We start from the raw sequence: 72,089 nt of genomic DNA, 5'->3' as shown, positions 1-72,089 counted from the left end.
TCGTAACAGAATAAGTTTTGTTCGTAACTGTAAGAGTTGACTATCTGCTCGTTACCATCACGGAAAGTGGAAAGGACTTTGAAAAATTTTCATTTGCTGATATAGGATCATACGTTGTATGGACGATAAGTTTTGTTCTGGACGTGTACTATTGTCGTCGTTAACGTAAATTGGGATAGAATATTTTGGGAAAATTATTCCACCATAGGCCAGGTCTAGTCACCGGACGAGTCTGGAAGCACAGGCGCGCCACGTGGGAGGCGCCAGACGTCGCTCGCTGTGGTCGAACACGGCTCAGTTCCGGCAGGTGGCAAAACTCAGCGTAATTACTTTTGGTTCAATAGTTTTTCTTTTCTCTTCAAGGCACGCGTGATTTCGTTAACATCTGCCCTGCACATTCAGTATTATTCGTGAGGAACAACCCTGTTGCTTTCTGCTTCCTTCTTTTATGTATCCAAATAGCGTCAACTAATTCAATGAAATTTATTCTTGTTTTTCTAATGAAGCTTATGGATCATGTTTAATATGCTCAGCAGTTGTTGAAGCCATGTTCAATGTGCACTTTTATGAGGAGAATAAATGGTATTCATTGAACGTAACATCCTGTTTCAAGTAGTAGCAGCTGTCATTCCTGAAATTTGTCAGTTATGAATGCTTTTGAAGGAAGAAATCATTTCAAGTTATCTAAGTCAGATGCGTTATTACTGATAGGACCAGGAATAATTTGTACTAAATTGCGGACCTTAAATTGAATGTCACAGGGTCAAATTCATTCCTTTAGATGCGTTTATTTTTCAGGTCCGTGCACAAGTTTATTAGTGGGGAGTTGGTGGCATTTCACATATGCACACACGAATCGCACGACTGTTAATAAAATAATCACTCCAATCGGCATTTCACAGAGGGTTAGGCGAGCAGAGCAGCGGATGAGAGAGTCTGCCAAGAAGGCCAGCGAGATCACGACAGCTATGTAGAACATAGAGGGAGATCTCCCTTTGGACTTGGAAGGACTGGTGTATGATCCGGGGATTGATAACTAGAGGTTTGTTTGACTTAATTACAAAAAAATGCGACCCTAAATTTTACACGCATTTTTCTCCAAACCTTGTTTTTCAAATTGGTGGACACATAACTTTAGTACGGTACATAAGATTTTGATCGGATTTTGGTGCCAGCTTTCAAAATTGCGCTCTCTTTCAGCATTCGTAGCTGTTTTACAATATCTTGAAAAAGCTAATTTAAGGGGAATGCTTTTGTCTCGATTTGTTGGGTGCAAAAGATGACAGTTGCCTCAACACTTCACCATTTTCTCAGGACTAGATATTATTCACTTACTGTTTCTACGCCGGTAGAAAATATATTGAAAATAATTGATACGAGATTATTTTACGACAGGTCCAGTATGAGGGCTTTGGGAATTCTCACCAGTGACCAATGTTCTGACTGCAAGGCATGCTTCCATCTCGCGCAGAGGTTAGAGGGAGCATCCGATGTGGACACAGTAGTGATTTCTGAAAGACAAAAGTGTAAGCAATAAAAGTATCGTCAGATTTGACACTACTTTTTAATTTCTTTGGAAAAATCACGAAAATCGCCTATTTTCACACATTAAAAGACGGCTACCCGATTAATGCGCCGTGAGTTGACCTAAGGTCGACAGTGATGCAAAGGATCTCATGTGGCTTGTACGCAGGCTAGCATTCCCCCGCCACGCCACACCACACCGCAGCAGAAACGGGGTGCGGCCACGCTTCCTCGCTTCCCCCTGATGACAAACAGAAGTCGAGACGGTCGCTCTGTTGCAACCAGGTATTCTCTCCAGGTACAGCGGCTGCACAGTGCAGCCTATCCACCAGGCGCAGCGACACTGCAGTCGCCTGCAGCACAGGTGTCCACATAATGGGGGCCTCTTTGTTTTGCACGTCAGCAGCCCACCACTTCTTTTATGGCCCATCTGCTGCTGAGGGTTGACCTGTTAGCCAGAGGAATTGCCACTGTCGGCGACAAAGAGTTCCATGCAAAATCGGCAGCCCGCCAACAAGGAGACACCTCGTTGGAGTGGCGACTATGACTGAAAGAAGACAATTGTATTTGCTGATCTGGACTTAGTCTCTAAAAGATAGACTGGCACATGATAGGATCTTTGTACGTTGAGCCCGCATCTCGTGGTCGTGCGGTAGCGTTCTCGCTTCCCACGCCCGGGTTCCCGGGTTCGATTCCCGGCGGGGTCAGAGATTTTCTCTGCCTCGTGATGGCTGGGTGTTGTGTGCTGTCCTTAGGTTAGTTAGGTTTAAGTAGTTCTAAGTTCTAGGGGACTGATGACCACAGATGTTAAGTCCCATAGTGCTCAGAGCCATTTGAACCATTTTTTTTTGTACGTTGATCACACAAAGTTGAGTATCTGCGTTACTGAGCAAGTCAGTGTTTTGGACTTAGACTTTTGTAGTTATTTTAGTATGAGGGTTATTTCTGTTTTTAACCTCCTATCTGACACGAAATTAAAACCACAGTGAAAATCCGGTGAAGTTTTGTGTAGGTAAATTGCACAATGCCTATAGTGTGCACATCTATAGTGTCACGTCATACTTTTCAGTTCTGAGTGCACAATGAACGTGTAAAGAAGATAAGAAAAAGCAGTATCTCCTATGTAAGTGTGAAGGGCCTCCTGAGAGGCATCACCTGGTTTCGTGGCAGCTCACACAACTTAACTGCCGTGCAGCTCCTTCCTCGTGACAATTCTCGGCCGCACACTGCAGGGACATCAAAGATGGTGCTGCTGCAGAGTTTGATCACCCACCATATAGTCCAGACTTGGCTCCATCTGAATTCATCTCTTCATTCACATGAACTGCTGATTATGAGGATAGCAATTTTTTATTTATTTATTGAAGCTGATATGATTTAGGGTAATCTGGCCCTCTATAAAATCGGACCAAAGATTCTTATGTACAGTACCTTTTTCACAACATAGTTACCAGATAAACAACAATTTAAATATGACAAATATTATTTAGAAGCATAACATTTCCCAAAGTTCTGGAAAATTATATTTCTTTGGTCGCAAACCGGCTTTTACCTTGTTGGGCCATCTTCAGGTGACAACTGACTGTCGCAAACACAGAAAAACATAATGTGCGACATAGATATAATTTCTACAGAAGATACAAAAAATAATTATATTAACTAAAAATGGAGGGAATAAACAAAGTTTCTATGTAGACAGACATATAACAAGTGATGAGAAATAAAATGAATGTACATTTAGAATAGAGTGTTTGTAACGAAAACTTAATGTTAACTTGTTAATTGTTAAATTCAGTTTCGTTACAAATACTAGATTCTAACTGTAAATTCATTTTATTTCTCATCATTTGCTGTATGTATCTCTACATAACAACTTTGTTTAACACCTTTTCAGTTAATGTAATTATTGTAATATTTTCCTATGCAAACACTTTGTCTTTTTTTTTATCTTATGCTCAAATAATACTTGTGTAAGTCACACATGATGTTTGTGTTTGCGACAGTTAGGTGTCACCTGAAGATGATCTGAGAAGCCATAAACGGTTCGTGACCAATTCAAAATAAATTTGCACAACATTCGTGAGGAAGTAGATTAAGGGAACAGTGCCTCTGTTTTAATTTGTCATCATGTTCCGCCAAGCACTGACGGAAAATTTAGCTAAGGACAAACAGTTTTCATCAGTAATTGCCAAGTTTTTTCTTCAATTTATGTTTATTTATAGGTTGTCTAATTGACATAGACTGGGGAAAAGTCTGTAAAAGTGAAAGAAAATGAAATAAATCAGTGAAATAAAATTAGAATAAAGGCTACATTTTATTCCATCCCCAAATGGGGGTATTGGCGGTTGCCAGTCTTTTATGGAGTCCCACACTACACACAGAGCAGTGCTTCGTAGCATTTTTTTGCGTATTCGACATCATCTTTGTTTCCCCAATGCCGTGCGTTGAGTCATGTGTCTGGATCGAGAAGTCCGAAGTTCAGTTAAAACACGTGAAGCAGATGCCATCAGATATGATGGACATCCCGCCATTTTTGTATCAGAAGCAGCGAATTATTTAGAACGATATGTCCCTGCCACTACCCTCCGTTCATTCGTGAGGAAGTAGATAAAGGGAACAGTACCCCTGTTTTAATTTGAATCCCACTTGTTTCCCGCAAATTAATTGTTCTAGATAATGGTGTTCGTAATAACAAACCATCCGCTCATCAGTGCTCAGGCTGTCAGAAAAAACTTGAAACAGCTTGAAGTTCTCATTCAGCAAGTCAATGACGGGACGAATTTCCGCCAGCAGGGATTCATTGAAGTGTAGGTGACAGTTAATTTCCAGATATCTGTTTCGGATCATACACTGTCATACGCACCTTACATCAAACTCCTCATCTCCATTCCAATATAACTGTTCATGTGGGATAGCATGGTATCCAGTAAAGATCAGTACACTTGAGACCTTTTTATGCATTCATTAGACCAAAATTATGATAATTCTTCTGTACAGCATATCGGACATTGGCACTGGTTATCAAAGTCAGTACTTGTGTATCAGAAAATTCTCCAAAGCAATCATCTGCATACTTTCCTTTTGCCTCTGCTACCAATAGCATTTGCGCTTTCCAGTTTCTGCTAGATTGCAGCAGATTTTACTATAGGCTGCATCTTCTGTTGTCCAATTAGAAGTGATATTTCTTTAATTTTTTTCTTGCGATGTCCTACATTTTCCTCGTCCTCCCTTTCTTCATCAGTATGAACTTTGAAGGTAACCTGGAACATCAGCCGAAAGAGTATCTTCCAATAAAGTTTCGTCGATAATGTCACAGTCTGACATCTCATCTACGAGATCTCGAGGAAGCTTGAGTCCATTAGCCTAATTCACTTCACATACATCATCAGGAGAATCCGTGAAATTTGGGACATTTACGAAATCTTCTACGTCCATAATAGAAAGTATTTCATAGCGACTCATTGTGCCTGGGGACGAATGAAAAGCAAAACTTGTTTTAAGAGGAATCTGCCATGAGGCCCAAATAGGCATCGAGATTCAGCCCTCATCGGAAAATAAAATAAGCCTTGGAAACAAACAATCGATGAACATCTAAAATAATTACAGAACATGCCAGTAAACAGACGCTGATAGTTACATTCGTAATAATTTAGCTTATAATGTTTTGAAAATTTTTAACTCTTGTAACGCTAAAAAACTTTATTTCTTCACACAAATGACACTGTACAATTCACTCGTTTAACGACAGCCGACTAACAATCAATGCGCAAGCTTGATAAATGTCTAGATAGCAATGCAAACTAATAACAACTGCTGCCAACATAACTACAAATACAAAATTTCCATTACAAAGACAAATCACCAAATGGTGGCCATGGCAGTTAACAGGTTAAAAAGATTTAAGTATCCGACGAGGCAGTGTGAGAAAATTATACTGACTATGAACTATTAAAGATAATACTGGCAGTACTTGTATTACTGTAGCTGTTGCCACTAAGGGATATAATGGTAATAATAATAATAATAATAATAATAATAATAATAATAATAATAACAGTTATTATGACATTAATAAGAATAATGTTAGTTGTAGATGTAAGAAGAATTTATAGGTGTAAAAAAAAGATGTTTTTTGATGCATTGAGTTCTGAGGAAAGGAAATTTAAGTAAACTGCATCAGCTAAGAACACCGGGAAAGGAAGATCAATTTGGAGAGAGGCATGTACAAGTGCAACGAATGCGTACAGTGATAGTGGTAATCTTTATCGCTGCTTCAGTACGTAATCATTAACTGTTTTCTGAAGCTGGAGATGTTCTTCAGTTCTCTAATATAATGCGGGATGTTATTCCATAATTGACTTCCTGCTATTGGGAAGGACGTCAAGAAAATCTCTGAACGATGGGTGGGACAGAAAGGATTTTGCTTTGATGAGAGCGGGTGTTTCTGACCTGACATGTTGTTTACACGAGAGATATGAGGGGCAGCCTTCACTGATAAGACAGAGGGTATGGAATTCTCTGCACTTCTCTGCACACAGCCAGGACAGCTGTGCATATCATGGTGAAATATGATCAAAGGGTCGAACATCACAAGTATAACGGAAACAGGCATTCATAACCACTTCCAGGCGCCGCCAACTTTCCTAAGAAAGATCTCGCAGGACAACATCGCTTTAATCATTAATTGGAAATATGGATGTTTGTACAAGTTTCTTTTTCAGACAAGAGGAGAGAGCTTTTTATATTTTTGCAAGGCCTGGAGAGATGCCGATGCCTTGTTGCACATTGCAGTTATGTGCTCAATCCAGTTTATATTTTCATCTGTTATTAATCCTAGAGTTTTTGTTGAAGGAAGTTAATATTTGTCCTATTTAGCGTTAAAGATGGTAGGAATTCGCGATATTTTGGGCTAATGACCAAGCAGTAACTCTCGGGTACACAATGCGCCTATTTTGATAGCGTACACCGGCCGGTACTGAGATTCTCGACAGCTGTCTTCAAGTTTACTGCGTTTGCATACAGATACAACTCCAAGCTACCCACGTACACGTGGTATTTGCAGTACGACAAAACTGATGACATACCATTTACACAAAATGCAAAGAGTATAGGACCTATTGCCGAACCCTGATACTACCTGCATCCCTGTGACTTTACGGTGCCGGACATGACGCATTGCTGGCGAGACGTTAGTTACGGGCCAAACCATTGCGCTGCACTCGACGAAGAATTTAGAATGCTAAGTTTGACAAGTAAAATGTCATAGTTGACAGTGTCAAAGGTTTCTCTAGCATAAGAAGCGTTGCCTCTTGTGCGTCCATGGTGAGCTTCAGGTCACCTGTTACCTTTATTACAGTAGATGCTGTGCAGCGATGCATACGGATGCTTGACTGGTATTCGTCTAGTATGTGTTTTGAAGCTCGGTAATTTGTTAGGTGGGCGTGTGCGGTATATTCTAAGGCCTTGGACAGTGGAGGAAGAATGCAAATAGATCGGTTAGCAGAGGGTGCTGTAGCAAAGTCTTTTTAAGTAATGGCTTATCTTGTCATTATTTCTCGGCCTCAGAGGAAATACTTGTGGATAAGGAGTGGTTTAAGATATAGATGGCAGTAGTGGGTCAACAACAAGCCTCATCATCTGGACTGAGATGCCATCGTGTCCAGTAGACGCTGAGCTGATACGCATGATGATTTTTCTGCTGGTATTGCAAGCAACAATGCTTTAGACATACTTTTTCGTGGTTATAGTCGTTTACCCCCATAAAGTAATAACTGAGTATCTCTTTGATTTGCTTGCAGCATTTTGGCACAGACAACGTCCTACAGACGAGCATAGGGAAATCGCGGAAAGCTCAGGCAGCTGCCTAATACGACGAGTGTGTCTGAAAGTTGGTACCGCACTACGAGAAATGTCCAGGTCGGAGAAGCGACTTTGTAGAGAAGTAGCCGGATGGTGTAGGTAAATGCTGGAATAAAAAAATTTAAGTTTCACTGTGATATCCATTTATAGATAGATCGAATGTTGGAAAAATGTAGCCCTCGTGGTTGTAATATTCGGGTGAAACTGTTTCTTTGGAGCATGCACCTCTGTTGGCGAAGACATATCGTAGACTGCTGTCAACATACAGAAGTCGCACCGACTGCTGACGAAGCGAAGTCACAACAATAAAACCACGTAGTGAGTAGTTATATCCAATTATCGACACATCTTTGGCGTAATATAGAAGCTGACGACCTATCTGGCGTAAAATGTCGATATTACCGGTTTACACAGCGTAGTCTCATTTTAAGGGCGTTGTTAGGTCTCAAACAGGAAACTTGTTTAAATTTGTTCTAAGATAAATCCGTCATTTTTGATTTACACACAGCTTGTGTCAAGAATTTCATTTAATGTTTGCACATCAACAATCTCAACGAAGGCTGAAATCAAGGAAAAGCTTCCTCCAGCCATCAAATTGTCTGGAAGTTCCTATACATAATGCAAGACTTTCGTTGGTGAAATATAAGCACAAAAACTGGATCCAACTGTGTGAAAATGTTCCCTCTGCCTAATATGAGGACTAGAGTACTCGCAGGTCCTTTAACGAAACGATAACCGAGGTCGGCAGGGACATGTCAATGAACAAGTCATGGGGCTTCACAACAGCTTCACAACAAGTGCGAATGCCGGCAGGAACAATCGGCCCTCTCTATTCATCTTCATGCTCAGACTAAATTTAATGCTTGACAGTGATTATGTCCTAGGTGTGACTTCGTTTTGGAGAAAAGCTATCTGAATGCACATTTGGTCAATTCCTCTATCTTGTTAATTTATTTCTTTTTGATATATGTATATGATGTACACATTTATCTTGCTTCTGATACGAGAGAAGAGAAAGGTTGTTCTCAAATAAATTTGTAGAATGGGTAACTGAACCAAACCTGTACTCATACAGATATTATGGGCAAAATACGCTGCGCAATAAAATTAAAATATCACTTTTTCGAATCCGCGTTGCTGTCTCCCATTGTGGCGCACGTGATATTTGGCTGCAAGCTCCCCACGGGGTACAGCTTTCCTCTGGAATGGCAGAAAACGTCACACCCTGCGAGTTCACCCTCGAGCATGGCGACGCTTCAAACAGCGACGAGTCGGTCGAAGGCCACAGCGGTACGCTTCCGGTGGGTTAATTGTGTCACATCGGCACAATCCTGCCCAACGTTATCGAGGACGTCTGACACGAGCGTCACACAGTGTTATCCTTCTAATGGCGCCTCAGCGATGAAGATGAGAACCGCGACATCTAACGTTGAAATCACGGGGTTTTCCTATGGGTGGCCAAGGAAAACATTTCGCACATACCATCGCTCAGAATCGACACAATCCCCAGGAGTCCCTTGGAGCGCTGATTCCCGTACACGTCGTAACCGACATTTCACCCTGCGATGAGCACCAGGGCGACGTTCTTGACGACATTCGTTGATGCTGACGATGCCCAAACGTTTCAACCCCTCTCGAAGGACGTTGCGGGGTTTGCTTTTCTACTGAACGTAGTCGCACCCCTTTGAAGTGCGGCGCATCCACCATTTTTTAACTTTTGTTTAGGCAGGAACCACAAGGAACCGTTCAGAATCATTCGACGAAATTTGTATTCCGAAGCAGATGCTTTTTCAGCCAACCAGTTTCACGTTTCACGCCATCCTGTGGCGCGATCACGGAGGGGAGCCACATTGACACACATGCGAATAAAGTGTGCAAGTGTTCCTCTAAGGCCCCTCTCCCCCCCCCCCCCCCCCCCCAAATACCTCCAGTTTGCCAGCATACTCGGTGTCAGCCTCACACATTTACTGACAATTTTAGAAATTTGCCTATGAAGAGAAAACCTGCGGACTACTCGCAGATGCCGGCAGGCAGGCGGCTGGCTTCGGAGGTGTGTGACGTCAGGCGCCCTGGGCTGCAGTTCCAAGTTGTCTCTGTCACACAAGATCTTTAAAATTGTCAGTAAATGTGTGCGGGTGATACCGAGGGTCTTGACGCACTGGTGGTTCTTAGACGGATTATTTGACGGTTTATTCAAACATGTGTCACTGTGGCTCCCCTCCGCGATCACGCCAAATGACGGCGTGAAATGGAATGGTTCAAACGCATAAGCTCAATTTGCTTCTTCGGATCACGTCCAAATTTTCTCGAATGGTTTTGAAGCGTTCCTAGTGGCTCCAGCTGGCACACACTGGCTGCTGCTGCACTCCACAGGATCCCGATCACTTCCAGTGGGCACGCAGCCCCACAGCGTCCTCACCGAAGAGTTGAAACTTACGCAGGTGTCAGTTGACGGGAACGTCGCCCTGTTGCTCGTCGCACCGACAACAGTCGTTACCGACAGCGAAACGTGCGGAAGTCAACGTCCTAAGGGAAGCGGCGGTTTCACTGACGCCGTGTATGCCACAGTCTGAGGCGGTTCTGAGCGCCGGTGTGGCTGGAAGCTTCCCTCGGCCGCCCATAAGAAACACGCGTGATTTCAAAGCTGGCCGTCGCGTTGTGAAATATGAGTGAGAGGGGCTGTGGCGACCTTCCCACCGTTGCTGCCGACGTGACATCACTAACCCACCTAACACGTCACATAAACTCCCCAGCGCTGGCCTTTTTTCGCATGCTTGCTTCCTGAAGCTTCGCCCAGCCTGAAGTTGACATTGCAGGACGGCACGCCTTTCCACCATTAAAGAAGAGGTGTGTAGGCACCTTTAGCCAAATTTCAAGCTAACGTCTCGTAATGCAGGCAATTACGGGATTTCGAAAAAGTTATCCTCTAATTTTGTTGTGCAGTATAGTTCTACATTTACAATAGCATTTCCAGATCAGAAACATTAACACTGTCAAGATGTACTGAGGTACTTCCTGCCTTAAAGGAATATTTTTGAAAAGTAGTGTCAATTGAAGTAGTCGCAAATCAGTCCAAGAACAGAATTTTCTCAAAGAAACTAAGTATGTGCAAAAGATCATACTGTATTCACTTTTTTAACGCGATAACAGTTTTACAGTGGAAGGCCAATATTTCAGTGTTCGAAAATGCAGGTTGCGCCATTGCCATACATAGGACGTTATTTTAACTAACAATTGAAATAAGCTTATTGACAACATTTTTCACGCTGCCAAACAAAAAAAGTACTTCCGACAATGGACAGACACAGAACGAATCTGTAAAATTGTTACTGCTCGCATTCAGTACACAATAAAAGCATAGTGACGAGAGGACCATATATCGGGGAAATGCATAAATGAGTCGACTTGTTTTTAAAGGGACACATGTCATGTTGACTAAATTTTTCACGAAAGACCGAAAACTGAGTCAAGCCCAAAGTGAGAAATACGAGGGCTATCCACAAAGTACATTACGTTTTGGAATTAAAAATAAAAAAAGTATTGGAAATTTTTTTAATTATATACAGATGAAAGCCACACTTAAATACTACTTTTATACATAATTGCCATTTAAATTAAGGCACTTATCGTAGCGATGGACGAGTTTGCAAATTGCTTCGTCGTAAAATTCGGCCGCCTGCGCCTTCAACCACGTGGTTACCTCTTCTTGAAGCTGTGCGTCGTCATCAAAACGCTGCATAGCCAACCACTTCTTCATTGCTGGGAATAAGTGGAAGTCGCTCGGTGCCAGGTCGGGACTGTACGGCGGATGAGGAAACAACTCCCACTTAAAAAACTCGAGAACTTCACGAGTGGCATTTGCCGTGTAGGCCCAGCCGTTGTCGTGAATCGGCAAGATCTTTGAGCCCAACTTTCTCCCGCGCTTGTTTTGTATTGCTCTTCTGAGGTTGTGCAGAGTTTGCCAATACCTTTGAGAGTTTATTGTACTGCCTCTTTCCAGGAAATCCACAAAATCACACCTTTTCTGTCCCAAAAGACAGTCGCCATCACCTTCCTTGCCGACATTGTCTGCATGCATTTCTTGGGTTTTTGGGGGGAATTTGTGTGCCCCCACTGCATTGACTGCAATTTTGTCTCGCAGTTCACATGCTTAACCCATGTTTCGTCACCAGTAACGATGCGATCGAGTAATGAGTCGCCATCTTTCTCGTAAGCGTCCAAAAACGTTAACGCTGCAGCCATTCGCTGATTTTGTGAATCTCTGTCAAGAATTTTGGTATCCGTCTTGCACAAAACTTCTGGTAGCCAAGCTTTTCGGTAATGATTTCGTGCAACAATCTTCGTGGAATTTGTGGAAAACTCATAGAGAGTTCCGTTATTGTGAAATTACGGTTTTCACGGACCGCGGCATCGACTTTTTCGACAAGTTCGGCAGTCACTATGCTGGGTCTTCCACTTCGCTCTTCGTCGTGAACGTTAGTTCGGCCATTTTTAAATTTTATGACCCATTGACGCACTCCACCTACAGTGATTATGTTGTCCCCATACACTTCACAAAGCTGCCGATAGATTTCTATCGGTGTACAGTTTTTTGCAGTCAGAAACCTTATTACAGCACGCACTTCACACTTCGCGGCATTTTCAATTAAGGCTGACATTTCAAACTGTCACAGTAACTCAACGGAGTACAGCACGAACCTCTCACTAGCACGGCAGGATGCCGACTGAGCGGCGGAATGCCATGACACCAAGATGGCCGCGCTAGCCCCGCCCCTAACGGACACAAACGAAAACGTAATGTACTTTGTGGATAGCCCTCGTATATACGCATTTTGATGGTTTTATGTGTTAAGTTAGAGTTTGAGATTGTATCAAACGGACATTCTCATTTCGTCAGTATGCTACATTTTATTGAACTATAAACTTTATCGATTTACCCCTTATTTAAAACATACAATCTAAACCAAACAAATAAAGTCAAAAATACCGGGTGATCAAAAAGTCAGTACAAATTTGAAAACTGAATAAATCACGGAATAATGTAGATGGAGAGGTACACATTGACACACATGCTTGGAATGACATGGGGTTTCATTAGAACCAAAAAAATAGAAAAGTTCAAAAAATGTCCGAAAGATGGCGTTTCATCTGATCAGGATACCAATAACTAGCACAACAAAGTAAGACAAAGCAAAGATGATGTTCCTTACAGGAAATGCTCAATGTGTCGAGGAATAATGTTGTGAACAGCAGTGTAAAGCATGTCCGTAGTTATGGTGAGGCATTGGCGTCGGATGTTGTCTTTCAGCATCCCTAGAGATGTCGGTCGATCACGATACATTTGCGACTTCAGGTAACCCCCAAAGCCAATAATCGCACGGGCTGAGGTCTGGGGACCTGGGAGGCCAAGCATGACGGAAGTGGCAGCTGAGCACACGATCATCATCACAAACGACGCGCACAAGAGATATTTCACGTGCCACCTGTCGGACATTTTGTGAACTTTTTTTTTTTTGTTCTAATAAAACCCCATGTCATTGAAAGCATGTGTGTCAATTTTTACCTCTCTATCTACATTATTCCGTGGTTTATTAAGTTTTCAAATTTATACTGACTTCTTGATCACCCTGTAAATGAACTTCGCTTTGTTTCCTAAATTTCGTTCAATGGTTATTCAAAGGCATACAAAGCATTAATAAATCTATAATTTGTTTAAAATTACGGTAATTAGTACATAATACAACACGAATACTGTTACGGAGAACGTTAAATTCTTTCACTGTGTCATTTTCATGTTCAATTGAAAAAATGGTTCAAATGGTTCTGAGCACTATGCGACTTAACTTCTGAGGTCATCAGTCGCCTAGAACTTAGAACTAATTAACCTAACTAACCTAAGGACATCACACACATTCACGCCTGAGGCAGGATTCGAACCTGCGACCGTAGCGGTCGCTCGGCTCCAGACTGTAGCGCCTAGAACCGCACGGCCAATCCGGCCGGGCATGTTCAATTGAGCAAGAAATTATTTCTGTGCAGAAATTCGTGTGCTCTTGATGAATGTCGTTTTCGAATTTGATTAGGTCTTCCATATTTGCTATTTTAATGGAATTTTTTTTCAGAAGGGTATGATGGTGGTGATGGTTCAGGTGCTTTTGACGTATAAGACCCACGGAGGAGGTATGGCACACCAAAATGTTTATTGTCGAATACCCTTTGATGCAACCGTTCCGATCATGGCAGTATACAATGTGACAAATATTACTAATTGAACATTAAATTCTTTCGTTTCTAAGTTCACTTTTAGTCCCTTCAGAGACAAAGAACTTTTAGTCGTGCAATTACTTGTTTCCACCAGTTTTTGAAATCGGTAATTTCTCTGGTTGCCACTTCTTTCATCACAAATTTTCCTGGAACAGAACTCTCTGTAATATGACAGTTAACCTCATGGACTAAAGGCATTCTAGCATTTTTTTTTAGGTATGTGGTGATGATTCCAAAATCTCGATCACAAGGCAGAAAGTTATGACCTCTGACATTTTCTTTTGCGTGATTTGCCTGGTAATCACCACTTCACACTTTGTCAATAGTACTGATTTTATCTGTGTAGTGAGCCGTGACAAAACAAAGTGTAAACATCGAAGGTCATAAAATAAGTGTGAAACTGAACCATCTGTTTACAGCACTGCCGACAGTTTTTTTTTTTAAAAAAAGAGGCGCAAGTCAGTACGTACGCCCATTCAAAAATAGTTGCACTCTTTGGCCTGAGTTTCTCGCTAAACCTGAGGCATTACAAACGTCATTTTAACAGAGAGGCCTAGCTAAGGAGTTTCCGAAACGACAAGTAACAGGAAATCGTTCAAACGACGAAATAGACCAATTCAAAAAACTCTGTTTACATCTCCTCGACGTAGGAGTAAGGTGTTGTGGAGGTCGGCGCGTGACTCACCTCCTGGTGGACGCGACGTCTCCACGCTCGACGGCCAGCAGGAACTTCTTCTCGTCCAGCGACAGCTGCGCCATCTCCTGGTGCGGCCGCACCACGTTCTCCTCCTCCATCATGCCGTGGATGCTGTGCCTCTGCAACAGAGCGGAGCAGCAGGTGACGTGGCGCAAACACCGCTTCCGCCGGCCGCCCTCTGCTGCGCGGCGCGCCGGTGCGACAGCCGAGCCCCACGTGCTGCCACTGTGCGAGCAGCTGCGTAAGCGGAATCACAAGGAAAAGGACCCAAACATTCAAACAAAGCGTCTTCATCCGACTACCCTCTTGCCTTGGCTTATAAAGTTGCTGGGAATCACTACGACAGAGCTGGTGCTGCCTACACGTAGGCGGCACCGGATCAGCCTGGCAGCGCTAGGTGAGTGTGTCCAGCTGCTGGCAACTCACGAAGGGAACGCCTCGGACACGGCCGACCGATTCGGCTCACGTTTCCCACGTCACTACGTCGATAGGTCACCCGCCGTCTGACAAACGCAAAAAAGAATTTGCCCACCGTTCTGACATGAAACCAGAGGAACAGGGACCCTTTGAGGAGAGAAGAACAAAATCAATAATATCTACCTCTTTCCCACTGGGCCATAACACCCATTAGATTATATTTACGGCCCCCGTGCTAAATGAGGCCTCACTTTACGAATGTGAATTATCTACGATTAAACGATAACTTTAGAAGGTAACGCCTCAGCATATTCACCTAAAAATCGAAGTAAAAACTGTTATCATTAACCCTTATCTCTTCATCGAAAGCGCCGCTGATGTAGCGACCGATGCATTTGTCTAGTGATCAGAGAACGTATGTTCGATTTCCAAGAGCGCTGATATTTTTCTCATTTGTAGTTCTTTGCGTTTCACTGAAAAATCAGCGCTGAAAGCTGTTTTTAAATTGTAACGTTAATCATTATTGCATCTCTTCGGATGGGCAGTCCCTGCTGGATTTCCAGAACCAGACTGTAATTTTGAGAGATTCTGTCTGGCACAAAGATGTCCACTTTGGCGGTATTACTTCTGGCGTGCAAGTCCCCCTCGTCACCTATAGACCTGGTATACTCGTATCTGGTATTTTAGACGACGCTCTGTCTGTCCGCCCGATCTACCTGAGGAGTCCAATATCAGACAAAACTTGTTATCAGCAACATATAATTTTCAAATATTCTCAAAATGTGTTTTGTAAACTGAATTCTCCTATTTCTTGGTTCTGGATCAGTTGAAGTAACCGTTTTTTTAACGAGTCGCTTGAACGATTCATCACTTCTGTAACCGGAGGACCAAACTAATCATTAGTTTCCTATAAGGACAGGAAAACTGCAGGCTAGAACTTTTGACACTCTGTGATGGAGTATTGCGCCGTATACGAATGCGTTGCTTTATGTACACTACCAAATGCGACAAGTGTTAGTTTTTCTTCTTATGCGATTACGTACTAACATTATTGACCCTCATACTCCTAAAAATTTCGAAAAAGATAAAAACGGGGAAAATTTGCAGAATGATACTGGGAATCGTACACACGTTCCCTGCTTCCAAGCCGTATGTCGTTTAACAACGCATGCCTTATGGGTGCATATGATAAGCGCCAGTCGAAAAATGGTTTTCCCTCGATTTCTACGAAAATACGTGTTGAGTAAAAAGTACACAGTTTTCAATTATCTATCGATTCCGCCGAGCCTGCGGGGGTGGACGAGCGGTTCTAGGCGCTATAGTCTGGAACAGCGCGACCGCTACGGTCGCAGGTTCGAATCCTGCCTCGGGCATGGTTGTGTGTGATGTTCTTGGGTTAGTTAGGTTTAAGTGGTTCTACGTTCTAGGGGACTGATGACCTCAGAAGTTAAGTCCCAGAGCTCAGAGCCATGTGAACCATGTAATTCCGTCGATCCTGAGTCTATTGCACGTCATGCAATTTAGGGGCAGTGTTCTCAAGAAATCTTGGGTATTTCTGTCTTTTGGTCCTTTATTAATGTACCACTACCTGTTTCGTGGCGTTAAAGCCACATCTTCAGGTGACATATGATTAAAACATTACAGCGGAAAAGATCGGAACCTTTTTTCCCGGCATTCATTGGGAAACACCGCTAAAAGACGGTATGTCTCGGATTAAAAACTGCCGAATTGCAATTTAGTGGATGGGTCCAAAGCAAACCGTATCATAGTGATCGGTTTTCCAATCTATAAGGAAACGCGTACAGGGGACACGACCGCGTGCTCTGTCGTACGGTAGTGGTACAATAATAAAGGACCAAAATACAGCTGAAGCGATTGTTAATACCCAAGGCTGTGGTTACCCCACCTACAAGGTTGTTTGCAATTCTCAAGTAAGTGGGGTTGTTGAGGCAAAAAAATATCTTAAGAGTGTTACATTTCCGGTTGCACACAACAGGCCTGACAAGTATGAGCCGAATCGGTTGGGAGTCTGTGAAGCCTGCCCTAGCCAGTGTGTGCGGTTCAAAGCGACGACAGGCTCTCGATTTAAAAGGCACCGCTCAGCTGCAGGCGGGCCGAGGCGTCCAGAGAGAACCATGCCAGGGCGCCGAGGCTGAGGCCGGTGATACAGGGCACTTTCTTCCTAGTTTTGCACCAACTGCCTGTATGGCCGAAACCAGTCCTTTCTCTGCAAGAAGCACGATAATAATAGTGGTAGATACGTTGCGAGATACAGTTGCGGTATAACAGCGATTCGTGATGAAATCGACATTTATTTATCTACACTCAGACACGTAGTTAAAGGTTAACTCAGTCGGATCGCTACATAGTAAATGAACCTTTGCAAATCTACGCTGTTGACCATCAACTAGACCACTGACTTACTTTGAAGTGGTTCAGCAGTTGCCGAGAGTTACTTAAGCACAAAACGCAACTGGCGAGGCCGCAGCATCCGTGCAGGCTAGTCCTCACCATAAAGTGAGTAATAAAATTAATCCTTTAATTCAGATCACCAATTCCAAATAGAATACCGAGAAAACTGACACTTAAGTCAGACCATTCCATTAATTAACTTACAATTCATCAAACATAAGTACTGAATTGACACAACCAAATTAATTTTCCCAAGTACACAGACACTACCGAGGCACTGTTTACGTAGAGGGCTGTCGACTGGAAGGGGCGGGTGAAATTTAACAAGCCCCGTTTACTTAATATAGAAAGCGCCCTATAGTCTATATTCTGTAACATGGTCACAGAATTATGACTAAAAATGTATGATAGGGTATGAGTAGGGAATCAGTCTTTTACGATGATTCCGTACTTACACCCTATCATACGTTTTTAGTCATAATTCTGTGACCATGTTACAGAATATAGACCATTCTTTGATTTAAATTCTGAGGAAGACAATCCTAGCAGTGTTGAAACCAGGTTAATTTGTTAAAAATAGTAACGAGGGCTGTGTTTCTTTCAATTGTAACTATTCACGGTCTCTGAACGTGCACCCATGTACAAAATTTTGTATAAATCATACTCTGCAGCAAATGTGATGGCCTACACACAGCGGATTCGTGTATCGCGACGTTTCCGACGAGCCTACACTACTCTGGTCCGCACCCAGAGACAAACCGTTCATGCGCGGCCTTTTCTACCAGAAAGAGCTCAACGTGCAAAAGCCTACGCCACGTCGGGGATGGTGACTGGTGGCCCACAGCTATCACGCCCCACTGCTCTCCGCCAGCCACCTGGTCCCCAGAATCCCCTGGGTTTCCCGCCTCTGCCTCTAAGGCATTCCCCGCAGCCAGTAGTCGCTTTACGAAATTATTCTAAGCGACCAGCGCCACCGCCGGTGTCGGCCCAGTTAGGCTCTCTCCCTCAGGGTGCCGCGCATCGTCAACATGACATCCAGTCGGCAGACAGGTCGGCTGTCTTCTCCGACACAAGAGGTCGATCGGAAGGGCGTGCTCCTAGCGCAGTCTGCCGACAGCGATTCTCAGACATTCGACACGAATATTCTGTGTCACATCATCTCCCCAATGTCCCGCTACCACCCAACCCATATCCTCCTCAGTACATTGAACAACAGCCGCCACTTTGTAATAAGAACGAACATGCCATCGAAAAAATTATCTCGTTTATGAAGCACCTCTTGGCAGATGCGAAGACACAGCAACCTGGAACTTTACAGACACAGCCTATACGACAACTATTAACGACCCTACTTACGCCTAGCAGCTGTGGAGGCCTTTAGGATCCTTCAATGGAATGCAAGATCTACGATTGCCAATAAAGGTGTTCTTCACCATGAACTTTGGACGCCGAAGATAGCAGTGGCTACCATCTCTGAGACGTGGTTCCAACTGGGTTCTGTTGTCTTCTTTCGAGTATACCAGGTTTATTACCGGGACACAGAAGATGTTCGAGGTTGTCTCACCCTCTTCATTAATAATGGACAATATCACACCAGCGTACAGATATCTCATGAGGCTACCGACAACTTTCAAGTGACAGCAGCCAGGATACCCCAATCGGTCGCCTAAAAATCGTGGCTCTTTACAGCTGGCTCAGATCATATATTCCCCTTGAAGAGTGGTACGCATTGGTTGGGCAGCTTGTACCTCCATTCTTATTTTGTGGGGATTTTATCGCGCACAACAGACTGTGGGGCTGTGCCTATAATGATAAGTTAAGTGACAGGATCCGTGAGATTCTTGAAGAGTTCAATCATAACATCCTTAATGATGGATCCCCTAGGTTACTTCCATTACCTGGATTGAGACCCTGAGCTGTTGATTTGACTCTGTGTACGGCATCAATTTCTTCATTCTGTACATGGACTACTCTTCCCTCTCCTAAGGGGTCTAACAGCTACGCTTTTCTTATATCGACTTTCACTGCAACGCATATTACGGCCTATAGGGCATCTCGTAAATGGAACATAATGCAGGAATATTGATCATGGTATTGGGCAGTAACGGATGCCCAATCATCGTCATTCCCCACTCTGGCGTCCCCGCAAGCAAGCTACAATATGTTTAGGTATTATATCCATGTGGTGGCATCGCATTCTGTTCCACAGAAGACGATAATGGTTGGATGCAGCCGATCCCCAGATCCCTGGCGGGACCCACAATGTTCATGTTATGTGGTGCAACATTCGGGAATGGCTTGCGGTCGTCGTACATGGCATACCACTTGGGAGAACTATGATGCCTATAAACGTATGGATGCGTCTCCTAAACACTTTCTCAAGGCCCGCAAGTAAGTACACTGGAGGAAGTTATGTTCAAATGGTTCAAATGGCTCTGAGCACTATGGGACTCAACTGCTGAGGTCACCAGTCCCCTAGAACTAGTTAAACCTAACTAACCTAAGGACATCACAAACATCCATGCCCGAGGCAGGATTCGAACCTGCGACCGTAGCGGTCTTGCGGTTCCAGACTGCAGCGCGGAAGTTATGTGAACAACTCCTGTTGGACATACTTGGTCGATGGCGAACTTGTTCAAATGGAAGCCGGTGCCTCCCGAGCAGTTGCACATATGGATAGAGGAGTTTGCCATCATTGTCGCACCTATTTACATGGCGGAGATACTGGCTATCAGGGAAGCTCTTTATTATGGTACCCTGAAATTCGAGTTCGTCCTGGTACTTACGGTCTCTCAAAGTGTGTTGCAGAAATTTCAGTATCCTGCGTTCAATAAACAGATCAATAGGTATTTTCTGGACATCTTGGCGGCCATAAGAGACGTTCCATGCCCATCCATTGTATTGGGATAAGGGGGGCATCATTCCACTCTGCATTGTTGCCTCATGTAATGAAAATGGCGGCGATGATGTCATCAAAGATGGCATCTGTAGACTTGGCAACAGCGCATGACCTCATCCAAGATGGCGGCCATTCAAGATATCAGGAAGTTTGAATTTTGGCAGGAACATCCCATGCCCCCCACCCCCAGAAAAATGGCGCTAAATTTGAATTCCAACACCATAAGGCACCACAACTCTGTTATCTCTACTAAGCAAAGAAAATGGCAGGAAGATATCTCAATTGGGCTAATCTAAGTCACCAAACCGCCACATCCTCCTATAAACGGCTCCAAGTTCAAATTCCAACGGGATAATGCACCACACCACCACTAACCTAAGTCACCCGACCGCCACTTCGTCCTATGAACTGGCGCCCAGTTTGAATTTTGATGGGATGATAGGTCACTTGCGGTTTCGCTGCTGGCGTGAAGGAAAGGACACTTGTACTAACCTGACCGACTCCTAAGGATTCACGGGAAAAAATGACTTCTTTTATTATGTAACAAATTTCAGCTATGTGTGTTCGCCCATGGGTCTGGACTCAGTTTGCCACCAGCAGAGGGCGCTCTCATGACATCAGGTGATGATTCAAGTATCGTTTTTCAAGATGGCTGCGTACATTTTCTTCACCATGTGCTCTAGGACACACAACCACTGCACAGTCCTATTACATAGAGGCCCGCGAGCGAGCGATGCCTGATGCCACCCACAGCCTCCAGCCTGCGCCTTCATACTCGAGCCGGAGATAGTCTTCTGCAAATACCCTAACAAATGTAACTGAACACATGTGACACCCTCATCGTGCATCTAACATATCAGTTACCTAAGTACTTAATTCTAACTCGATTTTAATTATATTCCATAAATTAATGTACTATTTTCATATTCAATTATCAAATAATTATACTATGCCTACACTCACATAGGCTATATGTCACGATGCTCCCCAGTCCTGCGGAAGCACAGTCACCCTTTCCTTTCTTTCTGTAGACGTGACATTCAGCGCCATACAAAATGATCCCTTTTACATCAGAACACCCTCAGTGGACCGAAGTCGCTCTCAGAACTCTTCTACATTGCCAGAGCCACTGCCAACAGCCGGGTGTATTTTCGATTCTTTGCTCATTATCGATTGCCGTTCAATTGAGGCCGCTATTGTAACATTTAATTGTAATTATAATGATAAAAGATATATGTGACTGGCTTTCCAGAATGATAATATGTATGCATGGCCTGAGGTGGTAATTATTCAGGTTTCCATGTAATGGCAGCACACTCCTAATTCATAGGCCTGTTGGAGAGTAGGAATGTACGTGAGTTAACTTTGCCATCCTCTAGCCAACCGAATAGTGAACTAATACTTAGTATGTGTTGGGCGGTTTTCATGATCAAGTGGAAATATTAGAAGGTGGTGCGTTTGCATTGGACTGTTATTCCCTCCCATGTAAATTGTTTGGTTGACTGCTTGTGCACATTTTGCACCTTTATTTAGTTGAGAGAAGATCGATTGTGGTGTGTGGAACACACGTTTGGCTGTTCTCTAGAAGTGGGAAAGACCTTAGTTGACTTGTAAGTTATAGGGCTGATTTGGGATCTGTTACATGACCGACATCAGTAATCGAGAGTGGAAATAACAGTTTCCTCTGTTTGTTTCTAGTTACTCAGTGGTTTTCAGCACACTGCACCTCGCTGGAGTTCGGGGTTGTGGAGAAATAATTTCCAGTCTGTATCTTGGGAATTATGTCGTGTTAGCGATGGGTTGGTTGCTGTCTAGTGCTTGATATCGAGAAGTACCGCGAAAATGGTATAATATTATACAATGTAATTATGTTCTTGTAATCCCAGAGTCTGGAGATGTCTGTAGAAAAGCGAGCACTTTCGGAGCAGAAACATGAACGTGTTTGTGCCGAGGGGAACCGATCTAGAATTTGCTGAAGAGTTCTGACATCGACTTCGGTCTGCTGAGGGTACTCTGATGTAAAAGGGATGATTCTGTATGACGCTGAGAGTCATGTCTGTAGAAAGAAAGCTGGACATGGGAAAGACCTTAGTTGGCTTGTAAATTATAGGGATGATTTGGAAACTGTTTCATCACCGACTTCGATATTCGAGAGTGGAAACTATCTAACGCGTTTGTGCCCACGGAAAATGATCTCGAATTTGTAGAGGAGTTCTGAGTGCAACTTCAGTCCGCTGAGGGTGTTATGATATAGTAGGGAGCATAGATATAGTATGGCGCTGAATGTCACGTCTGTAGAAAGAAAGGGGTGACAGTGCTTCCCTAGGACTGGGTAGCATCGTGAGATATAGCCTATGTGAGTGTAGGCGTAGAATAACATTTTTGGGTGCTGTACAGATATAAAATGTGTATATACTGTACTGTAAAGTTACTGTGGCTTACGTTGTATTTTCTCTGCCTCGTGATGACTGGGTGTTGTGTGATGTCCTTAGGTTAGTTAGGTTTAAGTAGTTCTAAGTTCTAGGTGACTGATGACCATAGATGTTAAGTCCCGTAGTGCTCAGAGCCATTTTTGAGCTTACGTTGTGTAAAATGTGTATTTATTGCATTTTAAAGTGAATATGGTTTATGTTATGGCAAGAGTAGAGAGGATGACTACGTGTCATATAGGCTGCGTTCACACTGCCGGCCGGGCCGAGCCGAGCCTGGCCGGGCCGGGCCGCCGCCCGCTTCGATCTCAAGCACATGGTTCTGAATTGCGGTGTTCACACTGGCGGCCGGGCCGCGCCGACACGGCGTGAGCCTCCCGGAGCCGAGCCGACGACATCCCGAGTGTTTAATATTGCCGGCGCGAGCCCACCGCAGGCGCGAGCCTGTGGAGCAGCACTGCAGCTTCTGCAGTACACGCATCACACGTCTCCCTTCTGCTTTCTTCACAAGTGTGACTGCACACGTCTTTTATTTTAAGATGTTACCTCACATTTCACAATCAGTGAGGAAAAATTACGTTTATTATGATGATACATGCGAAATTACTTTTATTTAATTTATTTAATCTACCGTATTTACATGCATTTACAACAATAGCTTGCCAGCGATCGCGGCATTGCCGCCACTGAACAGTTCGCATTTACTTGTAAACGGAGACAGATATGAGTGTCACTGAGGGACGGAAATGTGTCCCTACCAGATGATAATGCATTGTAAAGTCATGCTGTGGCAGTTCCTTACCAGTGGAGATAGAACCACTGAGTCAAAGGGCATTATCTCAAAACTCTTCGCCTATCAATCTGTCTATCTTACAAGGTAATGAAAAGAATTCTGTGAGGTCATCAGTGGCTCCACATGATGAACCATCACCACTGCCAAGCGCTGCATCATGAAGAAAAAAGAAGAAAAAAGTTGGAAAATTCTGAAGGAGTATTTCTGCGATTCTTCGTTGAAGGCACAGCAAGACATTACCCAAAATGACGAAGCTAATTACTTCCTAATGATTCTCAGGAGTTCCATAAACTCTCTTCCCCTCAGAGGTTAGCGTTTGTGAAATTTAAAATACAAAAGCGTGACTACAATTAACTGGAGGTAGCGAATGCTGTACAAAGTTCTACTGCAAACCAAAAAGTGTGTACTAACGAATCTTACCTTATCGTTATACACAATTTTTCTTCTGCTGTTATACTTCTGCGAAAATTTGTGTTCTGTTTAGAAATTTTGTCTTGAATGTTCTGCAGCACATACTGAAATGTATTATGATTCATTCTGTAATTTGAATAAAATTTTTCAGGATAGTTTTTAAGTCCTTCATATAAAGAAAAAAACTCTCCTAAATGTCTGTCGCTATTCATAGGATGAATCCATAACCTCCTAGTTCTTCTGTACTTCAAAACTCGACAAGTTACTGCAGAGTCAAAACAATACCAATAAAAGAGTGAAGACATTGTTCTACATGACAGCACAGACTAGCTAAAGGCGAGCAACTGTTGACTGCAGCTGCGTTTTCTACTGACTTGCTTGTCAGCTGTCGAAGGGTGGAGATGTTTTTAAATTTATTTATTTGGCCTCCGGCCAGCCATTTAGCCAAAGAGTGGGGATTACCTTGACAGTGCAGCGCAGCCCGACAAGGAAGAAAAAAAAAACGATGAAGAACAATGAAACGCACATCTGTGCCGATCTACAGTAGTTTCATTAACTCTCCATTATTTTTTCTGTCAAAGTAGACAACGAGACTACAGAATTGCGCTTCAGTTATCTTTTAGTTCGAAATACGAAATGTACATCATACTAATTGTAGGATGTTGAAGACAAATAATTGTTTGTCTTTTGTGATGCAACGTGTGGCCATTTATAAAAGCCTAGCAGATGAATTGTCCAGTAGCCGAGGGAAAAATTCTTATACATTTGGATTTATCTAGAGAATGAGACCATTAAAATAATAAGAGGGACCGGCACTAGGTCTGCGCTGATAACTAGTAATTAGTTTTTTTTCTGTCCTGCGTTATATGACTACACTAAACCAAGCTGTAACCGCGCGAACTCCGTGGCTTGCGGACGCGGCACTGACGCCACTGAATAGCTCGCATTACTTGAGACCAGAGACAGATATCAGTATCATTATCATTTCAAAAACCTTTTGGTACTTTTAGCTACATTTCATTCCCAACAATGTATGGTCTAAAACGGATCTAACAGTAAGCTAACCGCTACACAACTTTTTCACTACAAGATTTGTAAATCAAGTGCACAACGTTGACAAATAGCATCATTTCACAATGACTGTTAAGAAATATGGAAAGATAAATGATTCAATACGAAGCTAAGATGTTGCACTACCACCTGTACAAAAATCAGATTCTTTAGCCGCATACTTTCTTCAAAATCGGTTGGGAAGCGTTACGAAACTAAGAAATCACCCGAAACGAAAAGTAGTTCATAAAACGATGTGGTGAAGTCTTATATACGGCTAAGAATTTTTAAAACATGAAAATCGGAGAAGTGGATTTTCCCCCATTTCGCCGTCCCGGCTCGGCGCGGCGCGCAATGTGAATGCACTACTCGTCGGCCTAAGCTGGCTAGGCACGAGCCGAGCCAGTACGCGTCAGCCCGGCTCGGCCCGACCGGCAGTGTGAACGCAGCCTAAGAGTCTTTCCATATTTGACGCTATGTATGGTAGTTTGTATGATTTAAGTGTCAGTGCAATATGGCGATCTGGGTAAAATAACCGCTGAAAGTCTCGTCTGCAGAAGGAAAAAAGGCTGACATGCTTCGATATTGGTGGTATCAGTAATTCGGCGAGTAAATTCGATAATAGAAAATCGTAATGCTCGATTGATTCACATCCTTTGTGCCGGTATATTGGAGCCTCTACATAGGTTAGAGGAGGTTTGCGTACGTTGAGAGCAGAAAGGTTATCATTTTAGGTACGCTGGGACGTGTGAATTGGATGTTATTTTCGTAAACAGGTTCTGATAGGGTAAGAATTTCCGTGCATACAAGCTGAGACACTTAGAAAGCGAGCGTTAACTATTTCTGGGCACTATACAATTTCCAAGAGGTCGACTTGCCTCTTATTTCTATTTTCTTACAAAGAAATGTGACCTAAGAATAAGATTGAGATCTTTTAAGAAGGCGAGTCGTCCCGCACACGTTTTGTGGCTAGGCGATAGCCATGCTGGGTATTTGAATATGGTTAAATGGGTGTGTCATGTCGCGCTAGGAGCAATGCCCCTGTGCCATTCTGTCATCGGCGGTAAAGACATCTGCTGCTCGTAGGTGTCTCATGTGAGTGCGTCTTGGAATTCCGTGACGTCAGTATAAGCTTGAGTGTATACACAAAAATAGAGGCAGGCAACTTTCACCAGTGTTCAGCAACGGCTCGCGACTGTGGCAGCACATGCGTGTCTGGCTGGTTGCATCAGGGCATGTGTCTAGGTGAACACATATTGCGATAGGAATTTCTCTGGTGTCAAGTGTGAAAAGGGATGTGGCTGCCTCATTCTTGCAGGACCCAAGCGGGGGCCTGTGGTGGTTCTCTGGTGTCAAGTATGAAAAGGGATGTGGCTGCCTCATTCTTGCAGGACCCAAGCGGGGGCCTGTGGTGGTTCTCTGGTGTCAAGTATGAAAAGGGATGTGGCTGCCTCATTCTTGCAGGACCCGAGCGGGGCCTGTGGTGGTTTGACAGCTGATGGTCGCGCCGCTTCATTGGAGTTGCCTGTGTGCTCCATTGGACTGGGATTGGCAGGGGGTGCATGCACATGTTGATTGGATTATTTTGTGAACGGATCTGTAGGCTTTGCTATGCGTTATTTGGACAGCTTTTGAGTACTGAGTGTGTCTACACATCCCTGTGGTGCATTAGATAGGAGGAGTCTTTTGTATCAGTGTGACGAATAAATTGTTTAGAAACAAATAGAGTACACTCGTTCCTTACTCTCCCCAGCAGCCCAGCGCAGCCTGAGTCATTTTCGCGTCATTTTCCCCCTACAGACCACCATCTGGGGTTCTATAACATAGAATCACAGGACTAATGCAGTAGCCAATAGGAATGCAACATTCTAGGGGTGGGGGTGCTACGTCATGAACGAATAAACATTGCGCTCTTAGAGGGAAAATGTGAAAATTCTCATTTGATACTTGAATATGAAAATAGTACATTCATTTCTGGAATATAATTAAAATTGAATTAGAATTAAATACTTAGGTAACTGATATGTTAGATGCGTGATGTAGGTGTCACATGTGTTCAGTTACATTTGTTAGGGTATTTGCAGAAGACTATCAAATGGTTCAAATGGCTCTCAGCACTATGGGACTTAACTGCTATGGTCATCAGTCCCCTAGAACTTAGAACTACTTAAATGTAACTAACCTAAGGAAATCACACACATCCATGTCCGAGACAGGATTCGAACCTGCGACTGTAGCGGTCGCGCGGCTCCAGGCTGTAGCGCCTAGAACCGCTCGGCCTCTCCGGCCGGCGCAGAAGACTATCTCTGGCACGAGTATGAAGGTGCAGGTTGGAGGCTGTGGCATCAGGGGTTGCGCGCTCACGGGCCGCTGACGCGATGCGTACGCTGTTATGAACGCGCGCGCGCGCGAGAGAGAGAGAGAGAGAGAGAGAGAGAGAGAGAGAGAGAGAGAGAGAGAGAGTGAGAGTGAGAGAGAGAGAGAGAGAGAGAGAGACAGCAGACGATATTGGGTTACATAATAGGACTGCGCAGTGGTTGTGTGTCCTAGAGCACATGGTGAAGAAAATGTATGCAGCCATCTTGAATAACGGTATTCGCGTCCGTCACGGTAGCGCCCTGTGGTGGCGACGATGTGAATGAAGTAAGCCAGTTGGACTCTGGACCTGTTGGTGGTAACACTGGGTGCCGCCATCTTGAATAACGATACTTGCGTCATCACCTGACGTCATGAGAGCACCCTCCGCTGGTGGCGAACTAAGCCAGTTAGAGACCAGACCCAGTGGCGAACACACATGCTTGAAATTGTTTAAATAATAAAGTGAAGTCCTTTTTCCCCATGAATCCTTAGGAGGCATTCGGGTTTCTTTCATGCCAGCAACGAAACTGCAAGGGTGCTAACTTTCCCCCAAAATTCGAACTTGGCGCCAGTTCATAGGACGAACTGGCAGCCAGGTGACTTAGATTATTGGAGGTTGCCCAAGTGGCCTACCTTCTCGCCATTTTCTTTGCTTAGTAGAGATAACAGATTTGTGGTGCATTATCCTGTTGGAATTCAAACTTGGCGCCATTTTCCTGGGGGAGGGGGAGCGTGGGACTTTCCTGTCTAAATTCAATCTTCCCGCCATCTTGAATGACGTCATGGCCGCAATGTTTGATGACGTCATGCGCTGTCTCCAATTCTACACGACGCCATCTTGGATGACGTCATCGCCACCATCTTGGATACATGTGGCAACAATTCAGAGTGGAATTATGTCCTCCTTGTCCAAATACTCCCATCCATGTCGCGGTGACAGGTCCCCCTGCGGATCTATGAGGCGGTTAAACCATGTCATTCTCTCCCGCCGAACTCCACGGGGTACCGACATTATCATCAGACTATGGCTATGACCAGATCCATTACTCCATAGTTCTTAATTTGTCCGACGATGCAAAATGTGTTCTTGTGAACATCTTCAATGATATCTGCAGAGATGGGAACGTTCCCGATGACTGGAAGACTCAGATACTGGTGCCCATACTGAAGCGTGGGAAAGACACTGGTGAGGCGATATCGTATCCCCGCCGAGTGCGCTGTCGTCCTGCGTGTGTAAGACATTCGAACGTCACAAGTTCCGCCTAGAATGGTGCTTGGAAGATGAGAACTTGCTCCTGCGGACGCAAAACGGTTTCCGTATATGCAGAAGTACTTATGATAATATTACCTCGCTTCCGACGGACGTTAAAAACGCGTTCTTCTCAAACGGGTATTTAACAACTTCATATCGTGGCCTTTTGAGGGCGTACGACAATGTTCTGATACCTGAAATTATCACCAACTTGCAACTGCTGAATCTCCCAGTGGTATACAGTTTGCTTGGTTGCCGTAGCACATTTATGCGCTATCAGGAGCACGTGCTGCACGGTCCCCGTATTGTGTCTCGTGGCCCCCCGCATGTTGCCGGCCTAAAGCCTCTGTTCAGCCCCACCGTCAAAGTTATTCAGCATGTGGACGACGTCAATATATACGCTCACGCGTCTTGCTTTTGGATATCACTCGTATAGCTTACCGACGCACGTGAAATTTTGGCTGCGTGTGTGTTCAAAAATGGGCTCACTTTGCACCTGGCGAACAGTTGTTATGACATTCACGAGGAAACGGCGTAATAACTTCTCATTCGATTTTCATCTTGGCACGTACACATTTCCTGCTCGGGCACATGCTAAGTTCCTTGGCGTCTACTTCGACAGCAAACTCACGTGGACGCGACATGTTGCGTACCTCATCGAAAAGGTGGATAACACTGTGAATATCTTGCATATGCTTGCCCAAGGAGTGGAACCGATTACGCTCTTGACTCTGCATGACTTTTGGTCCTTTATGTCTTAGATTATGGTAGCATTGTCTGTTGCACTGTAACGCAATCAACTTTGCGCAAGCTTGAAGTTATCCATTACAGAATGATTCGTCCTCGGAGCCACGAAATCAACGCCCACCAACGCCCTAATATATTTCTCCTCAGTCTATCTTCGACATCTGCTTGGTGGCTCTCTTAAGGCGCTAGTTCGACTCTGGAGACGCACACAGGCACCTCACGAACGACGACCGACCAGAACTCCTCGATTACTTCGCGGCTACGAGAAATGACGTCATCTCTTTCCACTCATTCTACAGGACATCAGACGTCCCTGCTTTCGTTTTTCATTTAGTCTAATCTTCACTCCAGCCCAGTGGCATACCTGCTGTCCGATTTCCGAACGGAGACCGACATCACTCGCCACCTGGAGCATTTTCTCAGCATACAATGGCCGCAAGGCGCTCACATCATTGCGGACGGTTCTAAATCTGAGGCGCGTGTGGGATGCGCCTTCTTTTGCCCTTCTAGTAGCGCCTACCAAATTTTTGCGCTTCCACCTGAACCTTCTATCTACACGGCAGAGCTACTGGCCATCAGAGAATCTATTCATTATGGTACCGGGACATTCTAGTTCGTCCTGATACTTACGGTCTCTCAAAGCGTGCTGCAGAAATGTCAGCATCCCGCGTTTGATAAACAGACTTGACGTCTTGACGGCCATACGATACGCCACACCTTGGGCATTTCCGTTCATTTACTTTGGATTAAAGGACATCATGACGTTCTTCACAGTGAATCTGTCGAACGCCTTGCCAAGAGGAATATTACAGAAGGCGAGTTACGCCCAACGCCGACCCCATATAAGGACCTCACATTGACGATACGGAAGGCCGCTGACTACTCTTGGAACTGTGAATAGCATGTCTGCCAGCCGTACAACCGAACCGTGGTTCACCTCGGTGCAGCTTCATAGACGTCACGTGACTTCTATCATTCGCATGATGGAGGAACACGGGTGTCATCTCGCTCTCCTGTATCGGTAGAAGACACTGGACACTGAAATAAGGACACAACGGCAGTAGCGGATCTTAACCACATCATATTGGCATGTTCTAAGAAGCCGACTGCACAATCAGACTTATGTAAGAAACTGGTTACAAGCGATTACCCCCTCCGTAACAGCGTTCCTGTCCTACTTCACCGGTCTCATAAATACAACTTGCTCACAGAGTACTTGAAAGCCACCGGCATCAAAATTTAATTCATGCCGAGGTCTTCATTTTCAAATGGCATCAGCTCAGTTCGTGATCGGATGCGTACTTTTGTGTTTTAACCTGGGTACGAATCTCTACTTGTACATTACATTTTCATTGTTGCTCTTTTGTGCATTTTATGTCACTGTTCTACTGGCATTATTGTACATACCATTGGTTGTATTGTGTTCGTCATTTTGGGTTTTTATTTTATTTTAAGTACGTCTGTCTGCATGCTATAATTCTCACGTTGTTATATGATGTTATTTGTAATTCTGTACTTGAGTTATTGTTGTATTTATCGTATGACCATTTAATGTTTTGGCTTTTCTATAAGAGCATACGTATGTTTGTCATAATGTTGCTGTATAGTGCTGTTCATAATTCTGCTCCAATGTCATTGCAGTCTCTGCCGTCAGCTGTCTGATGTTTGCCTAACTGTGCTTTAATTTTACTTCAACAGAGTGTATCTATGATAAGTTCGTAATTTTATGCTATTCTTCTCTTTCTCGATTATGTTTCTTTGACACTTTACAACAGTTTTTGGCTGTATGGTCCTTGTAGCCCAAAGCCAAAATAAAGAAATAAAAACAAATAAACAAATAAGAACTGGCTCGACGAGTTGTTTGCCTCAAAGTCACGAGATTCCCACAGTCGCGGCATCGGAAAGTTACCCTAACATTGGCAGACTGTCGCAAACAGTGAAGGGAAATACATTATTGATGTCTAAAGTCTCCGTTATGCGTATCTGTTACGTTTATTACACTTATGGAAAGAAATATGAAAAAAAGCCCAACATTTATATCTCATTTCCTTGCAACTATTTCCGAGGTCACATCCCATTTGTCGAGGGGTTTTGTAAAAATGTAACACATAAGGAGTTAATTTCACCTTCAACAAACAAATTCTAGTAAACTACACAATGACGGCAATTGATTTCTGTAGCACATAGAAGAAGATCGCGCCAAGCGGCTGCTCCGCATTCATTCGCTTCAGTGGATGTTCGTCTGGATGCCTCTCGTGTGTACGTGAAGTGGAGTGGTCTTTTCTTTCATTCTGCATCATACGATCACTCTCATATATGTGATGATACTTGCATACATTTGAGTATTTGCGTTTGCATCTTCTTCTTACAAGGGAACTTCCCCATCGCACCCCTCTCACATTTACGTAGTTATAAGTTGGCACAGTGGATAGGCCTTGAAAAACTGAACACACATCAATCGAGAAAACAGGAAGAAGTTATGTGGAACTATGAAAAAAATAGGCAAAATATACAAACTGAGTAGTCCATGCGAAAGATAGGCAACATCAAGGATAGTAACAGCTCAGGAGCGCCGTAGTCGCGTGAGCGTCTGCGGAACGAGAGGTCCTTGGTTCAAGTCTTCCCTCCAGTGAAACGTTTACTTTTTTTATTTTCGCAAAGTTATGATCTGTCCGTTCGTTCACCGACGTCTCTGTTCACTGTAATAAGTTAGTGTCTGTGTTTTGCGACCGCACCGCAAAACCGTGCGATTAGTAGACGAAAGGACGTGCCTCTCCAATGGGAACCGAAAACATTTGATCGCAAGGTCATAGGTCAACCGATTCCTCCACAGGAAAACACCTCTGGTATATTCTATACGACACTGGCGACGGCACATGACAGGGATATGTTGTCGACCCACCTAACTTGCACACTTGGCGGATGGATAACAAGATTCTTCTACCTTTCCCGATTTAGGTTTTCTTGTGGATGTGATAATCACTCCCAAAAAAGTGATGAAAACATAAGATTTTGTCACATAAACTGCAACAAATGAATGCAACAGTTTCACAGTCCCACAGTTTTCCCTGTGCTCTGTCAAAACATATGTTTTTAACGTTTTCAAATTTTTCCGTGTGTAGACCGTCAAATCCTGCATATGTCCAAGAACATCTGAACATGCCCTGGAATTTTGGAGAGCGAAGTTGATTATGTGTGAGTGCCTGAACTTTGATAATTGTCTGAAAATAAAAATTTGAACTTTTCACTCGAGGGAAGGCTTGAACCAAGGACCTCTCATTCCGCAGCTGCTCACGCTGACCACAGACCACGGCGCTCCTAAGCTCGCACTGTCCTTGATTTTGCCTATCATGCGCATGGACTACTCAGTTTGTATATTTTTCTTATATTTTCATAGTTCCTCACAACTTCTTCCTGTTTTCTCGATTGATCTGTGTTCAGTTTTTCAAGGCCTATCCACTGTGCCAACTTACTACTAAATCTGAGGAGGGTGCGATGAGGAGGTTCCCCTGTTAGTGCATTCTACGGCGCGGTGTACTGATTACGCCGCTTTCCGTGTTGTCTAGTATTACACTCGTACTTGATATTCAGCCTGAATATAGGACGGCTTCTACGATTTTTACAGTTCAATGTATAAGCAGTTGCTGTAGATACCATACATTGATATTTTTCTACTTTTATTACTGTATTGTGTTGATTATATTTAGAAATAAACGTCATTACATTCAAAGACGACAAACGCATCGGCCTGAACACAGGTGCTTCAGCGCATGTGTAGGATCAGCAACAGGGAGACAGGCGGATGTTGATGTAACGGGGTGACTGGTGAGTTGACTTTCGCATCTGAGGACACGGATAAAACTTCTGAATTAGCATGTGCACCTTATCAGTGTAGATCACACAAATACAGAGATCAGTACCGAAGAGTGACCTGTGAGCCATGCTCTCATTGCTATATGTACTATGAAAGTTTTAAAAGGAAGTACAGGGCTATAAATACAAATTAAGCATAATTCAGGATTTGATTTTATAATTAAAATAGAAATAAGTGTAGGCTAGCACGAACCGCATGGTTAACGCATTGTCCTAGCGACGATGGACATAAATCGTGACCTACCACAAAGCACGAGTGTATATTTCTGGTAGTTGCAAAGACGTGTGACACAATGTTTGACGATATAAAGGAAACTGTTCACGTCGTTAAGGGAGATGTAAATGTTATTAAGATATGGGACCGGAATACGATAGTACAGAATAGAAATATTTGGAGTACGTGTACTAGGGTAAAAAAGACGAAGGGGAAGCCACGCAATAAAATTTTGCACAGAACAGAATTTAAGAAACGTGTAAAAAGATTGAATACGTGGAAGAGACGTGAAGACATCAGAAGGTTTCAGGCAGATTATGTATTCGTAAAAAAAATTCTAAACGAGATTTGGAAGTGCACTAGATTTCTAGGGGGAGTTGTTGTAGAATGCGACCATAGTTTCTTGGTTATGAACTGCAGATTAAAAATGAAAAAAAATTTAAAAACAGACAGGTATAAGGGGCGATCAAAAAGTTTCCGCCTGAGGGAGTTTCTGCAGCGTATATGCAACGTAGCGCGGCTCTCTCTGGGTATACGAGCACGGACACGTACGCAGGGGATTTGCGTCGCGTTCGTGTCTTTCCGACCTGTGTGCGCTAAACGTGAACTATGGTGACATTATAATCGAACGTATTCAAGCAGGGTCAACGTCCTGTTACTCTTCTCTTGGCTGCACAAGGACAAACAGCGGTAGACATCCATCAGAGAAGGAAGGCAGCATGTCTGTGGAAAACCACCATTGTAGAATGATGTACCAGATTCCGTGCTGATCGGACTTCGACACGAGACGCCGGTCGATTTTGGAGGCACTCGGGCACCCGATCTACAGCCTTGACTTCTCCCCGTACGATTATCAGACTTTCAGTCCCTTAAAAAGGGCCTCCAAAGGCCGACGATTCCCGTTGGACGCACAGAAGGATGTAGATCGTACGGTTACACAGCAGGACAGAATGCTTCACCAAACGGCTAACTTCAAAACGGTGCTTTGGTTGGACGACCCCGTCATTGCTCACAGCCTGATAAATTGAAACTGTAAATAGGCTGTTTATGAGTTTGTATGTTGGCAGTGATGGAGGTTACAAGTTAATAATTAGCAGTGTTGGCGCATTAGCGCCAGTGGACGGTCTGAATGTGTTTCCGTCATGAAGATTTCTTACTGATGATTATATAATTTTTTTGATGTAGTTGTCACTTGATTAAGGTAAAATATGGTAAATATATTGTTTGATCTGCAACAAAATGTTTCCTTTGCTAACCACATGTTATTAGTAGTTAGAACCTTCAGTAGTTAGAATCTTTCATTTAGCTGGCAGTATTGGTGCTTGCGGAATTGCTGTAGTTCGTATACTGAAGATTTTCTGTGAGGTAAGTGACTTACGATATGTATGGGCTATTGTTAGGATTTTTTCTAATTTAGGGCCATTCTTTCGAGTTAATTTTAAAGCAGTCAGATCGCGTTACCGTTGAATATTGTGGGTAATTAATGAATAGGAAAATTTTGAGTTCTGATAGTCAGGACAGATACTGTAGTCAGATATGAAATCATGAAGACTAGAAAAGTGACGTTCAGTTTCACTCAGCAGTTTAAGCAGGTTTACTTGCATTCAGTTTCACTGAGCAGTTAAAATCTTAATTAAGAAGTTTCATCTGTTGACCCTTAGCCGAGGATACCTCACTGGAATCTTCTGATTTTTCTTGTTGTTTGAATAATTAGTGCACAATTAGAAATTAGTGATTGTTATTGTATAGAGAATTTGCTTTGTAGTTGTAGTTTCTCATTGTTGTACAGAATTGTAGTGAACAAAGCAGTTGTGGCATGCGTGTGGATTTGCACGACGTATTTCGCAGTTGCGTTTGCAACTAATTAGATACTGTTTTTTTAGTGCTATTTTAGTGTGTCTTCTTATTTTTACTTTTCAATTGAGTTTTTTCTGTGTTATGGTGTGAAACGGTGTGATAATCATGGCGTGTGAAAAATGTAACGCTAGGCTGCAAAGCACACTGGGAAATGACAGTGAAGACGAGCGTAGCTTGTTAGAACCACCTTGTAATGAAATGACAAATTTTCAAAACAATAATTTGGTAATTGTGCATAGGTAAATCTACCAGGTAGTAAAGAATGGCGTGGATCGTGAAGAAATTAGTGAACAGGGAAGTATCGTCGATCGATCGCTCGGTAGTTGTTCGCCTCAGCAATACGAAATGACAGAACAAAATCTTGCAAATATCGTAGATTCAGGTTTTGCATCATTGCAAAAAAATGTTAAAAGTGTGTGAAATCTTATGGGACTTAACTGCTAAGGTCATCAGTCCCTAAGCTTACACACTGCTTAATCTAAATAATCCTAAGGACAAAGACACACACCCATGGCCGAGGGAGGACTCGAACCTCCGCCGGGACCAGCCGCACAGGGCCTAAGACCGCTCGCCTAATCCCGCGCGGCTGCGTCATTGCACTTTTCTCAATTAAATCAAGACACAACCCCTTCTTTTCAGAATACGAATACTGCAGGTGCAAATGCATTGCTGAAAAGCACAAAGCAGCAGGTTTCAGGCGCTGATGCATTATTATTGCAATTAATGCAACAAATGAAACAAAAACAGCAACAAATGGAACAATATCAGAAGCAAACACGGCAACAGCTTCAAAAGCTGTACACAATTGACGAAATTAAAGAAAAACTTGAACAAACACGTGAAGATTTAACTGCTGATTTACTTAAAATCGAATTTAAATGTCAAAAAGTTTGTAAAGATGTAAAAACACAAATTTGTGGGCATTTTCAGCCTGTTTTTTCGCGACGTGAAAACGCATTACAGATTCATGAAGCAGCCATAAAAGAACTGCAGATCGTTGTGCACGAAAATCACACCTTGCAAGCTAAAATTGACTCAGTTGCATCTACCGATTCGGTTACGCAACTTGCAAAAAATCAGGAAAATTTAAAGGACACAGTAGATACTATTTCGACACAAATGGACACTTTAAAATTTTGTTCAGAGAACCACATGGAGGAAATCAGCACATTATCGGAAAAAGTAGTCGAACTTTCGGATCAGCTAAGTAATTTATCTACTAAGGTATATGATGATCTGAGTGATACAAGACCGGTAGCCTTCACTGACACAGAGGAGTACAACGAAATTAGGAAATTCAAACAAAATCAGAATCAAATTAGTACACAGCACAAAACAGAAATGCGGGAAGTACAAAATCAGTTGGCACACGTGATACAAGAGTTACATATTTCAGAGGATACGCGCGTTCCGACACGGGAAGGGGGATTTAGAAATACGGAACAGTCACAAAGTAATAACACTGGATATTTCGGAGATCTTGATAGGAGTCGGCAAGGTGCAGAGAACCTTGACAAGGAACCGCCGAAACGTTGTCAGGACGACAGGTTTGCGACTCGGCGCCATGATGACCATCTCTTCATCACAATTCGTAAATTCAGAACATTCAAGAATTCTAGTAATGATATACATCCACTGGCTTGGTTTCATCAATTTTCTTATTGCTTTCCTCCTAACTGGTTCTTAGAGCAAATAAATAAATAAATAAAAAGATTATATCACATATCCCGTGTAAAACCGATTATTGAGAAATAATTTGCTTTCGGAATTAGTCTTTGCCATTAGATTTTTCACTTCAAGTTACTACTACGCTTTGTCATATTTCGCATGCAGCGATGTTTCGAAATCAACTATCCAGTAAACAATCTATGGAATTTGTTAAGACAGTAATTTTACAAGTACTCTTTTTATGGGGAATAGACGACACAGTCTTATTGTGTGTACATATTTGCTTGTTAGTTGCACGATTACGACACGTCTATAAAGTTCAAATTTTGTAAACACATACTACGAATGAGGTTTTACTGCAACACTTTGGATTACTTGAAAAGACATTTTTCACTTTAAGTGCTTTCTGAGAGGTCACAGATGACGCAGTACTTGGCTTGTCTGACAGCTGCACGATTATACTGCGACGCTACTAACGAGTGACACAAGTTTCATTATTGCTTGTGCACTGCATCTATTTTATGTCTGCACAGTTATTCTACGATTTTCTAGAAAGTAAAAAATGTTTTGGTAATGACTTTTGTGCCATAGCTACAATGAGACAGGTATTTTTCGTAACACAACGATATGTTACAGTATAGTACTTTCAAGGTCACGGTAATGATCGTAATTACTACAATATTTATATGCATAGCTCTTTACTTTTGTACATGACAAAGATAAGTACATTAGTTTCTGGAGAACTTTGCTTATCAACGACGATAACTACGACACTTGGTAAATTTTTACCGTTAATCAATGACAGAAATCATCTTATAGCGAGAACTATAGTTCAGCGCTACATGACACGCATTTGGTCACTCAAATGTACTTGGAACCTTTTTTACAAATATTTTTGAACTACTATGGTATAGAGAAGGTTTTCGGCGATACGTTTCATTCCGCAGTTTTAACCCTCGCATTACCAAGCGGGACATTCTGACTACCCAAGGTTGATTTTTTCCCTTGATAATGTTATCTGAAAGGCCACATGCCTGTGGTTTCATGACTTTGTACTAAAATGATTGACTTTGAATTCACACTCATGACTGTCTAATTTTTTTGGCTTTATTCAAGTCATTTATTGGTGGGATTCTGAGACTACCCCGCTTGGTATGAAACATCTTATTTTCTTATTTGTAGAAAAAGAAGATTTTGGGAAATATATCTGTCATTCATCTTTTTTGTTGAGTTTTGCTATAGATCCAATGTTTGTTATTGTTGCTGGTTACTATTGTTGAGTTGAATTTGATGTTCACTGTTGAGCTGACATTACACGAGTCAGTATTTCATCTGCAAGGAAAGATGTCAAAAGGACTTTCTAGCGAAGAGATCATGTTAATTCTATGCAATTCTGATGTCAGTGACGATGAAAATGAGTTGGACATTGATAATGAACTGAATGAATGTGTGGAACCTCTTGACAAAGACCATATCATAGCATCAGATGAAGCTGATGATGAAATATCAGAAGACACTACACATTCACGTGAACAAGTAGAAGAAGAAGAAGAGGATGATGATGATGAAGAAGAAGAAGATGAAGACACAGGAGATTTGTTTGTTTCTAGAAGTGGATTACAATTTTCTAATGAACCACCAAAAGGTGGGCCGCGTCGACGTCTCAACATTTTGAACGTAACCCCTGGCCCAGTGAATGATGGAAAAACAATCAAAACAATAACAGAGTCATTTTTTTAATTATTTATCTCACCGGTAATCGCGAGCATCGTTGTAGAAGAAACGAACAGGGAAGCCAAACCAGTAATTTCTTTGTGGAATGCAGCTCATTCTTCGAACAAAATGACATGGACAGTCATAAATGCAACTGAAGTGGACGCTATATTAGCAATTCTAATAGGAGCTGGTCGAACTCATGGACACCGCACAAATGCTTCCGATCCGTGGGAAGGTAATGTTGCCTTTCGGCAATCATTCTTTTCTGCTGCCATGTCAAGAAACCGATTTTTGTCTATACTGAAATTCTTGCGTTTTGACAACAGAGACACAACAGCACAGAGAATTGAGGAAACCAAGGACGAGCTACAAGCCATCAGGGTAGTGTTCGACAAATTTCAATCTAACTTGTGCAAGAACTTCTATTCTTATGAATTCGTGACAATTGATGAACAATTAGCAACTTACCGAGGAAACTGCCCTTTTAGGGTTTATATGAAGAGCAAGCCTAGCAAGTATGGCATTAAAATTTGCGTTTGTGCTGAAGTGAAGACATCTCAGTTATTACGGATCCAAATTTACACAGGAATGGTGGACAATACTCGGGAAGTGAATCAAGGACAGACAGTTGTTTTGGATCTGATGGAACCATTCCTGAATAACGGTCACGGTGTAACAACTGATAATTTTTTCACCAGTTTTCCATGGCTGCTAAACGACTGAAACGAAACACGACATTGGTTGGTACCTTGCGTTCCGATAAGAAAGAGATTCCGAAGGAATTCTTGCCAAACAGAAAGAGAGAAGTTCACTCTTTAATGTTTGGTTTCACAAACAACTTGACCCTAGTTTCCTATGTTCCAAAGAACGGAAAGGCAGTAATACTACTCTGTACTCAGCATAATGAGAGACAAGTGAGTGGTGAACCCGAAATCATACTGCACTACAACAAAACCAAAGGTGCCGTAGACAATGGGGACAAAGTGACGAGACAATACAGTTGCGTTGGAGGAACGAGGCGGTGGCCACTAAGAATCATCATGGAAATGATAGATATTGCAGCACTGAATGCATATATTCTGTAGATTCATAGATTTCCTGAATGGGAGAAGAATAACCGAAGCCGACGTAAACTCTTCACGAATGAACTGGCATTTGGACCAGCAAAGGCAACATGGAAGAAAGAGCCAAAAATATCAACGGTCTTCATAAAGATGCACAAGATGCGCTGAAAGCTTGTGGTATTGCAATTCCTACAGCAGTGATCCACACCCAGTGTTCCAAGTTACCAATGCCACAACGATGTCAAGATTTCCAGAGAAACGAAGATCGGAAAACAAGATTCTGTTGTGTTGAAAAAAGTCTTTTGTTATTTTACTGCAATGACTGTCGTGGACAAAACGAGCGAGACCCCTCGCCTTTTCGTTATGCTGATCCGCACAGCTTTAAAGTCTGCTACACAGCATAACAGGCAAGGCGACGAAGTGCTACCAACATACTATGCGCAGGTGTGAAATTGAAAAACTATCCAAACTTTGTCACACTGTTTTCAATCATGTGTAAGACTATATTAATGCTGATCAGTGTGTAAAACACAACACGTAAATATAAGATATAAGTGAAAGAAGAAACGCTAATTCCTATGAACTGTACCAATAACATAATTATTTTAGTAAGACAAAGTACCTAAAGCTTTAGAGTTAGCAAAATATAATGCGCATTCGGCAGCGAAACGGTCTGTGTCAACGTTCAGGCGAGTCATACTGGATTACCGTTGCTGACCTATCATGAAAGTGTGCAAATTTAGCAATGCGTGAAGATTCATAACGAAATTCAGTTAAAAATCATTCAGTGCCGCATTTAAGTCAGTTCAATTACTGGCAGAATCGGAAAAAGTAGGCAGTAACAAATATGAAATTCTACAAGATTTTCATATTTACCTCCACAGGGTGCCGGTACGGAATAAAGGTAGCAGTAAAACGTATTGGGAGCGCGAGAATTTCTTAAAGTTGCTTTACTGATAGTCTATCTGCCTCCATCAAGATTAGAACCGAAAACAACCCAGACCTCCCTTGCAGTAGCAAACACCTTTCACTACGCTAGCAGACAAACCATGAAAACAGCCCTCTATTATTACCCCAGACATGAATAAGCCGGCAATTTCGCAAGAAAATGGCAAAATGATCTGCAGTTTCTGTTGCATAGAGCTTTCTGGATTCAAAACATCAATTTTCTACCTTTATGTCACCGCTTATATGACAATAATTCGGGATGTTTATCGAAATATCAAAATACTGTTATTAGCCGTTATTATAATTCTGCACCACCTCAGGAAATAAACGGCTACATAGCAAACGGATTCTACTATGTTTCGAATTCTCCATTAGACTCGCCAGAAAACGATTTTAAGGAATGGGAATGCTCGAACTTCTAAAACGCAGAGGCATTAATACTGGGATCTGAATTACTACGTATTACGGTGCTCGCTTATTTCCAAGTCCGTATCGATCTTAGTGCTGAGGTTTCACTGAGACGGCGCTTTGGCGTTAGGCGGTTGTCTCTGTGCGTGATCGGCTGGCCACAGCTTATCTGGAGGCGTGTGAGGAGGTGAGAGGTGGCTGCCTTGGCGTGGAGACAGTTCGGCTCGGCTGGGGTTGTTTGCGTCTGGACGCCGAGTGGGGCCCGATGGGAAGACCGGACCGCGATTTTATGGTTAATAGTGTGCACAGCGGCGTGGTGTGCCGTTTAACTTGATTCGCAAGGGGAGCAAAATCTCGCCTGTTGTAGTTTGTCAAGCCTGAGTTTGAAATACCTTCTATGTGCAGCGGGATGTCATTTCGTCCGCCTGTCTCTCCGTCGCTGGGATTGGTGTCCTCGTTTACCGTCCCGAACGTTGATGGCATGAAATCCAACGTATATCCTACCCATAGATGTAAGCTTTTTCCACATAGATCCTGTAACTTCTGCTACGTGGTGTACTGTTTGTCAGTCTCTTGGTCCTGTCTTAAATTTCATTTTAAAGTCATTTCTGAATTGTTCGTCGGTCATATTATCAAAATTTTGGTTCTTTATCGTGTCGCACAATTCATTGTTGTCCATCGTAACCGGTACATCATACCTTTGTTGAAGGCAGTAAAACTGAAAAACCAGGAATGGTAGACGTGTCCGTCCAGACGGACCCGTGTGGACGGAAAGATGCCGCTCTCCCCTCCCCCCGGAAGACGAGACCGCCCGAAGTCAGGCGTCCTGCAATAGGGGCCAAATAAAAGCCACAAGAAACAGCTCCACATCAGAAGAACCACTTCAAGTAAACACAATCAGTAGCACGATAACCACACCTACTTCTGACCAACCGTTAGTTAAACGTCTAGAGGTGGATCCCATCAGGATCTATCCAAATCTGGAACACGCCTTACAACTTTCCTGTCTGGAGGAGCCGGCTGTCCTGACCACAGCATTAAGGCACAAAGTGTGGGTAGAACACCAGTATGGACGTAGAGTCACCTTCTCGGCCATGGAGGCTGTCGATAGAATACAGTTAAAGACCATGAATCTCCCCACTGACTTTGGCGCCCTGCGTGACCTGGTCAAAAAGGTTTTTCAAAGAAGAAACGAAAAATTTGATCTAGACGAGATCTACAATCAGGGTGTCTTAGCCAATGGTAGGATTGCGTATGACTGGAGGAAGACCTTTCCAGAACAATACGTACACACATATTTTCCATGACCATTAAAATACAGCTAGGACAACTAAATGCACATAATAGCCGATTAGTCATGCAGGAGCTCCGAAGGGTGGTGGAGGAGATGAGTCTCGATGTATTCTGTCTACAGGAGCCATACTCTCTTCCAGGTAGCGTTGATTGGCAAATACTTTCCTTCGGAGATGACCCTAAAGCCACCACTATAATCATAAATAAAGCTATTAGAGCCACTGTGCTTGTCATCTTTCAAATGAACATTGCATTGTAACCGAACTTCAGACTCCTGTTGGAGTCATTCATTTAGTTAATATGTATTACCAATATGGTGATGACATTGAGACATATTTAGATCAACTAATACAAGTCACAACAGCATTAAGAGGCCGAAAGATAGTGGTGGTGGCAGATGTCAATGCGAAGTCCCCCCTGTGGCACAGTGGCACCCGGGACGGCAGAGGGGAGAAGATGGAGGAAACAGTGATGTCACTACAGTACTTGGTTGCAAATAGAGCCGGGAACCCCCCCCCCCCCCCCCCCCCCCCCCCACCTACACAGGCAGAGGAGGAGAAGGAACTAATTTCACCAAATTTTGCTGGTCACTTGAACAACTGGATGGTAAGAGACCAAGTAACAACAAGTGACCATAATTTAATCACATTTGAGCTCACCGACAAAGAGTGCCACTGGGACATAGGGTGGGAGTTTCAACTAAATTACAACAAAACTGACTGGGAGCGCCTTGCAAGAGAGTTTGTTCCCCCAACATGGCCAGAGGGTGATGAAGACGTCGACAGGCATGCTGAAGATCTGGTTAGTGCCATCACAAAAGCGGTTAAGGCTGCAGTGCCAACTAGGAGAAGGGCCGTCGCGGCCTCCCCGTCGCCACGGTCAGCTGAACTAGGGCAGATGCGTCAGTCGGTCAGGAGGGCGAGGAGGTACTACCAGCGAAGTGTCGTCTGGGAAGAAAAACAGAGATGGCTAGAAATCTACAGGAGTGCCAAGGAGGAGTTCCAGAGAGAGCTCAAAAGGGTCAGACTGGTAAGCTGGGAGAAGTATGTCCAGAGCCAATTGGCTACAGATCCCTGGGGCATCCCATATAAAATGGTTAGGGAAAAAATCAGGTCTCCCATGGTACTATCAACCATCCGGGATGTGAATCGGATGACAGGGACATGGCAGGAAACTGCTGAAGTCCTTCTCCGGTCCCTGCTTCTGGATGACACGGAAAATGAGGATACAGAAGAACAAGGCCTAATTAGGCAAGCTCAGCAAGCAGAGTACCAAAACAATACCGTGGTGTACCCTTTCTCGGAGAACGAGGTGGCGGTGCACATTAAGGCCCTTAAAAGAGGGAAAGCCCCAGGACCAGACGGCATCATAGCGGAGGTGGTGCAATACCTTGCTCCTCAACTAGCAGCACCTCTAGCTAGAATCTACAACGAGGCCTTAAGCCTCAGAAAGTTTCCCACCATCTGGAAACAAGCAAATGTGGTGATAATAAAAAAGGGATTGGATAAAGATCCAAAAGAGGTCAAGTCCTACAGATCCATATGTCTGTTGGATCTGCTAGGAAAATTGCTGGAGAGGCTGCTGGCTGACAGGCTGATGGCACACCGAGTGCTTTGTGGAATGAGCAGCAGGCAGTTCGGCTTTAGGCCGGGGCGTTCTGCTTCTGACGCAATCGCCATGGCGGCTGAGGTCTGTGGGTCGTCCACACACAAGTACATAGTTGGCATCACGGTGGACATCAGTGGTGCCTTTGACAACCTGTGGTGGCCTTAGCTCTTCTCTCGCCTGCGAGAGAAGGAGTGTCCAGGGCCGCTATATGGGTGTCTTAGGAGCTATTGCGTGGATAGGGAGGTCTGGCTATCATCCCCTAGCGGAAGAGTGGGCAAGAAGATAACAAAGGGGTGTCCACAGGGCTCTGTCCTGGGGCCACTCTTTTGGGATATCAATATGGAGCCTCTCCTTGAGACCCTGGAGAGCTGTGCAGATGTGCTAGAGGTGATAGCTTACGCTGATGACCTCCTCCTGTTGGTTGGCGGTCGGAGCCGAGAGGAATTAGAACCAAAAATCGAGAGGACCATGACATTACTCTCACAGTAGTGCCGTAGAGCCAAACAAAAAGTAGCACCAAACAAATCCACCTACCTACTTCTAAAGGGCCAATTGATCAGAAACCCTACAGTTAGGATGGATGGCACACCGGTCATACGTCGTCGAGAGGCTATATATCTGGGAGTAACGCTAGACAAAAAATGGAGCTTTGCCAGACACATTGAGGTAGTAACACACAGGTCGATAGAAGTGTTAAACAATCTCATCACCATAGGTCATAGACGATTTCATCTCCCGCCGAACCTCATCAAGCTCTATCATAATACCATCCTTGTCTCCATCGTGGGCTATGCGTCCGGGGTCTGGGCCCACAGGCTCACGAGGGTCGTTCCTGCTATGGCCGTGAGGAGAGTGCAGCGAAACATAATACTACGATCGGTGGGGGCATATAGGACATCACCAGGGGGAGCATTACTAATACTAATGGACCTGTGCCCCTTTGATGTGAAAATCGGGGAGGAGGCTGCATGGTATTGGGTAAAAAGGGGAAAATTGAAAAAACGAGGGATATTATGGGGGTCAGAGTGGGGGACAAAATAACAATTAAAAGAAGGGGAATAGAACTTTGGCAGGAAATCTGGGATGGGGATGAAACAGGAAGAAGGACTCACCGATTATTACCAAACGATCAAGAAAGATTAAGGCTGAAACATTTCCAGCCAAGTAAGGGACTGCTGCACTTCCTCACTGGGCATGGCCCGTACCCGGCGTATCTATGCCGGTTTGGGAAAAGAGCGACACCGTCGTGTGACCGTGGTGCCGAAATCGGCACACCAGATCATGTGGTCTACGAGTGTCCGCTTTTCGACGACGTTGCAGCTAATTTACGGAACTCATTGCCTAACACAGATACCATTCAACTTATTCGAGACCCTACCACTTTCACCATCATCGATAAACTGGCTAGCGAGGTATCCGTCAAGGTCCTAAGGGAATATAGAAGGGAGATCGAGTAAATATAAAACCAAAACTTGACATCACGCACCTTCCCATACCGCCAGGGTGTGTACTGGCCGACCGTCAGTGACGATCGGGATCCAGGGGGAGGGTGCGACCACACCGACTTGAGACTACAGCACACTAACTATGACTGATAAAAACTATTATTATTCTTTGTAGAAGTAGACCGTAGGAAATTCTTTTTCTTAAACCAGCAGCGATTGCGGTAAGGCCAGCCCAGTGCCAGGGGCACGCCCACTGGGATTAGCTCGGTGGGCACGGCCATGAAATAGTAGGTTTATATTATATACTGGCACACCTGTAATGCTGCAGGATGTAGTTGTTAGTAGTAAAGTAGGTTAGAGTTGATGGCATTATTAACTAACTGTAAATTATAAAGATACCCATAGATCATATAGGTAGATAGAACTAACTTCCTGTGGCTAATAAAACAGTAGAATATAGAATATGTAGTAAATGCTGCTAATGTAATATTGTGTCTAATTTAGACGCACTAATGATTTTAGGTGGTGGGTTAGATTGTATAGTATTGGTTTTGAATAATTAAAAAAAAAAAAAAAAAAAAAAAAAAAACATCCCGAATGATTGTCACATAAGCGGTGACATAAAGATAGAAAATACATGTTATTGAGTTCAGAAAGCTCTATGCAACGGGAAGTGCAGATCATTTTGCCATTTTCATTGCGAAATTGCCGGCTTATTCATGTCTGGGGTAATAATAGATTGCTGTTTTGCTGATTTGTCTGCTAGCGTAGTGAAAGTGTTTGCTACTGCAAGGGAGGTCTGGTTTGTTTTCGGTTGTAATCTTGATGTAGGCAGATACATCTACATCTACATGGATAGTCTGCAAATCACATTTAAGTGCCTGTCAGAGGGTTCATCGAACCACCTTCACAATTCTCTATTATTCCAATCTCCTAAAGCGCGCAGAAAGAATGAACGCCTATATCTTTCCGTACGAGCTCTGATTGCCCTTATTTTATCGTGGTGATCGTTCCTCCCTACGTAGGTCGGAGTCAACAAAATATTTTAGCATTCGGAGGAGAAAGTTGGTGATTGAAATTTCGTGTGAAGATTCCGTCGCAACGAAAAACGCCTTTCTTTTAATGATTTCCAGCCCAAATCCGGTATCATTTCTGTGACACTCTCTCCCATACTTCGCGATAATACTATCAGTAAAGCAATTTTAAGTAATTCTCGCCCCCCCCCCCAATACGTTTTATTGCTATCTTTATTCTTACCGGCCCCCTGTGGATGTAAATATGGAAATCTTGTAGAATTTCATACTTGTTACTGCCTACTTTTTCAGCTTCTGTCAATAATTGAACTGATTTAAGTGTGGCACTGAATAAGCTTTAACTGAATTTCGTTTTGAATCTTCACGCATTGCTAAATTTGCACACTTTCATGGTAGGTCAACAACGGTAATCCAGTATGACTCGTCTGAACGTTGACACAGACCGTTTCGCGGACGAATGCGCATTATATTTTGCTAATTCGTAACGATCTGGGGTACTTTGTCTTACTAAAATAGTAATGTTATGTGGATAAGCTGAAATTCATTCTTCTTAGTACAGTTCATAGTAATTAGCGTTTCTTCTTTCACTTATATCTTATATTTACGTGTTGTGTTTAACACACTAATCAAGATTTAATATAGTCTTACATATCTTTGAAAACAGTGTGACAAAGTTCGGATACATATATGAAGATGGTATTTGTTGTTTCGGTCATTTCCGAAAGTACATATACCATCGGTGACCATGTAGCTCGTTACAATGAAATTACAATGAAATGAACACCCTTAGCTGCATACAGGCCTTGATATAAGTCAATGGGGACAGTTGAAAATGTGTGCCCCGCCTGGACTCGAACCCGAGATGTCTTGCTTGCATGGCAAACGCTCTATCCATCTGAGCCACCGAGGACACAGAGGATAGTGCGACTGCAGGGGCTTATCTCTGGCAAGCCTCCCGTGAGACCCACATTCACAACTTATTGTCCCGCGCTACATTCATAGTGCCCTTGCCCGTTATACTCATTACTCGCGGCTTTACTGTCGATTCCCGTAAGAGTCCCATCACTGTTTGTGGATCCGCACAGAAGAAGATGGTCAAAAGGCCAGTGAGTCTTAACTATACATATATGAAGATGGTATCTGTTCTTTCCGACATGTCTCATTCACTATTTGCCGGCTCGGTAACTCAGCGTGTTTAGACAGAGGGCTCCGTGCTCTCTGTAATAAAAAAAGTGAGTCAAAGAAACAACGATCAATTTGATCGGATGTCTTCTGACGTCCGAACAGACCAAACGCAACGAACTATATCGAACAAAACGAAAAAAAGATGGATAGACCGTCTGCCATGTAAGCAGGAGACCCCGGGTTCGAGACCCGGTCGGGGCACTCGTTTTCAACTGTCCCCGTTGACTTATATCAACGCCTGTGTGCAGCTAAGGATATTTATTTCGTTGTAAAGTTCGGATAGTTTTTCAATTTCACGCCTGCACATAGTATGTTGGTAGCACTTCGTCGCCTTGCCTGTTATGCTGTGTAGCAGACTTTAAAGCTGTGCGGATCAGCATAACGAAAAGGCGAGAGGTCTCGCTCGTTTTTACCACGACTGTACATGGATTATTAATTTTCTGTTCTTTGATTACTGAATTTAGTGAAATATACAAAAAATTTTTGTACTTTGTATCTGATTAAATATTTCTAATAACCTGAAAAGCTGTTTTTCAATACTAAATAAACCCATTCAATGGAAATAACGAAATCTGAGAACAAATACTACAATAAAACACAAAACTCTTTTGGGGTAGTCCAACTACCCCGCTTGGTAAAATAAAGATGTGAAAAAGCTTGGTAATGGGAGGGTTAATCTGTCACATCTGAGGGCATAATTACATTATCCCTCATGGTGGTATACCTACTTCGTGTACCATGCGTGTAGCAAGCGCAAGGAGCCCTAGATAATATGGTATTTGCTTATACAGTTTTACACATCGGTACCATATTTCTCTAACACAGAATTACACAGCTATCTGATCACATAACTGAGAGGAATAAACTTCTTCTTTACGTCACTGACACAGATCTACATAATTACACAGTTGGATTAGTTTACATGTATGAAATTGTACCTTGTTTGCATTTTGGGAATTGTTCATATATTTTCGGAACCACTGTGATACTGTGAGACCATTGAGAGATGTATTTTGTATGGGATCATGATCTTCGAAGTACGTTTGAAGTAGATGACACTATTGAAACGGGTAGAGAATATTTTTAAAGGTTTTTGAGGTTATTGAAGGAAGCTACGACGATTTTGAAATTTATTGAGGAGTTATGATGATATTACTACGGCGACGGTGTGTATTATGATGTTGAGATATGGTCATGATCGATAAGGTGATGCTATATGAGGAATACGATTATGCTGTGTGTTTATTATGATGAAATATTGAAGCAGTATCGATGTTTATGTATATGAATAATGAGTGGTGGTTAGGGACTCTGGTTTGTGGAAATTAATGTTGGAAGCCAAGAATTGTACTTTAAGAGTTACGAAATGTAAATATGTATGTGAATGTGAGTAGCACAATGCTGACGAAAATTTTTGGACATTATTATTGATGGGATTTCGTTTCTACACACTTGTCTTGTAAATTTTCAACCTGTGAATTTTTTTTACTTGCATCAAACTGTCATTGTAGTGCAAACTGCTGTCGTAAATATTTTTGTACAGAGTATGTGTGACCTTGACGTAATGCTTTGCTGTGCTGGGATGTGCATTATCCACCTTGAAATATACCCATTGTTGTATTAACTGTCAACTTCGCGGGTGCCGCTTCAGTCACTTTGACGCTCGCTGCACTTCTGTAAGTGCTCGCATAGCTGTACAAAAGAGGGGCCGTTGACGTCGCCATGGATATTTCTTTGAAGAACGCACCACAAACATGACACACTACTACTTGGTAACATATGAGTACACTTTGGAGCTCGTACTTTATGCTGCTTACTGAAATGCTTATGAAGTGCTGAGAATTCTTACGTCCACACACCTGATTATGACAAGTGTCTTACTACGAGAGTTGAGAGAATTTTTACCCACTTATGAAATGCCATATGGTTGGTGAATGATGTTTTTATGCTTTGCTTTGTACATACTTGTTTATTTTATTTGATATCTGGTTTCTAGCTGCGCTGTAATATTGCCTTTACAAAATGAAGTTTAATACATATGCTAGTGTAAACACTTTCTGTCTACAGATTCATTAAATAATAATTCTATGATCCACATTGTTAAAAAAGGAGCACTAGGAAAGGAAAAAATCATAACAAGGAGAAGGGACTAATAACAGGAAATGCATACATAATTATCTTTTCAAGGACTTGGTAATGTTTTTGGTAGAATAAGTTGTTGTGTGCACCAGTGTTAAGATGTGACATAGGCATTAAGATGTGAATAGACATACCCTTATCTGCACTGCTGTCTTTACTGTAATATTTTTTCTGCTTGTGCTTTCTCATGTTCAGGTATAAGTTACTGCATTTGCTGCTGCTATTTGTCAGGCATTTTCCAAGTGAATTTTACTTTGTATTACTCTGATAAGCCGGTTTTACCACTGATTTATTTTTCTTGTTGCTGCATATTGCCTTATTTTAGTTGTAATGTTGCATTTTCTTTACTAATTTAGAAATACTACTGCTTGATTTGCCAATTTGGATTTTTGTCATTGTTGTTTGTGTTAATTGTTTTGTGCCACTGCATTGCCTCATTCTATAGTTTATGTATCTGAACCCAGTAGATTAAGTTAGTTTAAGAGGGCTATGCTATACAAGAAAATGAGTTATGATGAGTTGGGAAGAAATGCATTGAGAAGCCATATGAAAATGGTTTGGCCAAAGAGTATTGTACAATGAGGAATAATTAATTTGAAAGAGGAAATGAACAGACACAAGTAGGCAATAGTGACAACAGGTTTAGGTAGGATTTTGTTGGAAACAAATGATGAGGAATGAAATGATGAGGTAAGAAAGATATGAAAGTATAAATACAGATAGATAGGACATTTTGTGGGAACAAATGTTGAAATATGAAGGAAAATGTCTAAGAATAGCTGCAGTACTAAATGTTACACTGAAAATAAACCATGTCCTTTCCTGTTGTGTTACTCTGCTATATGTTTGTGTGTCTCTGTGTGCTTACCAGATGAGATAAATTTGGTAGAATTTTTTTCCTAATACTAAGCTGCGTTCACTATGATGAGGAATACTGTTATCCTCAAATCTAACCTTTTTTTTTTACTTTGGTAAGATGCTCAAATGTTATTTATTCTGTTTTGTTTTCTTTTAAAGCTCATGTGTCAAGTTAATATTTATAAGGATAGTCTCATTTTTCATTTATTTACTTATGTCATAATTCCTGTAATACTCATGTATAAATTTATTTCTATTCTCTTGTAATGCCTGAATTACTACAAATCTTATTTGTATTATAATGTTCTTTACTGTAATGATGTTTCCTGTACCTTTGTAATTGTATTCTTATGCGGGGTACAACTGTAACTGTGTGGACACCAGTTCTTTAAGTTCCGTAAATAGTAGGGATTCATTTTACTGCACACATTTCCGTTGGTCATACAATATGTACGAAATCTCAAAGGTGACATGACTGTGTTAGTGCTTACCCGTGTGTTGATAATTCGGCAAGGGACTGATTAACAGTATTGCTGGTTGAAAGGATATTGCAAAAAGTTACTGAGTGCACAAGTGGTATTTTATGGACTTGCTGTATTATCCGCAAGACTCTTAAATTGTGAGTGCGCACCCGCACAGTCGCAATGGATGGCTGCTGGCTATCTCTACAAGGCTTTTAACAAATTAGTCTTGGCCACTGCCCGAACTATTTTGTAAAATTTTTTCAGTGAGTTTGCACCTTTGGTGGCCCACTACTACCATAACCTCTATAATAACTACAACGGGTTTGCACCTTTGGTGATCCATTAGTGCCATAATTTCTACAAGAAATACTGTGGGTCTGCTCTGTGGTGACCAACCAATTCTACCAATATTCTTCAAGACATCGGCAGACTCTGCTGTGGATTTGGCCTGTTGTGGCCCATTACCAATCTTCATATCTTCCTATCAAGGGTCCGCACTGTGTTTCCGTTGGGAGGACAGCACTACTTCTTCAAGACTGCATGGAGTCCACTACTTACGTGTGGATTTTCTTTTACTGCTCAGACTTTGTGCATAAAACTATCATAGACTACTCTTGTGATGAATGATTAGGACTGTCTTTACGTACTGTGGGGTGAATTTTTTGCTTCTGACCAACAGTATATTACTAATTGTGTGCATCTGATCTATCTGATATTGTATATATGAAAAAATTTTTAACAGATTAGTCTTGGCCACTGCCCAAACTATTTTGTAAATTTTTTTCAGAGGATTATGGGGGCTATGTAAGTAAGTTGTTTATGTGTTTATATGTTGGCATTGCTATGTAGCGCTCTGCTAACCACATGCCTATTAGTAGTTAGAGCCTTCAGTAGTTAGAATCGTTTATTTAGCTGGCAGTATCGGTGCTTGCGGCATTGCCGTAGTTCATGTAATGAAGATTTTCTGTGAGGTAAATGCGAGTCGTGCTGGCCCCGGCTTATGCGTTGGTTTAAGCCTTGAGTGTTTGGTTTCCCACGGTTATTGGGCTTATGCCCTGGTTCTTCCTATTTCTACGTGTGGCAGCAGCGGCGTGTGTCGATATTCGCACCTTGTACCATCTTTGGTATGGTGCTTATAGTTACCCGCTAGCCGGTGTGCGGCAGTCGGTCGGTTCAGGAAATCTCTGCGCAGTGCAGCGGGCCGAGCCCGCTGGCGGTCTCCACGCAGTGTCGGAGTGTGTGGGGGCTGTTCCGATTGCTACGGGGTTCATGGCTCACTGACCCGTGACATCAAAGTTGAGTGGTGAATTAATTGCTGAAGCCAGACTGTTCACATTGTGCCATTGGTTTTCATGGTTGGCTGTTGAGGGTATTCCCGTGAGTAGCAGCGAGTGTTCGAGTTGGCAAATGTTTGGCCACCACCCGGTGGAGTTTAACTGTATTTTGGTTATTTCAAATCTAAGTGCACCAGCGGAATTGTGGCCGTTGGCATTCCGGTTACCTGCCCTGGCCGCCGACGTAAAATTCAGGCAGCGTCCTTTCCTCACCGTGTTGTCGCTGTCCAACACGTGTGTGTAGTTTTGACGGCTTATGCATACTTGGTTGTGGGCGGCTACGCCTTTTACGCTTTGGCTTTGGAGTACCTTCTGCACTGGTCAGGTGGAAAGCAAGTCGTCTTGTCGGTGGGTCCGTTGACTGTCTCTTGGTTGGGTTGCCGGTGGATCGGATATAGTTGGGCCGACTACCTATCTCGCCTAAGCGAACGTTAATATTTCAAATGCAGACCGACCCCCAGAGACTTTTGAGCGCCGCTGGCTGTACTGCCTTTTCTTATTTGTGTTTGAGTGTGTATTTTAAAGGCTTGTAGTAGATGGTTTCAATTAGTATGCTTTTAGCTGGGTTTTAAATAATGGGCCTTCTGCCGTTTTAAAATTTAAATTCCTTACTTGTTAAATCTTAGATTGTTTGGGCCTTCAGACTGTGTAAAATATTGTTGAAAGATTAAGCTTTGGGGCTTCTGCCTGCTAAAAATTATTTTAGTTGTTTTAAGTAATCGGCCTTCAGCCATTTTTAAATTAAAGTTTTTGTCTTTCAAGTGTGTGGGGCCTTCAGCCTGATTGAAGATAAGGCCTTCTGCCTTGTGTTTTTTTTAATTAATTTTACCTGCAGTCTTAAATCATGGACCTTCAGTCGTCTTAAAACTGAAGGTTATTGCTTTTCAAGTGTTAGATTTGTTGGGCCTTCAGCCAAGATATAGAGCTTACTTACGTGAGGGCTTCTAAATATTCTGTTTTCAGTGTGAATCTTAAGTTAATGGCTGTCAGCCATTTTTAAATTTAAGTGGTTGTGCCCTTAAGGCATAAGATAGTGTGGCGTATTCAGCCGATAACTAAGTTCAAAATTTTTGCTGTACTGTTTGGACAACTAAATAAAGTTATATGTGTTTGAGTATAATTTACAGCCCCCTTTTGGCCCCTTTCCACAATTCCAACTACCTGTTCTGTCCTGCGAATTAAGCAGGGCGTTTCAAAGTGACTTATGAAATGTATGGGTTATTGTTAGGATTTCTTCTAATTTAGGGCTATTCTTTCGACTTACTTTTAAAGTAGTCAGATCGCATTACCGTTGAATATTGAGGGTAATTAATTAATAGGAAAAGTTTGAGTTCTGTTAGTCAGGGCATGTTCTGTAGGTCAGATATGAAATGATAAACACTAGCAAAGTGAGCCAATACGTTCAGTTTCACTCAGCAGTTTCAGCAGGTTCACTTGCGTTCAGTTTCACTCAGCAGTTTCAGCAGGTTCACTTGCATTCAATTTCACTCAGCAGTTGAAGTCAAAATCTTTATTAAGAAGTTTCAAGAAGAACACTGGTTCTCAAGAATTCCAAAGGGAATATTAGCCAACGATTCAGTGAACAGCAGTACAATAGCAGACGAACTGAGGAAGTATGTGTGTAGGCGAGACATGGCCAAATGGATGGTCTCGTATAAAACGATGAATATTGAATTTAATTGATAAAAGTAAAGAATATGTAACTGCAGTACACGAAACACGCAAAAGAAAATATAGTATGTAAAAAATGAGCTTTCCAGAAAACAGGAAATGGCATAGCAGAAATTGCTAGATGACAAATACAGATGTGTAGAACCACAGACGTGTATGGGAAGGATAGATGCTGCTCGTATGAAAAGTTAATTTCCTTTCCACATTCCGCTCGGGCTCCTTCATCCTATGCTCGGTGTACAGACTGAATGAGGTGGGATGTTGCTGTTGGGGGAGGGGGGGGGGCTGGTTCACTACGTTGCATTCTTCTGACTGCAGGCTGATTTCTGCAGAAGTTGCAGCCGCGCGCTTTGAGGCGCCATGTTACGGATTGCGCGGCCCATCCCGTCGGAGGTCCCAGCCCTCCCTCGGGTGTGTGTGTTTGTTCTTAGCATAAATCAGTTTAAGTTAGTTTAAGAAGGGTGTAATTCTGTGGACGGATGACCTCAGCAGTTTGGTCCCTTTACACAGATAAAGTTCTGCTCTCTGTATTTAACTTCAGTTACCTTCGGATTTTCAAGCACTCTTCAAGACAGCGTTGTAGGACCAGTATTTATACTTATTATTGTATTTGGAATATGCAAAGAATCGCAATGTGAAGATCGAGTGCACACATTTTTCTTCACGCTGTGTGTTTTATGTGCCTCTTCTGAGACATTAAGGGGCGTAGGGCGTCAAACGGGCCGACTTGGAGCAGGAGAGGCATCACAGGATATTTTAATTTCCAGTGTCTATACTTTTACAAATAAATTCATAAAACTTTGTCAGCATCACCAGGAAGGATTCAGGATTCACACTCATTGTAGTGGAAGTTCGAAAACATAACGAAGTAATTTTTTTTACGTGAGAAAATTCATGATTTTTTCACTTACTAATGACTGCATTTGTTACTATAGGTACACAAGTTAGAGAGATTCTTCGATGAATTTTGCACGGGATACATACCATACTTTCAGGTGTATGAAACTCTAGAATTTATTTAATTTATAAAAAAACGAATGAGCTGTTATATTTTAAACTTCATGTTTAGAAAAAAAATTATCGTTAATTACCTCAGTTTTTACCACAGTTTTTAATAGATTTGGAAAATTATAGAGTTTCATACACCTTTAAGTATGGTTTGTATGCTGTGCAAAATTCATCGAAGCATCTCTCTTACTTATGAAGAAAAGTGTACCTACAGCAACAAATGCTGCCATTAGTAAGTGAAAAAAAAAATGATGAAATTTCAAATGTAAAAAAAATTACTTCGATATGTTTTCGAGCTTCCACTGCTATGAGTGTGGCCGGCCGCGGTGGTCTAGCGGTTCAGGCGCTCAGTCCGGAACCGCGCGACTGCTACGGTCGCAGGTTCGAATCCTGCCTCGGGCATGGATGTTTGTGATGTCCTTAGGTTAGTTAGGTTTAAGTAGTTCTAAGTTCTAGGGGACTGATGACCAGAGATGTTAAGTCCCATAGTGCTCAGAGCCATTTGAACCATTTGAACTATGAGTGTGAATTCTGAATCCTTCTTGGTGATGCTGACAAAGTTTTATGAATTCATTTGTAAAAGTATAGACACTGGAAATTAAAATATCCTGTGATGCCTCTCCTGCTGCAAGTCGGCCCGTTTGACGTCCTACGCCTCTTAAGATAAATTCGGTCGTTTGTGGTCAATTCGGAAACATTAATGTATTGCTTCAAGAAAAAGGTGGAGGAGCTGGGAACTACATTAGGGAAGTGACCGGCTTGTAACCTCGCTATGGCTCACTTTTGCGAGCACTCGACAGTAGCGCCACTCGTTTCCGGGACTCCGCGGAGGAGGAAACTGAAGCGAGACGCGGCAGCTGTGGGGAGGCTGTACTGGGCCGGGCCCATCGACTGCGCCGGACAAGGGCGGGCGGGCGGCCGGGCGGCCGGCAGTGCGCGAGACGCGGATTTATTTGGCCGGCGCCCCGCTCATTCTGCCAGCCAGCCCGCCTGCCGCGCTGTTTATTGATCCCCGGCACAGTGGGCAGAGCTGCGCCGCGCCGCGCCGGACGTTGCCGATGTGGATGTGGACGTGGACCTACTGCGGGCCCTGCTGCCGCCGCTAGTCCCCGCCCCACACCCAAAGTACAGTGTGACAGCTCCACGGTCGTCGTCAGCTACGAGGTTACGCCTTTGTCTTGTAACCAAAACATCGTGGGACCTGGGTCCAGGGTTCTGTATCAGCCACTGCTTGGATCTGGAATAAACACCGTAAGCGATTTCTGGTATAAGGACTACCATTCTTCTGCGAACGACTGCCTCGAGGGCGCAGAGGCGTACAGCAATGATCGACGGCACGAGGACGCGAGAGACAACACAGACCACTCCACTAAAGACGTACACTGAGGCGACTAATACCTCCTAACTCCGTATTGGACCTCCTTTTGCCGGCGTAGTGCAGGAATTCGACTCGGCACGGACTCGACGTGTCACTGGGAGTCCCCTGCTCAGCACTGAGAAATACCACCTCTGTAGCAGTCCACGTGTGCGGAAGTGTTGACGCTGCAAGATTTTGTGCACAACCTCTCTTCTCGATTACGTCCCATTAATGTCAGACGCGATTCGTGTCAGTCGGTGTGCGTGGCCAAACCATTGTACGAATTCTCCACTATGTCCTTCAAACAAATCCCGAAAAATTGTGGGGGGGGGGGGGGGGGCATGACGACGGTACTTGGGAACGCGACGTCCACGAATCGCTGCAAATATTCTCCAAATTGCCGAACATAATCAGTTCCTGTCAGTGATCGCTTAAGTTGGACCAGAGCACCCAGTCCATTCAATGTATATATAGCCCACACCAGTTTTCAAAGGGCCTTCTTGGCAACTTTGATCCACACTCGAACTCTACCATCAGTATTTACCAGCTGAAATCGTGGCTTATCTGAACGGGCCACGGTTTTACAGTCGTCGAGGGTCCGACTGATGTGGTCTCGTTGCAGGCGATGTCGTGCTGTCAGCAAAGCCACTCTCCTCGGTCGCCCACTGCCGTAGCCCATTAACGCCACATTTTGCCTCATACTCCTAGGGGATACCTTCGCCGTACGTTCCACACTTATATCACGTACTGTTGCTTGTCTATTAGCAGTCACAAACGCCGCCGCTCCCAGCCGTTGAGTGCACGATATTGGCCACTGTGTTGTGTTGTAAGCACACTCGTGACACTGTGGATCTCGTAATGCTGAATTCCCTAGCGATTTCCGAAACGGACGTCCTATGCGTCTGGCTCCATCTACCCTTCTACTGAACAACCTACAATAGGATAACGCTCAACGAGTCGTATCTTCGCAATATCGGAAGTGTGAATGTGGTACAAAAACTAGAAAATATTAAAAGGCAAATGAAGAGAATCAATATAGGTAGCGTATAGCACGCGTCAGTGAAGCGATACAGAAAAAAGATCAGGATATCTGGTCAGTCGTACCTATGGTAATATCAACATCTATAGAATATGATATACCCTACTGGCCATTAAAATTCCTACACCACGAAGATGACGTGCTACAGACGCGAAATTTAACCGACAGGAAGAAGATGCTGTGATATGCAAATGATTATCTTTTCAGAGCATTCACACAAGGTTGGCGCCGGTGGCGACACCTACAATGTGCTGACATGAGGAAAGTTTCCAACCGATTTCTCATACACAAACAGCAGTTGACAGGCGTTGCCTGCTGAAACGTTGTTGTGATGTCTCTTGTAAGGAGGAGAAATGCGTACCATCACGTTTCCGACTTTGATAAAGGTCGGATTGTAGCCTATCGCGATTGCGGTTTATCGGTTCGCGACATTGCTGCTCGCGTTCGTCAAGATCTAATGACTGTTAGCAGAATACGGAACGGTGGGTTCAGAAGGGTAATGCGGAACACCGTGCTGGATCCCAACGGCCTCGTATCGTTAGCAGTCGAGATGACAGGCATCTTATCCGCATAGCTGTAACGGATCGTGCAGCCACGACTCGATCCCCGAGTCAGCAGATGGGAGCGTTTGCAAGACAACAACCATCAGCACGAACAGTTTCATGCAGCATCATGAACTATCAGCTCGGAGACCATCGCTGCGGTTACCCTTGACGCTGCTTCACAGACAGGAGCGCCTGCGATAGTGTACTCAACGACGAACCTGGGTGCACGAATGGTAAAACGTCATTTTTTCGGATGAATCCAGGTTCTGTTTACAGCATCATGATGGTCGCATGCGTGTTTGGCAACATCATGGTGAACGCACATTGGAAGCGTGTATTCGCTATCACCATACTGGCTATCACACGGCGTGAGGGTATGGGATGCCATTGGTTACACGTCTCGGTCACCTCTTGTTCGCATTGCCGGCACTTTGAACAGTGGACGTTACATTTCAGGTATGTTACGACCCGTGGCTCTACCCTTCATTCGATCCCTGCGAAGCCCTACATTTCAGCAGGATAGTGCACGACCGCATGTTGCAGGTCCTGTACGGGCCTTTCTCGATACAGAAAATGTTCGAATGCTGCCCTGGCCAGCACATTCTCCAGATCTCTCACCAACTGAAAGCGTTTTGTCAATGGTGGCCGAGCAACTGGCTCGTCACAATACGCCAGTCTTTACTCTTGATGAACTCTGGTATCGTGTTGAAGCTGCATGGGCAGCTGTACCTGTACACGCCATCCAAGCTCTGGTTGACTCAATGCCCAGGCGTATCAAGGACATTAATACGGCCAGAGGTGGTTGTTCTTGGGACTGGTTTCTCAGGATCTATGCTCCAAAACTGCGTGAAAATGTAATCACTGCAGCAGCAGTATGTTGTAAGACTGGCAGCAAAATAGCGGTGAAAGACACCCCTTGCTGGAACGTCAGGGTGAAGATTGCTGTGAAAGAGGAAAATGAAACAATGAAAGCAAGAGATAAAGAAATACAGTGGTTTCCATTGCATTCTGCATGCTCACGCAGTTGATCATTGCTGATTCTTCCACCTTTTAGATGCAGTTTCCCACCTCAAGAACTACAGGGTGCTCCAATCACCCATTTGCTGCTCCAGCCTTTTTCAAAGGCCGTTGGCAGAATGAAGGTGACACCTTAAGACGAACGTCTTCGGCCGACATTGCCAATGATTTCGTCCAGTGTTAAACCAGTGGCTGACATCGAAGACGACTGGTAAGATGTTTAGTGTACTGGTCAAAGACGTTACACATGGAACACGGTGACCTAGTACAGTCTTGAATACAAAACCTAATAGGTTTAAAACAACTCTTGGTCTATAAATGAAGCCACTACAACCGTCATAGTGAACGCATTATCGAAGGCAAGAGAGGCAAGAAACCATCACCCATCGCAGCAATACAAGTTCAAATGCCAACTGCCTATGCTGATGATTAGGAGACTGAAAGAATGTGTGGTGATGAAAATCTTCAAAGTGATAATGGAGCTGAAAACATAATTATGCTGATAGACTGGAATTCGATGGTAGAAAATGAACGAGAATGAAAAACACGTAGTTGGAGAGAATGGACTGGGAGAGGAAACTGAAAGGAGAACTTTGCACCGAGCACAATTTAATTATAGAAGTATCTGGAACCTGTAGAGAAAATTGGAATAGTGATAAACATCATTTCTGCCCTTTCTATTGCTCATGAAAACCGCACATTGCATGTTGTTCCGCCATACAGCGAGACCGTCAGAGGTGGTGGTCCAGATTGCTGCATACAACGGTACCTCTAATACCCAGCAGCACGTCCTCATGGATTGATACATGCCTGTATTCGTCGTGGCATACTATCCACAAGTTCATCAAGGCACTGTAGTTCCACATTGTCCCACTCCTCAACGGCGAACGGTGTAGATCCTTCAGAATGGTTGGTGGACCACGTCGTCCATAAACAGCCCTTTTCAATCCATCCCAGGCATGTTCGATAGGGTTCATGCTGGCCACTCTAGTCGAGCGATGTCGTTATCCTGAAGGAAGTCATTCACAAGATATGCTCGATGGGGCGCGAATTGTCGTCCCCATGAAGACAAATGCCCCCAATATGCTGTCGATATGGTTGCACTATCGGTCTGAGGATGGCATTCACGTATCGTGCAACCGTTACGGCTTCTTCTATGACCACCAGCGGCGTACGTCGGCCCCACATAATGCCACCCCAAAGCAGCAGGGAGCCTCCACCTTGATGCACTTGCTGGACAGTGTGTCTACGACGTTCAGGCTGACCGGGTTCCTCCAAACACGTCTCCGACGACCGTTTGGTTGAAGGCATATGCGACACTCATCGGTGAAGAGAACGTGGTGCCAATCCTGAGCGGTCAGTTTGGTATGTTGTTGGGCCCATCTGTACCGCGCTGCATAGTGTCGTTGTTGCAAAGATGGACCTCACCATGCGAGTGAAGTTGCGCATCATGCAGCCTATTGAGCACAGTTTGAGTCGTAACACGACATCCTGTCGCTGCACGAAAAGCATTATTCAACGTGGTGGCGTTGCTGTCAGGATTCCTCACCTATAAGATCTATATTGAGAGTTTCAGTACGAGCATTAGGCAACGTTTGGATGAAGTAATAGAAAGGAGTACGACAGAAGACGAGGAGGTAGCCTTGAGAGATGAGATATGAATAGTTTAAACGATAAAGCGCAATGGAAGTCGTCGTATGACGAAATGACATTGAAATTCACTAACGCAAGCCGAAAAAACCAAAATAGAGAAAATGAAGCGGCACGTGTGTAAAATATCAGTTTAGAGGTAGTGCCTTTGTCGTAATTAAAACAACATGCGTCCCTGGATTGATCAAAGCCATTGCATAAATTTGGAATAAATATCATCACCAATGGCGGCCGATGACTTACGATACAAGCAGTCACCCTCGTTCTGCCAACGGCTTTGTCAAATACGGTGAAGGAACATACAGAGTTTCAGGGCAACCTGTTGTCTTTGGGGTGGCAAACTGTCCCTAAAAGGCGGAAGAACAGGAATGACTTGCGACAAAGGCTTGGTAGAAGGAATAATAAAGCAGAATAGAAACAATAGTTGATTTCTGCAACAAATTTTAGTTAGTAATATTGAATACAATATTCTAGAATTACAGGCGGATGCGGTATACTTGGAAACGGCCCGTATAGATGGAATCGCCGGCCGCGGTGGTCTCGCGGTTCTAGGCGCGCAGTCCGGAACCGTGCGACTGCTACGGTCGCAGGTTCGAATCCTGCCTCGGGCATGGATGTGTGTGATGTCCTTAGGTTAGTTAGGTTTAAGTAGTTCTAAGTTCTAGGGGACTGATGACCACAGCAGTTGAGTCCCATAGTGCTCAGAGCCATTTGAACCATTTTTTGATGGAATCATGTTCAGACAGAGTTTCTGGTGTCAGATATTTGATTGGGAAGCGTAACCGGAAGCAGATACAGGCTGACATCACAATTTGGTAATGATGAAGGACAGACGGAAGCGCAAGGAATCATTCGGAAGAGTCAGTGTGGAAAGAAGTGGGACACTTAATTACTGAGTGTGGTGAGGCACATCTGATGTTCTCTGTGCCAATACACGCTAAGATATGTAATAGCAAGCGCGGAGACGGTTCAGCTGAAGAGGAAAGACCCGTTTCAAGTTCCTTGTGACAACAAACGCTAAAATTAGTAATTACAAACGCGTAGGAGTCCACCTGAGCTGAAAGACGTTTGACACGAAAACGTAGGTAGATAGAATGTAACTGCGAGAAAACCTTCTGTAACAGAAGAAATTTGTCCGACGAAAGAAGGAAGTAGAAAGAATGTCCATGGAAAGACAGGACTAAAGCAATATAAATCTTTTATGTACCGGTACGAAATAAATAATACGTACAGGGGTGCTAAAACGAAAAGCAGGGAAAATGGAATGGAAAATGATATGGTCGTTGGATGATTTAGAATATAGAAAGTCAAAACAACAATTCCTGAAAGTAAACGCAACAGCGGTAACATTAGGAGCAGTGGGTTTTCGCCAGTTAAATGGAGAGGAGAGAGCGGATAGAAGGGTAAAACATGTAGAAGGGCTTTCCGAGGGGGATGCCATTTCTAGAGTTGGAAATACTGAAATCTCTGGAGGAAGCGGCAACCAAACGGCTGTTCAAGATGGTGTATAGAATGCGTCAGACTGAAAATATACCATGAGGCTACCGAAAAAATATCACTCAAGCAGTTTCGAAGAAAGCAAGAGCGGTTAAGATCGAGAATTATCTCACAATCAGCTTAATAGACTACACATCCAAGTTGCTCACAAGAATAATACACAAAGAAAAGGAAAGAAAATTGACGATGTTTAAGATAACGAAAAGTTTGGCTTTCGTGAAGGGAAAGGCACCAGAGAGGCAGGTCTGACATTATGCCTGAAGACAGAAGCAATACTTAAGAAAGATTGGGAAACGTTCATTGGATTTGTCGACTTAGGAAAAGCGTTCTACGATACCAAATGGTGCAAGATGTTCTAAATTCTGAGAACAGTGGGAATAAGATTTATTGAAAAACGGGTAACGCAAATAAGTACGAGAGCCAAGTGGGAACAATAATAATGAAAAACCAAGAACTAAGTGCTTGGATTAAAAGTGGTGCAAGGCAGGAAGCAGTATTTCGCCACTTCTGTTCAATCTAAGCATCGAATAAGTAATTGCCGGCCGGTGTGGCCGTGCAGTTCTACGCGCTTCAGTCTGGAACCGCGTGACCGCTACGGTCGCAGGTTCGAATCTTGCCTCGGGCAAGGATGTGTGTGATGTCCTTAGGTTAGTTAGGTTTAAGTAGTTCTAAGTTCTTGGGGACTGATGATCACAGATGTTAAGTCCCATAGTGCTAACAGGCATTTGAACCATTTGAATACGTAATTACGGAAATAAAACAAAAATTCGAGAGTGGGATTAAAATTGAGGGTGAAAGTATATGAGTGATAACATTAGCTGATGGCATTGTTGTACTCAGTGAAAGTTAAGAAGAATTTCAGGACCTGTTAAGTAAACGGAAGAAAGCCGAGTGTAACGAAGAGTAGCACAAATGTGAATACCGAGATACGTAACATCAAAATTTGTGGCGACGAACACATTCTCTTACCTGGGAAGCAAAATAATACATGACAGACGAAGTAAAGGTGAAATAAAAATCATAGGCAAAGGGTATTCCTGGCCACCAGAATTATACAAGGATCAACTGTCGACCTTAATTTGAGGAAGATGGTTTGGAGCACTTTCAGGACGGAAGATGTGATGCGTAGCTGACTACCAGCCGTCCACAACAGGCAGAGCTCCAGTATGGTAGAAGGTGGAGAGTACTGTGGGTACTGTGTTGCCGGTAGAGAAGCAGCAGGGGACATTCACTCCCGACGTGGAGTAGTCGCTGGTTGTCACCTCAATAACAAATCCATCGAGGACATTAGTATCCTAAAGTTGCGCAATTGGACTGCTGGTGATGCGGCTATAAGTGGACAAGAGGAAACAATCACTAGGCAGACCTGGTGTACAGACGGACAAGGACCATCGAACATGCGAAGGGTGGTCGTGAAAAATCATCTCAGTCAGCGGGAGGAATCACTCGTCAATTCCAAAGTGGCACTGGCTTGGACAGCTAGCTCACTGACTGCGCACAGATGTCTGTAGTCGGTGCTAGCTGACGCTTGTGGTGGTGTAGAGAGTGACCCCACTGGAGCGACTGCTTTGGAGTGATAAATCACGCTTTGTCCTGTGGAAATCGGATGGGAGGGTTTGGGTTTGGCGAATTGCTGGAAAGCGCTACCTAGCATTATGTGTGGTGTCCGCAGTGAGGTACAGAGGTGGTGGTGTAACGGTAGGGGGTGTCTCTCGTGGTTAGGATGCGGCCCCCTGACTGGGCCAAAGAGGACGCTGAATGTGTACGGGTGTGAACAAATTTTACAGCACAGTGTGCACCGCACAGTAGAGAAACAATTGGCAGGTGGTAACTGCGTCAGCATCAATGGACACTGACATAAAGCAGCATGTGTGAGGCAATAATGTGTGGAGAGTGACGTTCCTGTGAAAGACTGCTCAGCCCTGAATCCCGACCAGATCCCTGTGGTACACGTTTGGGACGAGTTATAACAGCGACTTCCCTCCACAGACATTCAGCCTCATCATTGAAAATGTACCAGCAGAGTTTCGCCGCCATAAAGACGAAAAGTAGACGCACCCCATATAAACGTCCACTAATAAGTGCTCTGATGCTTTTGATCAGATAGTGTTTGTAAGTGAATCGTGGACTGTGTGGAAATAAGAGAAAAAATGAAGTGTAATGCCTCAGATGTGGCGCCACAGATGGCTCTTGAAAATTAGGTAGAGTGGTAAGATAGTAACTGAGGAGATTGTTGGCAGAATCGGCGAGGAGGGAAAATGAGAGTAAGATTGACATGATGGAGGGGTGGGATGAGACAACATGTGTTAAGACATCAAGGAATTACTTTCACGTGCACGTATGACTCCGGATAACATACGTTGGCACAGTAGACGAATTCGTGGCGGATCGTGTCGCACCAGTGAGAAGAATGGTGACTGAGAAAACGAAAAACCGGCATAAAAAGTAATATTAAAAGAAAGTGCGAAATGACAAAGCTGGAATGGCCAGAGGAAAAATGCAAAGTTGCAGAGTATCTATGCCTATTAGAAAAACAGATGCCACCTACAGGAGAATTAAAGGAACACAAAATTGTTGAGGCTTTCGTGGCCACTTGTTGACAAACTGCCTACTGGCTTCTGTCTCGGGTTCTTCGGCCGACGTTCATCTAATGATTTTTCTGACGTTTCGCCAGCACGAGTGGCTGGCATTGTCAAAGCTTCACCCTCCATTGCCGGTGGTGAACTGGAGCCGAGCTCGCGGGCGCAGACTATATGTGATACTGTACATATAGTCTGCGCCCGCGAGCTCGGCTCCAGTTCACCACCGGCAATGGAGGGTGAAGCTTTGACAATGACAGCCACTCGTGCTGGCGAAACGTCAGAAAAATCATTAGATGAACGTCGGCCGAAGAACCCGAGACAGAAGCCAGTAGGCAGTTTGTCAATTAAAGGAACCTTTCGAAAAAAGATATGCATCGGTATGAGTATCAAGAGCTCATACGGCAAGTCACTAGTCAACAAAGAAAAGGGAGGCTGGAGGGTGGCAGGAACATAAGGGAAAGCTATACAAAAGGACACGTAATTGAGCACAATATTTGAGACAGAGGCGTAGATGAAAATGTTGAAGGGGGAATATTCCGACAAGAATTTGAAAGACTCTGAAAGATTTAATCGAAAAAAAAAAATGATTCAGATGGCTATGAGCACTATGGGACTTAACTTCTGAGGTCATCAGTCCCCTATAACTTAGAACTACTAACCTAAGGACATCACACACATCCATGCCCGAGGCAGGATTCGACCCTGCGACCGCAGCGGTCGCGCGGTTCCGGACTGTAGCAATCGCCGACATAGTGTAACTGAGGCGGAATAAGGCGAACCAGCCTGCATTCGCCGAGGTAGATGGAAAGCCGCCTTAAAAACCATCCATAGGCTGGCCAGCACACCGGACCTCGGCACCTATCCGCCTTCCAGCTCGGGAAGCAGTGCGTTAGGCTTCATGGTATACATTGAGACTTCGACATAAATGTAATAATTCCAACGAAATCAGAAACTGGCAGATGTAAATATCACAGAACGCTCAGTTTAATAAGCCAGGGTTGAAAAATACTTGAGGGATTTAGTAAGAGAAGAGGCTAATGTCGGGGAAGATCAGTTTTGGTTGTTGAGAAATATTATTCAGTCTGCACATTGAGCAAGCAGAGAAGAAAAGCGAGGATGAATTTGGAAATGGAAGTTAGGTTCTGGGAGAAAGAACAAAACTGTTGGAGTTTGCTGATGACACTGCAGTTCTCTCAGAGAACCTTGGACTTGGAAGAAACCGTGCCGGTTCGCGTGACTGCAGTAAACCACTCTGAACAGCTGTCGTAAATGTAGAACACTGTGCAACAACAGACAGACACCGAACACTATTACCGATGTTTGTATACTCGATTTTTATCACCGATAGTAGACACTAAATGCGATTTACTTTATACAAAATACACAGAGACACAAATAATCTGTCATTTTGGCAACGGAGGGAAGCGTGTGTGCGTGGATTGTAGAGGAAAAGATTCGGGATGCTGTAGTTATGTACAGAATCAGTCTCGGTATCTAAATAGACAGCGTGCCTGACGGCTAAGGGAAGCCGTGCCTCGATTGCTGGCGCGAGGACTGGACTCACAGAGGGACAAGCGTATTTGTCAGTCACCTGTTTCGCTGAGTCTTAGGTTTGTTGCAGAGGGACCAGTCCTCGGTACGTGGCTAGCGGCTGTACATGCAACGGTCCTAGTTCCTAAGAAAATAGACGTCGAAGTTTTTCACGTATGCTCCATACCCCAAACGTTAACGTTTCGACCGAGTAGGCGTACAACAGTGGCTAAGATTCAAGCACACTTCTGTTGCCGGACGAGTTCAGATTCTGGTTGTGTACTTTTAACAGATTATCAGTAAATAGTGTTCCGTCATGCCACGACCTGCCTATTAGTCCTAGCACCTACTTCAGGCAAAGATTGTGGTGCGCAGGACGGCTCAGCAAGGGGCCGCGCGTGTGACGGAAGAGGGGGGGGGGGGGGGAGGGGCTGAGCGGCAGTTGCGGACTGAAGCAGAAAGCGCGTCAGCCCGTGGGCCCTGGCCGTCCGGCTTCGGTTGGCCAGCCTGCGCCGCAAGTGATGGTGTCTGTACTCCCGCCTGGGCGGCTAAGGAGGTCTGCACTAATTCTGGTGTTGCTGTGTGTACGATACCGCCGTTACTCTGAAACCGCTCTTGTCGCTGGAATTTTAGTTTAACTTTCATACAGTTCTTTTAGCACTTGGTCTTTCCTCCTTTCGGTTTCTGATTAGTAAAGTGAATTGTCATCCCTGTAAAGTCTAATAACTGCTCAATATTCCTTGTTAAATTACATTCAATCCTGGGATTGGTTTGCCGTTAGCACTTCAGAATAATTGTTCAAATGTTATTTCAAAGCTATAAGGAAGGCTAAATGCTCTTTTTCTGTGTTACTCGAAATATTGTTATCTCAATCAAAGTTGTTGAAATTTTCTGTGAAGATAGAATTTCAGTCTTGTTATGTAGTTCAAAATAAATTGTCTTACGTCTTTTACCGATGATGCTTAATCTTCATTTGGGCGAAAACCTGCCAACCCTTGCGCAATCGATAAATCTCAGGAAACATACCAAGTATATGCGCAAAATTATTCAAAAGTGGTGATATTTGCGGCAGTTATTTCATTTATAAATCAATCATTACAGGATAGTTTCTTCAACTGTGTGTTTCCTTTGTTACGGAATAGGTTACTGAATTAGCTTAACCGCTGTCGCTGACATCACTTTCTGTGCGACAGCAGAATTCTGAATGATATTTGCTGTCAAAGCAAACGAAATACAAATTTTTAGAATACTGCGCACATTTAATGAATGCTACTGCTCAGAAGATACACAGATCTTCCAGAAGCAATACCAGAAAAGACAGTTCGTTTAAATTTTTAAAAAAGTACTGTTCCTTTTCGAAGCGAACCGTACGTATTTGATCATTCTGGATCATTTATTTGATGGAGGATTAAAGAATGTATCTCTATGCGATCTTCCCTTGAAGCGATTTTTCTGTTACTCTTTAACAACTAGTGAGCAATATAACTCTTTTCCGTGAAAATTTTAACCTGCCAGTAAAAATAAACATCATAGGGATGAAAAAGTCGAGTACATTTGGGTTGGCTAATTTTTACCTTGCAGGTGTACGCTTTTCTTTCATCTTAAAATATTTATCTCATCAGTCTACCATTGCCACGAATCGATAATGTAAAAGAAAGTATATAGACAGGATCTGAACCTTACCACCTACGTAGCAGCAATGAACCTTAGCCAGCCTGCTACACTCGCTTCGTTTCTTGTGTATGTAACAGTGTTTTCTTTTCCCTGCATATAGCAGTGAACATGGTCAGCGAAATAGCTCGCCAAACATAGAAACTAGAAATGATAAGGATCCTATACATATATATCTACATCTAAATTTATACTCCGCAAGCCACCCAACGGTGTGTGGTGGAGGGCACTTTACGTGCCAGTGTAATTACTTCCCTTTCCTGTTCCAGTCGCGTATGCTTCGCGGGAACAACGACTGCCGGAAAGCCTCCGTGCGCGCTCGAATCTCTCTAATTTTACATTCGTGATCCCCTCGGGAGTTATAAGCGGGGGGAAGCAATATATTCGATACCTCATCCTGAAACGCACCCTCTCGAAACCTGGACAGCAAGCTACACCGCGATGGAGAGCGCCTCTCTTGCAGTCTACCACTTGAGTTCGCTAAACATCTCCGTAACTCCGTAACGCTATCACGCTTACCAAATATCCCTGTGAAGAAACGCGCCGCTCTTCTTTGGATCATTTCCTCTGTCAACCCTACCTAGTACGGATCCCACACTGATGAGCAATACTCAAGCATAGGTCGAACGAGTGTTTTGTAAGCCACCTTCTTTGTTGATGGACTACATTTTCTAAGGACTCTCCCAATGAATCTCAACTTGGCATCCGCCTTACCAACAATTAATTTTATATGATCATTCCACTTCAAATCGTTCCGTACGCATACTCCCAGATATTTTACGGAAGTAACTGCTCCCAGTATTTGTTTTGCTATCATAGAATCATACAATAAAGGATCCTTCTTTCTATGTATTCGCAATACACTACATTTGTCTATGTTAAGGGTCAGTTACCACTCCCTGCACAAAGTGCCTATCCGCTGCAGATCTTCCTGCATTTCGCTGCAATTTTCTAATGCTGCAACTTATCTATATACTACAGCATCATCCTGAACTTCCGACACTATCTACTAGGTCATTTATATATATTGTGAAAAGCAATGATCCCATAACACTCCCCTGTGGCACGCCAGAAGCAATTTTAACGTCTGTAGAAGTCCATTGAGAACAACATGCTGTGTTCTGTTTGCTAAAAACTCTTCAATCCAGCCACACAGCTGGTCTGATATTCTTTAGACTCTTACTTTGTTTATCAGGGGACAGTGCGGAACTGTATCGAACGCCTTCCGGAAGTCAAGGAAAATGGTGTCTACCTGGGAGCCTGTATCTAATATTTTCTGGGTCTCATGAACAAATAAAGCGAGTTGGGACTCACACGATCGCTGCTTCCGGAATCCATGTTGATTCCTAGAGAGTAGATTCTGGGTTTCCAGAAATGACATGATACACGAGCAAAAAACATGTTCTAAATTCTACAACACATCGATGTCAGAGATATAGGCCTATAGTTTTGCGTATCTGATCGACGACCCTTCTTGAAAACTGGAACTATCTGTGCTCTTTTCCAATCATTTGGAACCTTTCGTTCCTCTAGAGACCTGCGGTACACGGCTGTTGGAAGGGGGGAAGTTCTTTCGCGTACTCTGTGTAGAATCGAATTGGTATCGCGTCAGGTCCAGTGGACTTTCCTCTGTTAAGTGATTTCAGTTGCTTTTCTATTCCTTGGGCACTTATTTCGATGTCAGCCATTTTTTTTTGTTCGTGCGAGGATTTAGGGAAGGAACTGCAGTGCGGTCTTCCTCTGTGAAACAGCTTTGGAAAAAGGTGTTTAGTATTTCAGCTTTACGCGTGTCATTATTTGTTTCAATGTCATTATCGTCCCAGAGTGTCTGGAGATGCTGTTTCGATCCACTTACTGATTTAACGTAAGACCAGAACTTCCTAAGATTTTCTGTCAAGTCGGTACATAGAATTTTACTTTCGAATTCACTGAACGCTTCACGCATAGCCCTCCTTATGCTAACTTTGATATCGTTTAGCTTCTGTTTGTCTGAGAGGTTTTGGCTGCGTTTAAATTTGAAGTGAAGCTCTCTTTGCTTTCGCAGTAGTTTCCTAACTTTGTTATTCAACCACGGTGGGTTTTTCCCGTCCCTCCCAGTTTTACTCGGCACGTACCTGTCTAAAACGTATTTTACGATTGCCTTGAACTTTTCCCATAAACACTCAACATTGTCAGTGTCGGAACAGAAATTTTCGTTTTGATCTGTTAGGTAGTCTTAAATCGGTCTCCTATTACTCTTGCTAAACAGATAAACCTTCCTCCCTTTTTTTATATTCACATATTTACTTTTCAGCGATGCTGCAACGGCCTAACGGCCTAGTGATCACTGATTCCCTGTTCTGCGCTTACAGAATCGAAAATTTGGGGTCTGTTTGTTATCAGTAGGTCCAAGATGTTATCTCCACGAGTCGGTTCTCTGTTTAATTGCTCGAGGTAAATTTCGGATAGTGCACTCAGTATAATGTCACTCAATGCTCTGTCTCTACCACCCGTCCTAAACATCTGAGTGTCCCAGTCTATAACTGGTAAATTGAAATCTCCACCTAAGACTATAACATGCTGAGGAAATTTATGTGAAATGTATTCCAGATTTTCTCTCAGTTGTTCTGCCACTAATGCTGCTGAGTCGGGAGGTCGGTAAAAGGAGCCAATTATTAACCTAGCTCGGTTGTTGAGTATGACCTCCGCCCATAATAATTCACAGGAACTATCCACCTCTATTTCACTACAGGATAAACTACTACTAACAGCGACAAACACGCCACCACAGGTTGCATGCAATCTATCCTTTCTAAACACCGGCTGTGCCTTTGTAAAAATTTCGACAGAATTTATCTCTGGCTTCAGCCAGCTTTCCATACCTATAACGATTTCAGCTTCGGTGCTTTCTATCAGCGCTTGAAGTTCCGGTACTTTACCAACGCAGCTTCGACAGTTTACAATTACAATACCGATTGCTGCTTGGTCCCCGCAGCCCTCTGAGGCTTTTGCCCTTTCTGTACTTGCCCGAGGCCATCTAACCTAAAAAGCCGCCCAGTCCACGCCAACCCCTGCAACCCGTGTAGCCGCATGCTGTGTGTGGTGGACTCCTGACCTATCCAGCGGAACCCGAAACCCCACCACCCTATAGTGCATGTCGAGGAATCTGCAGCCCACACGGTCGCAGAACCGTCTCTGCCTCTGATTCAGAGCCTCCACTCGACTCTGTACCAAAGGTCCGCAGTCAGTCCTGTCGATAATGCTGCAGATGGTGAGCTCTGCTTTCATCCCGCTAGCGAGACTGGCAGTCTTCACCAAATCAGATAGCCGCCGGAAGCCAGAGAGGATTTCCTCCGATCCATAGCGACACACATCATTGGTGCCGACATGAGCGACCACCTGCAAATGGGTGCAGCCTGTACCCTTCATGGCATCCGGAAGGACCCTTTCCACATCTGGAATGACTGCCCCCAGTATGCACACGGAGTGCACATTGGTTTTCTTCCCCTCCCTTGCAGCTCTTTCCTTAAGGGGCCCCATTACGCGCCTGATGTTGGAGCTCCCAACTACCAGTAAGCCCACCCTCTGTGACCGCCCGGATCTTGCAGACTGAGGGGCAACCTCTGGCACAGGACAAGCAGCCATGTCCGGCCGAAGATCAGTATTAGCCAGAGACAGAGCCTGAAACCCGTTCGCCAGACAAACTGGCCTTCCGTTCAACCTTGTGGAATGTCTTTCGCCCCCTGCCGCACCTCGAGACGACCTCCCACTCTACCACAGGTGAGGGGTCAGCCTCAATGTGGGCAGTATCTTGGGCAGCCACAGCCGTAAACCGATCGGGGGATGCGTGGGACGAGCTGGCCGTACCTGACAAACCCCCTTCCAGACCCCCACAGTTACGCGCATTGGCAACAGCCTCAAGCTGTGTGACCGAAGCCAACACCGCCTGAAGTTGGGAGCGAAGGGATGCCAACTCAGCTCGCATCCGAACACAGCAGTCGCAGTCCCTATCCATGCTAAATACTGTTGTGCAAATAACGTGTGAACTGATCTACAGAGAGCACAAACAATTCGACACAAAATTTAAACGGTTATTGAAATGCAAGACTGCCTAGTACATGCAGTAATGCTGCTACTTGCGCACTGCTGACACACTGCTCGGCGGTAGAAGGCTAACTGTACTCTCAATAACGTACAAAGACTATTTCAAAGAAATAAAAAAATGACAGACGACTACACGACTTTACACGTCAGAGATATTAAAATGCAAATCTGCCCCTGCTAATTACGAAACTACACAATGATTTGACGGATTTAACTAAA

The sequence above is a fragment of the Schistocerca americana genome, chromosome 3, assembly GCF_021461395.2.
Source record: "Schistocerca americana isolate TAMUIC-IGC-003095 chromosome 3, iqSchAmer2.1, whole genome shotgun sequence".
NCBI classification, from domain to species: Eukaryota; Metazoa; Arthropoda; class Insecta; order Orthoptera; family Acrididae; genus Schistocerca; species Schistocerca americana.
This window is presented reverse-complemented; position numbering follows the sequence as displayed.